Genomic DNA, 72089 nt, shown 5'->3' on the forward strand with positions numbered 1-72089 from the left:
GTGAACAATCTTTATTTTTTAATTTTATTTTTTTGGTGCATTAACATTAAAGGTCCTATTCCGTGCAAAAGCTGTTTTTACTTGTAAATGCATATATACTGCTGTCATCCCTCCCTGTAATGAGTGGTCACAAGCTCAGAACTGCCACAGTTGGATTTGTCCCTATCCAGCTTCCCCCTGCAGTCTCCTTCAAGCCACGCCCCCTAACGCTCTGTTCCCCAGACGGGGTATTGGGACGTCACGATGGTCCTCAAGCATACTGCGCGGGTCTCTCTCACACAAGCTATCTGCACCATTTTGTCTATAGCCACAAAATTAACACTTCTAGCTGGAGCGACGCCAACTGTACGTGATCCAGCAACTGCGGAGGTGCATTCGGTAAGTCTAGGCATTTTGAGATGTCCTCTTTAGCGTAGCAACCGTTAAGTTAGCGATAGCTCGCAACCTAGCGTGCTGGTCCACAGACGCTAATCTGATTGGCCGCTGGGAGCCTGGGGCGGGCTCTCCCTCAGCGGCCAATGGGAACTGTTAGTTCTGAATATATTATAGAAACACACCATTCTTGGGAAGTGACGAGATGAGGAAGTGAGAACTCCGTCACAACAAACGGGGTTGCTATATTTTCGACAAATTAATCCAGAATCATGTTTTATGGACCAGAGACACACGTTTTTAAGAGGTTACAGCTCCACGAATTGGGACCTTTAAGGAAATATCTACTGATGTCATCCAATCAATGCTGATACTGTATTCTAATAGATAAGGATGATAATACAGTACATGCTTTGAATTCTTTAGTTTTAGCTGTACAGTGTTCTAAGCAAACCGGATGACATGCAGCAGATGATAGAATGCTCATCCATAAGAAACTTGAGACTTGACTTGGACTTGTGACCAAAGACTTGAGACTTGACTTGGACTTGCCCCTCAAAGACTTGAGACTTGACTTGGACTTGCCCCTCAAAGACTTGAGACTTGACTTGGACTTGCCCCTCAAAGACTTGAGACTTGACTTGGACTTGAGCTCAAATACTTGAGACTTGACTTGGACTTGAGCTCACATACTTTAGACTTGACTTGGACTTGCAAAAAATGACTTGTGAGCATCTCTGCCCTGAGGATCTAAGACCGGTCTAAAAGGCTAAAATTAGAATTGACATTATGATTTAGGTTTGCTGGAGTGAGTGATCATATCAAAAATGGAAGGATGTTTGTTCAATAAAGCACTATTATGCTTGTGGTGTATTAATTCTTGTGCAGAGATATGGCCACGGCCTGCACCATCCCTCTCCTTCAGGCACCAGGTGTTATATTAATTGCTTTTCACTTGGAGCATTTGTTACAAGGCATAAGATATGGAGAGGAGCTATCATGCACGCCCAACAAACTCTGCTGTGTAAAAAGGGAAAAATGTGTCACAGCTCAATGTCGCCACAGGGATAGCATTTTGCTACGCCAAGGGCCATTACATCCTAGGCAGTAAAGCATCAGAATGGATTCGATGACTCCCGGTTTGCAGCTAGCGCACACATTTGTAATTATTTTCAACAATGCCCACGATGCATTGCAGACGTGTTTGCGCTCTGCGGTTGCGGCGGCCATGTTCATTGTAACTTAAATCCCTTCTTGCTGTAAGCCCGGAAGAGACATAGCAGCAATTATAACGACGTTTGTTGTGTTTTTATATCTGTTACTGTGGTGTGTTTTTTTTTTTTTTATGTTTGAGCTCGGCAAACCAAATCCCATGCCCCCCGGTTGCTATGGAAATAAAGAATTTGACATTGAATCTTGGAGATAGCATTTATGATCCGGTGGGAATATAGGCTCTGTCTTGACAGCAAGTCTACCCCTGGCTGGGGGTTTCGCAAAGCACACAAAGGGGAGGCTGGTTACAGATTTAGAAATGGAAAGCCTTTTTCTGTAGGCCGGCATGCGAAATTGCGCACAGGAGATGTCTTCTCTGCTCCTCAGAGGCAAACAGAGGAGATGTAGACGTCTCCTCTGCTCCTCAGAGGCAAACAGTGGGGGATGAGGAGTTGAGAGCGCAGCTCAGCCAAAGGCCAGCAGCTCCTGGGACGTGGTTGGAACCTGAGCACACAGCAGCACTAAGGTTACGACAAGAAAGGACCTTAAAGCAAGAGGAAAATAAATAAATAAATACATAAACAAACAGATCAATAAATATATACATAAATACATACATAATAAATAATAGTGGAGATGGGGTGAACCTGCAGCGAGCTCTTCATAGATAACTGGTTGAACTTTGACTGTAGTCCAGAGGAAAAGATGGAAAAACAAAACGTTGGCAGGCGAGCAACAGCTTCACAGTACATATTTCATGGTTAATCTGACGGCATGTTTATATGTACATTTGTTAGACAGGATTTTCTTTTGAATTTGCATTTTGCTAAATTAACTTTGCTGTAAGCATTCGTGGCATATTGAATGAGCACATAAGGAAAGCTGGCTGAATAGAGTCAGTATTCGTCTTTTTTTGCCATGTAGATAGCTGTTTGTAAGATCTTGTTCCGATGTTATGAGTGTGATCAAGTCAAATGGCAAACACAGGGATTAAACTTCTCAGTCGCTATGATGGATTTCAGCCAACTGGAGTCAGATATGAAATGTGAAAAGCACAAACGATTAAACCCCTTGTTTTATTTCAATTTGTGTATTGCATTGAGTTTGAATGAAAGCTTTAGAAAAAATATATTAATTGTGATTTATTATCATCACTAATTTGCATTTGTGTAGTCGCAGACTGTAGTTCAATCATGGAAGACCAAATAAGGCATTAATAGAGCACCCCATGCTGTCATACCCCTCAGCCCAAATGACGTCACTAAATGACGTCACCATCTCCGACGTCACCTTCTCCATGACGTCCCAAATGACATCAGTTATGACATCATAAATGACATCATAAATGACATCAGTTATGACATCATAAATGCCCTTCTCCCAAATGACATCAGCTATGACATCATAAATGACATCAGTTATGACATCATAAATGCCCTTCTCCTGGTACTATATAAAGCCCCCATCACCACAGCTTAAATCACACTTGTGCAGTCATCACTCACCTTGTGTCAGCATCACGCATTCATCCAGCATCTCCAGAGCAAAAAGCTTCATCCCACCACCTCCCCAGATCACCACCAATGTCATGACTCCTGTTGGAAACAAATCCCCTTAGGGGGGATGTCCTATCTCATACAGCACTGACGCCCCTCTCTCATAAGCAAGAGGAGCGTCACATCAAGTGTGATTTAAGCTGTGGTGATGGGGGCTTTATATAGTACCAGGAGAAGGGCATTTATGATGTCATAACTGATGTCATTTATGATGTCATAGCTGATGTCATTTGGGAGAAGGGCATTTATGATGTCATAACTGATGTCATTTATGATGTCATTTATGATGTCATAACTGATGTCATTTGGGACGTCATGGAGAAGGTGACGTCGGAGATGGTGACGTCATTTAGTGACGTCATTTGGGCTGAGGGGTATGACAGCATGGGGTGCTCTATTAATGCCTTATTTGGTCTTCCATGATTGAACTACAGTCTGCGACTACACTTCAATCATGAGAGACTCGTAATATAATTTTAACGAACTTTACAAACTTTATTGAATCAGAATAGACAGTTTGAGTATGGCGTATGACTCCATGATGTGACGCTCCTCTTGCTTATGAGAGAGGGGCGTCAGTGCTGTATGAGATAGGACATCCCCCAAAGGAATTTAAAGTTATTTCAGGAACTGGGAGAGTGAAAACGGGGGTCATGGAGCTCGCCTGGGGTATGCTTTAGTCAGGTCGTGGGCTGACGGGGGGAGAATTTAGGCATGTCGGGAGATGAGGGGCTGACCGGGGTTTTTTAAGGCAAAGCGGGGTTGCAAGGGCGTGGATGTGGATAGCCCGGGCATGGGCGCATTGATGAGGAAAAGGAGAGTTTGATCACCACCAACGAAGTGCTTGTTGCCTCTTTAGTCATGGAAGGAGGGATCTTTGGGCTGATAATATGGTGTCTTGCTCTGGTCGAATGAAAGATGCATAGGTGATGAGGACCAGCGCCCCAGTTGTTGAAGGGAGGCGGAGGACGCCCCCTGCATGGCTGCTGATGTGGCTGCTCCGATCCTGAAGGAGTGACTGGAATAGTTCTCTGCAGGGATGTTGCATTTCTGGAGTGTGGTCTTGAAGTGAAGGATGAACCAGGATCCTGTCATGTGATGATGGGGAGAGATGAGGAAAAGGGGGCCAAGGGCTGATTGAGGTTTATGCAAATGCCGGAATGATGGGTTATGCAGATTGTCGGGACATTGGCTGACTTGTCAGGACGTGGGCTGACTGAAGTTTAAGCAGGATGCAGGGATAATGGGTTGAGCAAGTTGTCAGGATGTGGACTGACTTCTCGGGACGTGGGCTGACAGGTTTAAGCAGAATGCAGAGATAATGGGTTGAGCAAATTGTCAGGACGGGGGCTGACTTGTCAGGACATGGGCTGACTGATGTTTAAGCAGAATGCAGGGATGATGGGTTGTGCAAATTGTCAGGACGTGGGCTGACTGAGGTTAAGCAATGGCAAGGACACTTATGGGGTTATATGCAAATTGCCCGGGCATGGGCACCAAACGGGTATTGGGAGAGAAGACCGCCACCAACGAAATGCATTAATACTTCCTACCAATCATGGAAGGAGGCATCTTTGGGCTGATGATATAGCAGCTTGTTCTGGATGGATTGGGGGATGTCCTATCTCATACAGCACTGACGCCCCTCTCTCATAAGCAAGAGGAGCGTCACATCATGGAGTCATACGCCATACTCAAACTGTCTATTCTGATTCAATAAAGTTTGTTAAAATTATATTACGAGTCTCTCATGATTGAAGTGTAGTCGCAGACTGTAGTTCAATCATGGAAGACCAAATAAGGCATTAATAGAGCACCCCATGCTGTCATACCCCTCAGCCCAAATGACGTCACTAAATGACGTCACCATCTCCGACGTCACCTTCTCCATGACGTCCCAAATGACATCAGTTATGACATCATAAATGACATCATAAATGACATCAGTTATGACATCATAAATGCCCTTCTCCCAAATGACATCAGCTATGACATCATAAATTACATCAGTTATGACATCATAAATGCCCTTCTCCTGGTACTATATAAAGCCCCCATCACCACAGCTTAAATCACACTTGTGCAGTCATCACTCACCTTGTGTCAGCATCACGCATTCATCCAGCATCTCCAGAGCAAAAAGCTTCATCCCACCACCTCCCCAGATCACCACCAATGTCATGACTCCTGTTGGAAACAAATCCCCTTAGGGGGGATGTCCTATCTCATACAGCACTGACGCCCCTCTCTCATAAGCAAGAGGAGCGTCACATCGGGGGTGGTCCCCTCCCGGGGGGTCCTCCCTTCAACAACTGGGCTGCTGTCCTCATCAGCCATGCGTCCTACATCCATCCAGAGCAAGCTGCTATATCATCAGCCCAAAGATGCCTCCTTCCATGATTGGTAGGAAGTATTAATGCATTTCGTTGGTGGCGGTCTTCTCTCCCAATCCCCGTTTGGTGCCCATGCCCGGGCAATTTGCATATAACCCCATAAGTGTCCTTGCCATTGCTTAACCTCAGTCAGCCCACGTCCTGACAATTTGCACAACCCATCATCCCTGCATTCTGCTTAAACATCAGTCAGCCCATGTCCTGACAAGTCAGCCCCCGTCCTGACAATTTGCTCAACCCATTATCTCTGCATTCTGCTTAAACCTGTCAGCCCACGTCCCGAGAAGTCAGTCCACATCCTGACAACTTGCTCAACCCATTATCCCTGCATCCTGCTTAAACTTCAGTCAGCCCACGTCCTGACAAGTCAGCCAACGTCCCGACAATCTGCATAACCCATCATTCCGGCATCTGCATAAACCTCAATCAGCCCTTGGCCCCCTTTTCCTCATCTCTCCCCATCATCACATGACAGGATCCTGGTTCATCCTTCACTTCAAGACCACACTCCAGAAATGCAACATCCCTGCAGAGAACTATTCCAGTCACTCCTTCAGGATCGGAGCAGCCACATCAGCAGCCATGCAGGGGGCGCCCCCCGCCTCCCTTCAACAACTGGGGCGCTGGTCCTCATCCGCCTATGCATCTTTCATTCGACCAGAGCAAGACACCATATTATCAGCCCAAAGATCCCTCCTTCCATGACTAAAGAGGCAACAAGCACTTCGTTGGTGGTGATCAAACTCTCCTTTTCCTCATCAATGCGCCCATGCCCGGGCTATCCACATCCACGCCCTTGCAACCCCGCTTTGCCTTAAAAAACCCCGGTCAGCCCCTCATCTCCCGACATGCCTAAATTCTCCCCCCGTCAGCCCACGACCTGACTAAAGCATACCCCAGGCGAGCTCCATGACCCCCGTTTTCACTCTCCCAGTTCCTGAAATAACTTTAAATTCCTTTGGGGGATGTCCTATCTCATACAGCACTGACGCCCCTCTCTCATAAGCAAGAGGAGCGTCACATCATGGAGTCATACGCCATACTCAAACTGTCTATTCTGATTCAATAAAGTTTGTTAAAATTATATTACGAGTCTCTCATGATTGAAGTGTAGTCGCAGACTGTAGTTCAATCATGGAAGACCAAATAAGGCATTAATAGAGCACCCCATGCTGTCATACCCCTCAGCCCAAATGACGTCACTAAATGACGTCACCATCTCCGACGTCACCTTCTCCATGACGTCCCAAATGACATCAGTTATGACATCATAAATGACATCATAAATGACATCAGTTATGACATCATAAATGCCCTTCTCCCAAATGACATCAGGTATGACATCATAAATGACATCAGTTATGACATCATAAATGCCCTTCTCCTGGTACTATATAAAGCCCCCATCACCACAGCTTAAATCACACTTGTGCAGTCATCACTCACCTTGTGTCAGCATCACGCATTCATCCAGCATCTCCAGAGCAAAAAGCTTCATCCCACCACCTCCCCAGATCACCACCAATGTCATGACTCCTGTTGGAAACAAATCCCCTTAGGGGGGATGTCCTATCTCATACAGCACTGACGCCCCTCTCTCATAAGCAAGAGGAGCGTCACATCATGGAGTCATACTGACGCCCCTCTCTCATAAGCAAGAGGAGCGTCACATCATGCAGCACTGACGCCCCTCTCTCATAAGCAAGAGGAGCGTCACATCATGGAGTCATACGCCATACTCAAACTGTCTATTCTGATTCAATAAAGTTTGTTAAAATTATATTACGAGTCTCTCATGATTGAAGTGTAGTCGCAGACTGTAGTTCAATCATGGAAGACCAAATAAGGCATTAATAGAGCACCCCATGCTGTCATAACCCAAATGACATCATAAATGACATCATAAATGACATCAGTTATGACATCATAAATGCCCTTCTCCCAAATGACATCAGTTATGACATCATAAATGACATCAGTTATGACATCATAAATGCCCTTCTCCTGGTACTATATAAAGCCCCATCACCACAGCTTAAATCACACTTGTGCAGTCATCACTCACCTTGTGTCAGCATCACGCATTCATCCAGCATCTCCAGAGCAAAAAGCTTCATCCCACCACCTCCCCAGATCACCACCAATGTCATGACTCCTGTTGGAAACAAATCCCCTTAGGGGGGATGTCCTATCTCATACAGCACTGACGCCCCTCTCTCATAAGCAAGAGGAGCGTCACATCTGACGCCCCTCTCTCATAAGCAAGAGGAGCGTCACATCTATCTCATACAGCACTGACGCCCCTCTCTCATAAGCAAGAGGAGCGTCACATCATGGAGTCATACGCCATACTCAAACTGTCTATTCTGATTCAATAAAGTTTGTAAAGTTCGTTAAAATTATATTACGAGTCTCTCATGATTGAAGTCTATGCTGGAACCTTTTTTTTTTTTACATGGAAACCTATGGGAAGCGACCGCACGCCAGGGAAAAAGCAGCTTTAAAAAGTCTGAAATAGCTCAAATAGACCTGGAAAATGTTTCAGTCAGAAGATTTTTTTCCTTTAAAGGACTCCATATTTTTCTTTCATTTGCTCAGTAAATTGCTCGTAAATTGGCCGCTAAAACAGCATTGATGGGTGTGCAATATAGTATATATAGTGCGCTACAGACCAACGTTCTTGTTAAGTGTTCCCAGATTGTGTTCCTACTGGCAGGCAGATCATTTCTTCCTTCCTCTTCACTGAAATGAAAGGAAGTGACAGTCAGATGTTTACCACATTGTGGGTTCATACAGCATGTTTGCCATAAGGTGTCTAGGGATTTTGTGTCGGCAACATACTACAAAAACAACACATCAGGCGCTTCCAGGTTGACCGCAGACTTGTAACCAGCATAAGTCTACTCTGGAGCAAAATGATCATACATTTGTGTTTGGGTGTGCGAACACAACAGGGTATTTGGATTCATGTTCTTCTCGTCAATTGGGTTTTTTTCGGTTGTCATGGAGAAAGTGCAGGCAGAACAAAACCAGAAGAAGCCTGGGGGTGATCAGATTCAAGCAAGCAGAAGACCTGGAGCAACAACGTGCTCCTTGCTGGTCGGATGCTGAAGAGACTGATTCTTGTTGGAATTGTCGAAGGAGCTCATATCGACCCATCAATGTGTTTGTGGAAGACACATTGTCCAAGTCAGTAGATCATTTACTTTTTTTCCACAGATTGTAGTAGAAGAACTAACACATTACCCGCATTAACTGTCTGCTTTAACTATTCTATCGGTCTTTTGTTTACCACAATCAAGCAGGGTTTCAATTAGTTTGGCTGAGTGGCATCCTCTATTCTATAATAAACTTATAATAAGAATGCAAAGTGTATGTCTGTGTGTGTGTGAGTGTGTGCGTGAGCAAAATTGTGTTGTGTGATAGACCCTTTTCACAGCAGCCATTTTGTGTCTAAAAGGCAGGATAAATAACACAGGTGCAACCAACTCACTAATTAGGGCCCCAGCACTGGAACACCAAAAATGGACTAGAAGTTGGAAACCCTAATGAATGTGTTGGTACGCACCGATGTGTTTATCCTGCCTTTGAGAGCCAAAATGGGAAAAGGGTCTTATAATTGCGCTGAATCTTTCTGGAAGTGTGAAGAGCGCCCCCTGCGGGTCACCTAACGGAGCCGTTATTTTTGAATTGGGCAATTAGGGCCGCCTAAATGGGCAAAAACGGCCCCGTGGAGAGCTCCATTCGTGCTGCTGATGGAGGTCACCTGAGTGCAGGAGCCCAGCTGAGCACAGTGAGAATCAGGGAAAGACTGTGAAAAACCCTCTGGGGAGAGAGAGAGAGAGAGGAGGAGAGGCTGCACGCACGCCAACTCTGTGAGCGAGGCCTGACTAAATGGCCAGTGATTGTGTGCTCCAGCGGGTATCAGAATCAGAACTATAATAAGAATGGCAAGAGTGTCTGTGAGTGAGTGAGTGAGTGAGTGACTCAGTGAGTGAGTGAGTTAGTTAACAATGGCAGCACAGCCTGATACATGGGTATAATTCTGCTATAGTGTCATTAATTCACCGTATACAGTAATGATGTATTGTAATGTAGCATGTAATCACTGCAACCCAATTGCTAGAATAAAACGTTGGTATTTTACATGTCTGAATAGCAGGAATAGTACAGTATCAATATACATTTGAAACAAAACGTCTGCAAAATACGTGGCACACTACTAAAATGTGGCTTTTTTGGTCGCAATCTCAACGTATAAATTTGAATTTTAAAACCTCTGTGCCTTTCCAACGTTAAATGTAAATACATGTGAAACAACTTTGGCTTTAGGCAAGTAAATCGTCAAATGTTTAGGCAACAAAACAATTTGGCTAAGGTTAGGTTTATGGTTCGGGTCGGGGTTAAAACCGAAAGTCAAAATATCGAACATGCACTCTCTCACTTGTAGGTGGCAGCAATGTAGTTCGTATAACGTTAACATTCACGTATCTAGAAACGTGATACGCAACGTATTTCGGTTCAGAAACGTTCATAATTTCCATTTCCGTGGAGTCCACAAACCTATACGATGGTGACATTTTATTCTGGCGACTGGGCCGAGATGCAAAGAAGAACTTTTCCGTTTTCTGTTTTCTGTTTTCACAATCGTCTGCTGAACGTGGAAAGTTTCTCAGAGCTCACTGAAAAGGTGGTTTTCAACAAGCATGATTCGTGACATCACGAATCCTGGAGCCAATCCCTGTCCAGTATTCAGCAGTTAAAGCACCAACAACACATTCTCACTCCCAACTCGTCATATATACGGCAGATCGGTCAGGAACCATTATTGTCGTCACGAGTTGGGAGTGAGAATGTGTTGGAAAAACCTGTGTTGTATGCTGTGATTGGCTAGTTAGGTTCTAGATCACCCCGATTGCTTGCTTTGGATTTTTTTACGAGGTAGAAGTAGGGGATTTAAGGATTTTATCAAGATAATTTAAGCTTTTTTATGGGGGAAACATCAGATAACAAATTATTATGAATATTTGATATACATCTTGAAACATGACTTTAGGGGGTCTTTAAAGGCCCAGCTGTTGTTTCCTTCTTTTGCTTTAGAGACATGATGGATCCAGTGTGAGAATAGAGGCGAACACGGTGCAGTGCTTTTCATGACAGCGAGAGAGAGAGAGAGCCATTGGAAGAGGAGAATCATCCTCTGCATTGCGGGGCTCCAAATAAGCGAGTGTCCTCGGTGCACTGGGCTGTGGCAGATTTTAATCAGCTCCTGGCCACAGCCAGCAGGATCTGCACCACAGGAGCACAGGGACCCAGAGACACAACTGACACTGAGCATCTCCTAATGGCACAGAAAGGAGCTAATAACGCAAGGCATCAATTATCAATAGAGGCATGGGAGGGAGCATTAATTTGCTGGTAACTCAAACCACAAGAGCAACAGAAAAGTTCGGGTACATACAGTGTGAGTGAGAGAGAGAGAGAGAGAGAGAGAGAGAGAGAGAGAGAGAGTGGAGACAGAGATTCTATTTTTTTTACTACACTATGCAGAAATTGGAGCATTATTCTCCCTCAAAATACTTTGAATTTGAATTTGAAAAACAATCAGAAAGGGTCCAACTCGAATGCCCGAAAAACAAAATTGCTACCTTGTCGGAAAAATGCCTCTTGTCGGAAGCTGAGGGACATCCAGTGAAACGCGGTTATTTATTTATTTGTTTGTTTGTTTGTTTGTTTGTTTGTTTGTTTGTTTGTTTGTTTATTTATTAATATTGACTGTTGTTTGTTTGCTTGCTTGCGTGCTTGTTGATTGATTGTCATATTTGACTTATAATATGATGCCTAGTTATTAGGGTTCACGATTTTACATAGGTATACATCTATTATCATTATTGCTGCTTTGTTATTGTTAATATTTGTTGGCTTTTTGCAAAATATAAGCACTGTTTTTTCATGCCAATAAAGCTTATTGAGAGAGAGAGAGAGAGAGAGAGAGAGAGAGAGAGAGAGAGAGAGAGAGTTTTTTTGAGGGCTGGATACAGCAGGGTGATATTCAATGTCAAAATTAGCAAACGCTAATTTGACAGACACTGCTAACAGAAAATGCTCAACACTGGGGAGGCTATGTGTTGGTACAGTATAGGAGCCCATCAGTCTGACTGCAGTGGCTGCTTTGCAATCATCCTTTACCTCAGTGTGTTGTCTGTGCAGGCCTCTCCACACAGAACACAACAACATGTGCTTTAGGTGTGTTGTCTGTGCAGACCTCTCCACACAGAACACAACAACATGTGCTTTAGCTCAGTGTGTTGTCTGTGCAGGCCTCTCCACACAGAACACAACAACATGTGCTTTAGGTGTGTTGTCTGTGCAGACCTCTCCACACAGAACACAACAACATGTGCTTTAGCTCAGTGTGTTGTCTGTGCAGGCCTCTCCACACAGAACACAACAACATGTGCTTTAGCTCAGTGTGTTGTCTGTGCAGGCCTCTCCACACAGAACACAACAACATGTGCTTTACCTCAGTGTGTTGTCTGTGCAGGCCTCTCCACAGAACACAACAACATGTGCTTTAGCTCAGTGTGTTGTCTGTGCAGGCCTCTCCACACAGAACACAACAACATGTGCTTTAGCTCAGTGTGTTGTCTGTGCAGGCCTCTCCACACAGAACACAACAACATGTGCTTTAGCTCAGTGTGTTGTCTGTGCAGACCTCTCCACACAGAACACAACAACATGTGCTTTAGCTCAGTGTGTTGTCTGTGCAGGCCTCTCCACACAGAACACAACAACATGTGCTTTAGCTCAGTGTGTTGTCTGTGCAGGCCTCTCCACACAGAACACAACATGTGCTTTAGCTCAGTGTGTTGTCTGTGCAGGCCTCTCCACACAGAACACAACATGTGCTTTAGCTCAGTGTGTTGTCTGTGCATGCCTCTCCACACAGAACACAACAACATGTGCTTTAGCTCAGTGTGTTGTCTGTGCATGCCTCTCCACACAGAACACAACAACATGTGCTTTAGCTCAGTGTGTTGTCTGTGCAGACCTCTCCACACAGAACACAACAACATGTGCTTTAGCTCAGTGTGTTGTCTGTGCAGACCTCTCCACACAGAACACAACAACATGTGCTTTAGCTCAGTGTGTTGTCTGTGCAGACCTCTCCACACAGAACACAACAACATGTGCTTTAGCTCAGTGTGTTGTCTGTGCAGGCCTCTCCACACAGAACACAACAACATGTGCTTTAGCTCAGTGTGTTGTCTGTGCAGACCTCTCCACACAGAACACAACAACATGTGCTTTAGCTCAGTGTGTTGTCTGTGCAGGCCTCTCCACACAGAACACAACAACATGTGCTTTAGCTCAGTGTGTTGTCTGTGCAGGCCTCTCTCACAGAACACAACAACATGTGCTTTACCTCAGTGTGTTGTCTGTGCAGACCTCTCCACACAGAACACAACAACATGTGCTTTAGCTCAGTGTGTTGTCTGTGCAGGCCTCTCCACACAGAACACAACAACATGTGCTTTAGCTCAGTGTGTTGTCTGTGCAGGCCTCTCCACACAGAACACAACAACATGTGCTTTAGCTCAGTGTGTTGTCTGTGCAGGCCTCTCCACACAGAACACAACAACATGTGCTTTAGCTCAGTGTGTTGTCTGTGCAGGCCTCTCTCACACAGAACACAACAACAACATGTGCTTTCAACTCACCATTACAGCTATTATTGTCTCTGTGCTTCAGGTGATCTCAATGATAAATGGCGTCTGGCTGCTGCCTGTTACAGACATTTCCACCCACAATATCTAAGATCAAAATCAGCTAATGCATTTTGAGGCATAGATTTGGTTAAAGGAACACTCTGCCCATTTTCAACCAGCTTTGTATCATTAGAACATCAGTAGTATATCAGAAAACGGTTTTCAAGTCTGTCATTTAATTTGACAATTATTGAGTGTTAACACCTTAAGTGCCATAGCCGAAATAATTCGTCTTACATAATCCAACGCTTAAGTGCCAGAGCCGAGTTTACTCGTCTTACATAAACATTTTTTTTTTTTGACGGTGGGACATCAATCAACAACTTTTACATCTTCGAGATCACTATTGGAGCAAGATAATGTGTATAATCTATTTTACCGACCCACTAAGTGTTGACAGTGCTCCCCCAGACGACCGAAATCAAAGAAAAAACTGCCGGGAGCAAGCCGTTCAAGGAAATGGCGTGGCGATTTTACAGTAATCCATTCAAGACTTGTCTTGCCTGAGAGCGGCCGCGCACCGGCAGCAGCACACAGAGAGCGGAGAGCGATTTGCAAAATAGATCATAGGTGAAACACACTTTGAAACACCTCAGAAAGGCCAGAATCAACATCTGCCCATCGCCCACGCATTCCCCGGCCCATCTTGACTCGCACAAGGAGCGTCCGCACGCAGGCAAGCAGGCAGGCAGGCACACAGGCAGGCAGCAGCAAAAGCGCTTCTGACACGCCCGCTGTACAGCCAGGAGGAAGGAGGAGAAGACACACGGAGGGAGGAGTTTGAATGAGAGGGGTGTTTCCTGTTGTTATGGAGGAAATTACTGTTCAAAACTATTGTTTAGAATGTCTGACGGTCTTACTGATGCCAAAAATGAATGGTTAAAGTGACTGTTTCACAAAAAGCCATTTATCTCTGAATACATTTCCAGACGCTGAAACCATGCTGTACTCAACGGCTAATATCTACATAACTACTAACTCTGCAAACTAACTCTTTTAGACAGAGAAAGCACACATTCTATTAGTTATTTTTAGATGATTGGTGTTCATGAATTCTTAACAGAAAAGAATCCTCGGCCGTTGTAAAATGAGCCAGAATCGTCAAAAACACCCCTGGCACAACTTACCCACAGGATTGAAAACATGGCTGGCACTGAATGTGTTAAAGTGTGGACCAGTGACATCACTGGTCCACACTAACTCAAATTAATAACTCAGTAACTCAAATCAACTCTCAATAACTGTCAAACTATTCATCATTCATCTAGTTTGACAGTTATTGAGAGTTGATTTGAGTTAATGAGTTATTAATTTGAGTTAGCGTGGACCAGTGATGTCACTGGTCCACACTTTAACACTCAATAACTGTCAAATTAAATGACAGACTTCAAAACCGTTTACAGTTTTCTGATATACTACTGATGTTCTAATGATACAAAGCTGGTTGAAAATGGGCAGAGTGTTCCTTTAAATATTGTTCATAATTTGGATTAGCACTTTTGGACAGTATAGCTTAAAGCAGGCACTTACTGTACTAATGCTTAATGTCAGAAGAACAATGACATGAAGCTCCAGGCTCTGGCGAAAAGGTGTGCAGGTCGAACGTTATTACTCACAGTAGAAGGTCTGTGTTTTTAACGCAACGTTCAAATTAACATATATAACACCGCCTTCCGTGACCCAGTTGCATACGAGATGGTTTGATGTTGTGTTCTTCTTTGTGATCAATCCGGTGTCTGTCACTAATACTAATCATCTCCTTCAGTTATTGTTCTCCAGAGTTTCACAACACTATTATACAGTATTTTCATTGCGTTGCTTCTGTAATAGATAGTCTGCTTGCCAAAAATACAAATAAAAATGGCAAGCCCACAAATAGAAACGCTCAAATCAGAGAGACAGAGTGAATCTTCTCCCAGAGGATTCACACAAGCAATAGCTTGGTAGGACATGTAATAGGATCTGACTCAGGGAGACAGACAACACATGAATCTGGATATTGTCGGAGGCTGATGTGCAGCCGCGCTTCTTTGCACCTGACAGTGAGGAGTTTCACCGGCAGACACACAGTAGCATCACGTAGGAGGATCAGCGCATAGGAGGATCAGTACATAGGAGGATCTGGGGGGCGGGAGATGTAGACTATATAGAACGTGCTTCCTTCCTCTGATACATGTGCAGTCACCAGGCGCTTCTTTTCACCTCACAGTGAGGAGTTTCCCCGGCAAGACTTAGCACGTGGAAGGATCACGCTATTCCCCCCCAGTTCCCCTCCCCACCGAACAGGCGCCCGACCAGATGGAGGCACTAGTGCAGCGACCAGGACACACACCCATAATCCGGCTTCCCACCCGCAGATGTGCCAATCGCGCCTGGACATCCGACCAAGCAGGTAACACAGGGGGCTCGAACCCACGACCCAGGGAATCGACCCGGATGCCCAGCTTTTTTGCATCATTTCAACGACTGAAATCCACCGATTGCTCTGGTGTAAACTTAAACATTCTGTTGGCTGATAATAATGGCGATAATGAAGTGAGCACTGAGGCCCCCCGTGCGCGGCACTAACACACATCCTCACACCATATGCCACACAGTTGCATCTCAACAGCCGGCCCCCGCTGTTGAGATGCAACTGTGTGGCATATGGCGTGAGGAGATTTCCACGCCTCCTCAACATTTGTTGACCTCGATTTGGGCCTAGCCGCTTCCCATATATAATTATTAGTCGCTGAAAGTGTCCGCGTGCGTTCCTCCTCCCCAGTCGTCTTTAAGTCAGGCTCAAAGTGAGTGAGTGCTTCTAAGCAGCAGCCTCTCCCTGTGAGTTGAGCTGAGTTGTGCAGGCACCACTCGCTGAGCGGCTAGCTGGCTGGCGGCTGTCGTCCCGCTGACTCACTTAGCTGATCGATAGCTAATTCCCTTAAATAATCAAGGGGGCCTCTGCAATGGGAATGCGCTGAGGAGGTGTGATAATTGATTACTCTTGCCCTACATTTTCCCCAGTGAGCTCTCTCTGTACGCCAGCCCCCCGCCACATCTCTCATTGAGCTGTTCACACCAGATGCTGAGCTATGCACCTTCCACACATCACGTTTTGGTTAGAGCTGGCTATGAGGATATCAGTCTCCTTTGGTAGCGATTTATTCTTGGTGCAAATGTGCCGGCCCGACTTCTGTCTTGGGTTTCTAAAGGGAACTGTGATTCTGTTATGGTTTGAACGGGAACTGCATATCTGTTCCACTGCTTTTCACAATGTATCGATTTGTATCAATGTATCGATTTATATCAATGTATCAATCAAGCATGATACTGTAGATCATGATCACTGTAGAGTACTGGTTCTCAAACTTCTTCATGTCAGGGACCCCTAAAGTGACACAAATTAGACCACGGACGGTGACGGACCCCCACTTGATAAGACTTTGTCCCTGGGTCCCCCCATCTAATAAGAATGTTGCTTTAAGATGTTTTATTACAGAAAATCTGTGAAACCCATGACCAAAATAGTCATACGTTCTGTCATTGTGTTACTCATGGATGGAATTATAGTGAGAATAAATTATTCACCTTTTTTCTGGGGACCCCCTGGAACCCCCTTCAAGGACCCCTGGGGGTCCCCGGACCCCCATTTGAGAACCACTGCTGTAGATGATTAAGAGGCTGTCTGGAAACACGTCGTCCCCTTCCTGCTTTCTTTAAAACTTAGAAGACCAAAATATAAAAGGGACCTGATATTGTACATCCATAATATCTGTGTTACATGATGCAAAACGTACTGCATATACCAGTGATCACATTTATTCCAAAATGACATAAATGGTATGCTTTTTTGCTTTTCTTTTGTTTGAATTGTGTTTTTAAATGATCTTCTATCTAGTGTAGTGTGACAAAACGTGGTAAAAGTTTCTGAGAGATCATAAAAAAAGGAAAGAAACAGAAAGTTTTTGGAGGGCTCAGATGTTTACTCAGACCCAGCTGTGGTGCTGAGGAGAGGGAGAAGATGAAGAGGATTCTTTTTTGCCTGGCTTGCAGTTCTCATCCCTCAGATCTCTGTGTGTGTGTGTGTGTGTGTGTGTGTGTGTGTGTGTGTGTGTGTGTGTGTGTGTGTGCGTGTGTGTGTGTCTGTGTGTGTGCGTGGGTACGTGGGTGTGTGAGTGCGTGCGTGCGTGCGCGCGTGCGTGTGTGTACGTGGGCGTGTGCGCGCTTCGATGGTAGGAGTGTAGAACAGGAGTAGCAGAGAAATAACATTTTATGATATGGAGAGACACTATGACTGACACAAACTATCTATTATGTTGCTTGTTTATCTGCCAAAGCCACAAGCCACTGTCAGGAAGAGACATAAAAGGATCAAAGTGCACCAGATTAAAACCAGCAGCGAGTCAAAATAAACTGTTATGTCATGACTGAACTCACCTGATTGATTCTCAAGCACTTTCTGAGGACAGATACTTTAATCTCTTATGTTGGTGTTATTACAGTACTTTTTAGACATAAGAGTACCGGGCTCAGTAATCCACGACTTGACCACATTACTGATATCAGCTTTCTTCATAAGCATCAGTGACTGATAAGACTTTCTCTGCTATTTTGAGGGAAGGAGGCAATTTTGAAATAAATGTAATATGCATGTACTTTTTTTAGCATGCTATTTTACATTATATGGTTCACCAATTAAATTAGAAATTAGCCTTAACTAATCATGCGTTACTATATAATATGTTGCACTCCAGTCTCATGCTCCAGTTATATGCTGATTAACTAATAAATTATGTTTTTTTTTGCTAGTATAAGTAAGCTAGGGGGATGCTCCAATTTTCTTTACAATTGACCGCTATAACCATACGTCCTCTCTCCTCCCCTCCCCTACAATTCATATTGCAAATACACATTGCACTTGTACATTCATAGTACTAATATAATATTATATAATGCTCTAAAGTGGACAGTTATGGTAAAATGCACATTGCAATGTAAGAATGCTGTAGTAGATTTCCCTTCTGGGAGAAAGTACTCTGTCTGTCTGTCTGTCTGTCTGTCTGTCTGTCTGTCTGTCTGTCTGTCTGTCTGTCTGTCTGACTGTCTGTCTGTCTGACTGTCTGTCTGTCTGACTGTCTGTCTGTCTGTCTCTCTGTCTGTCTGTCTGTCTGTCTGCCTGTCTGACTGTCTGTCTGTCTCTCTGTCTGACTGTCTGTCTGTCTGTCTGTCTGTCTGTCTGTCTGTCTGTCTGTCTGTCTGTCTGTCTGACTGTCTGTCAGTACCTTTTAATTGTCCTCTGCTCAGGGACTACAGGTGCAAATTAGCTCTTAAGCTAACCCTGCACATTTACATTGATATTAATATTGATGTTGATCAATGTGTGCCTGATTAAAAATAGAAAATAGGATATCTGATCACGATGGTTGAATTAATCTACATACTAGACATTTAGAACATACAGTAAGAACTAATTAAAAATATCCCCTATCTATATTCAAAGTCGATTCATGTTGTAATGGTCGAACGTGTTTTTGTTTTAAGTGGTAAACAATTTAAAGTTACGGAGTTTTCAAAAATGCATCCTTTTACCCCCCCAGGCTGCTTTGGACAAACTCCAGTGAACACATGGTGACTGACTGGGTCTTATTTGGCTTCCCTCACTAAACAATTAGTAAAGTCCTTCCAATCAGGCCAGTCTGCAGCATTTGAACTGGAAAGCCTCCATCAGCAGGTTTACCTCATTTGAATAAGAGGAGCTGCTGCTGCTCATGTCGTTATCAGCTAATATTGTAACTGCTCTGCCTGTGAATACTTAGTTTTCAAATTCACTCAATCTAATTAATTGAGTTCAACTTTAATCGACATTTATTTGCAGAACATTATGAAGGTCGCTATTCTTACGGTGAGCCATAACTTTATTGTTTGGAAACACCAAACATGAAAACTGAATAATGTGGGGTGTCATGCTAGGTAGGTTTGAGATTCAGTCGGTGTTATCATCGTCTACACATCAAACCTGATGTCGTACCCGAGTTTATTAGAGCCATATGTTACACAGTGTGGTCTGCAATAAACTTATAAGATTGCTAAAATCTCAGTCTGTCCGCAGCATAAGTCAAACTATGGATATTCTTGACCTGGCTACTGTGGCAACAGTATATTCTGTTCAAAGTGTATCATCGATTTGAATAGACAAATGAAGACGGGGAAAACAATTTTGACGGTTGGCTTTGAGTTTTCACTGCCTGTCCATGCAAATACTCCCCCCCGCTGCGGTCGACATGTTTGGAAATGCTTTTTGATTATTTGTTTATTTTGACCGGGAGGAGGAGGAGGAGGAGGAGGAGGAGGAGGAGGAGGAGGAGGAGGAGGAGGAGGATGCTGACTTTTCAGATCCACACCAGTAATGACCTAGCGAAAGCAACCGCTGTCACAGTGTGGAACGGTCACTGACAGAAATACACTGTCAGAGACACACATGAGGTACAGTGTAACCTACAGAGAGCACACCGTGACAGCCGTTTGTCCCCTCGTCCACTTTAAGCAGCACAACACTCTGTGTCATGTAGCGACAACAGCCACTGCTGCATCCTTACAGCTGGAGGCAAGTATCTACACACACATGAACACACACACACACACACATGCATGCACACACACGCACACATGTGCACGCACGCACACACACACATACACACACACACACACACAACACGCATGCACACACACGCGACACGCACGCACACACACACACACACACACACACACACACACACACACGTGCACGCACACATACACACACACACACACACACACACACACACACACACACACACACACACACACACACAGCTGGAGGTTCTCTTATTTATAATTGTGCTTCTCTCTCATTTTGATCCCCCCTGGCATAAAAATACATAACAAACATCATCCCATTTCTATCTATTAGGGAAGTGGTTCTCAAAGTGGGGTCCGGGGACCCCCAGCGGTTCTTGAGGGGGTTGCAGTGGGTCCCCCAGGGGTCCTTGAGGGGGTTGCAGGGGGTCCCCAGCAAAAAGGGTAATAATTTATTTTTTCACTAGAATTCCAACCATAACCATAACTAACACAATGACAAATGACTATTTTTGGTCATGGGTTTGATGATGACCCTCCCACTCTTCTGGCCCTGATGTCTTGCAGGAGCGCAGTGTTGGGGTCGTTAGGCTGATTGTGTGCACCTGGGCCCGATGTACATTGGGCATAAGAAGACCTTCAGACCATTCCTTCTTTCTCCACCATTTCACCTTTTGTTCTGTTTGTTTGTTAAATGTAGTTTGTGTTGTCGAGTTACTTTCCCTTAGTTTAGTTAATAAATGATTGTTTTGGCTTTTATGTAGACTCCCCTCATTTGTGGCAGTTTAGCGGTCCTTGACGTGAAAAGGTTTGAGAAGTGCAGGTCTAGTTATTTTCCCGTAAGTTTAGTTGATAAAGTATTGTTTTAGCTTTGACTTTGGTGTACGACTCCCCGACCCCTCATATGTTACAACCCGGATCAAGGGAGTAACACATGTGGGGAGTTCAGACACCAAAGTCAAAGTTAAAACATTAACTTATGAATTAAACTAAGGGAAAATAACGAGACAACACAAACTACATTAAACAAAAGGACAGAACAAAAGGTGCATTGGTGAGGATGGAGAGAGAGTGCACCGTGCCCAGGTGCACCCAATCAGCCTAACGACCCCAACATCCTGCAAGACAGAGCCAAGAGAGGGAAATTTGATCAGATGGGGTACCCTGGGACAAAATCTTATTAAATGGGAGTCCGTGCTGTTGAATTCAGAATGTGTGTCAGTTTAGGGGTCCTTCATGTGAAAAAGTTATAGAACCAGTTAGGGAATTCAACTTTTCCTCTTCATTACCTCTTCAAAATTTAAGTGAATATCATTATTAAATGTATTATTATTATAATTATAATTATTGACTTCATTATTGAGCTATTTACTGTAGCAGCAGTTGCTAGAATGACTAAGGTTTGGCTTGTTGGTGCACTATCAGTAGCTAATCAGTTAAAGCAAGCCTGGAGGCAGGCTACTGTACAAGCTCAGAGAAGACGATGAGAACCACATGGAATTCTGGTAATGTAAAAGCTTTGTGCATAACAAACGACATACAAATATCTACAAAAAATCAGCTTAGCTATTGAAGACATTTTAATTGTTTTTTTCTAGTTACTGTAAGCCTATCGCGTTTTTCAGTAAAAAAAAAAAACATCAATCACAGAGAAGACTTTAATTTTGGAGGTTGATATTCTTCTGCTTTGATGCCAGAAATAACTGCTAATGAATGCATCGCTGACAGATGGATTGCTGAATTTCTTGAATTTCCAGAATGTGCCGTGCAGCTGTGGTGGAGCTGGTTTTCAGGTGAACGTGTTGGGAGTCGTTGCTGTTTCATTTCTTCACCTGAAACGACTCCGCAAATCCACCAGGCTGATTTGTATCGAGACTCCATGATGCCGCATCGCTCAAACTGGGGGGATTTGAGGTCCATTATAGGAACCACGATTTATTAATTACACACTGTTTTCACCCTATGTTTTTGTTCTAATCACTGTAATGAATGTTAGTATTACACAATTATTGACTACAACATGATTACAACAAGGATATTAAATAGTACAGTGTATAGGACGAATCAGCGTGACGTCACTTGACACCGAGAAATGCGGAACCCCGAGGCAGTTAATAGTATGAGTTGGGCCAAACAAACGTTAATATCTCAAAAACTATACATCACATCCCATATATTTTGACATTCTGAGGGAGAGCAGAATTAGCTCAAGAGTTTGATGGATAATATATGCACGTCGTGTTAAAGTTGTGTGAACTGTCGCAGTTTTTAAAATGTAAACAGAGTCAAGCCGGCTAGAGTAGACACTCACGCCTCACGCCACTTGGGCTCCATAGGGTTCCATTGCCGTTGCCACCCAGTGACGTGGTTTGTTTACCCAAATGCTGCTCGGCTGATCCCTCATATAGTGTAATAATGTCTTAGGTAAATTAGATCTTAAGCATAATAAAATATGAAGGTTTACAACAATATTGTGCAAGTTGCAAAGCTGTCTTGATCCGTCAGATTATGGGATTATATGTTTTTGGAGAAAAACCACCAAGTTTTCGTCTGGTGTACAGCTAAATATGCAAATGTGTTATTTCAGAAAACGTGTTAATCCCCCATGTGGAAACCAACTGAGTGAATCTGGCTTAACTTTACCCCCTCCTCCTTACCATAAGCATTCGCCCTGGAGAGACAGCAAACTTGGGTGGGTCAGCATAGACTGTTAATTAAAAAAGAAACACAGGATCACAGCATAATTTACTGTTGACCATTTTATTGTTGGAGGCTGATCTGATAAAGAGACAGTGATTTGAATTATTACAGCAGGCTAGGTTTTAGGTCGAATCAATTTCCCTCCAGTTAGCTTGAAGAAAATGAATTCAAAATTGGCCGGCAATCAATTTAAAATAGCTTAAAGATAGCAATCATTTCATTTCATTTTAATTAATTTGTCCCAGCTGGAAGTGTAAATTAACCTGGCCATTACCCCCAATGAAATATGTACATTCTGTACTTGGCATACGTTAATTGATTTCAGCACCCCACCCAAACCATTTTTAAATTGTTATGCTTAATTAACACAGGCACATTCTCTCCAGGGAGCTATGGCTTTTATAATGAATGAAAGAAATCGTCGCTTCTGCAAAGATGTCTGTCTTCTTGTGCGTGCATGTGTGCGCGCGTGTGTGTGTGTATGTGTGTGTGTGTGTGTGTGTGTGTGTGTGTGTGCGTGTGTGTGTGCTTGCGTGTGTGTGTGTGTGAGAGAGAGATAGCGAGGGAGAGCGAGCAAAGTGTGTTTGTTGAGTAAAAAACAGTATGATGTCTGTTTGGATTATATTACACATGTTTTCTGCTAAATCTGCGGAAAGCAAACAGCACAGAATGGAAATATCTTATGCATGTAAACATCTTGTGAAAAGTGTTTTCTCATAAAGGGATCAAAATTAGAAAGAGTTTGTTTTTATTATAGGCAGCATCCAGTTCCACAATATTTCACATGCAATCATAACGTAGAAGTCTCCCACTATCCACCTACCCTATAAGCCACTGCAATTGTTTAACACTGCGACACAAAAACGCCAGCCGAGAGACAGGATATTTCTACCATCTGAAGTGAGTGCGTGCAAAACTGCTGTTTATTCATTAATTGAATTGAATTTATTAATTGCTTGCTCTCTTACACACGTCACTCACCGTCTAACTGCACCAAAGAGTCATAACATGCACTATGCAGCATCTACGTTATCGTTGGCTGTTTAAGCTGAGCTGAGCCAATCATATCCATCACAAAGCTGAGCCGAGCCAATCGTATCCATCACAAAGCTGAGCCGAGCCAATCGTATCCATCACAATCACGGTGGCTATTTATCAAGTGGCAGGCTTCAATCCCTTATGTCACTCGCACGGAATGACGAATGACGAAAATGGAATTTCTCCATATATACTGTACTATAATCAAGGCCCTCCAAGAAAATAAATTTAGGTTGTGGAAATCAATCAATTATGAGAAAATGCCACATTTTGGTCACGCAAAGGCATAACACAACACATAAGGAAGACTGAGTATACATTTAATACATGCATTTTTCCCCGCCTCTTTGATCACAATAAATTGTCTCCCCCTCGATCCTTGAACCCTGATGGCACCATATCAATCAAATACGGGAGACATTTTTATTCTCGTGCGTTGCAGAGTCTCTCAGTCGGTTTGTGAAGGTTGTTGCACCAAAGTCAAAGCAAAAGCTGCCTGTCGTTTCCAAACTTCGGGGGAAAGAAATGAGGAAAAAAAACAGGTTTTAGTAGGTGAGAAGGTCAGGCTTGGTTGTTAAGTACGTCCTAATTTGACTCTATAGGTATGCAGCAGGTGGTGCGAGATAACTCTCCGAGGTGCGTACAGTGGCTAGAAGAAACTCAAATCTCTGCGTGGACACCTGGAGGTCAGAAGAGTGAAGCAGTCTATTATGATAATGTACTTGACGCTATTATTGACTATAAGACCAAATACGCAACTCCCTTCCTGAATACCAAAAACCTCAATCTATAAATAACATCGACGGCACGCGGGCACGTCATCGCCCCCTCCACCGCTCTCATAGAAAATAACTCAAAGGCCTCAAAAACTCCAATCGTGGCTGATGTTTCACATCGACTGTGATTACCAGCTGTGGACCGGCTTATTCAAATGTCGTCGTTGTCGTCGTGTTCATCTTAACTCCGTATTGCCTTTCCTCCCCGTGGTTATTGTTAATCTGTTTGCTCGCCCGGCTTCTGAATTTTTGCTGACTAGGCTTTACCGGGGCCCCGGCTGTGTCGGTTGTCATTTAGGTCGCAGTTCTGATTGTGCATTTGTGTTGGGTTACGAGTCGACGGTGTCAGATAGTCACGGTATCTCTGTTCTGCTGACTGCGACGTCAGCGAGAAGAAGCCCCAGTCCTGGTTACAGGCGTCATCTCTTTTGCGAGAGCTGATTTCATGTTCACGTTTTGTTTCGCTTGTCTTCTTTTACAGCGCTTGGTTGGGAGGAGAGAGAGAAAAAAAAAACAAGTTACAATTATAATTTCTTCATATACTGCACCTAAAGCATTTTAGTTATAAGTGGAATTGTGATTACAAAATAAACATCCTTCGTTGAGTGCATATCGTCATGAGGAGAAATTTAATTTTATTCCCTTTGGCAACATACTTATAGTGTAAACAGCTGACAGTTATGCCCTCTTAGTTTTGGCTTTTATTGCAGTGTACTTCAAATAGTTTATTCACCCCCTATTTCAATACAATAATTCTAATCAACGCAATGCATAATCCGACTGAAGTATTCATTTGTGGATATAGCTGACAAGAAGACATACAAATGCCATTGTAATGTACCGTCCACAAATGCCTCTTTTTTTTGTTTTGACAGTCTTATTTCCACAACTCCAAAACAATATCAAATGCCAGTAAGCATAATGATGGCAGACGTTCTATCAAGGGAGTGCATGACTTGGTCTTGGGAGTCGTCTCAATTCTTGTGGCTCCCGGGCATGTTGGTCATCTGGATGTTGTCCATTTGGAGAGCGGGGTTGTAATAGGCTGCACCACCATAGTTCAAGTCCAACGGCTCGTTGGTGTCTAATCTGAGAACTAGAGATTCAACATGTCAACATTTAATGTACAGATTCTTCATTTACATGCCTTGTTATGATGCGCCTGTGATACACAGGAATATAGCTGTCAGTGACATATAGAGATATTGTGTGCATTCCAACCCAATCGGCAGAATAAAATGTCTGCATTGTTTCTAGAATCCACGGAAATGTAAAATATGAACATTTCGGGTCCTCCAGCACAGACACCGGCTCTTCTCGGTTAGAACCGGCTCGGCCACATAAACCGCCTCGGAGGAGCCACCGCTACTTCCTGGATACCGTGACCACCGACTCGACCCGGTAACGAATTGAGGGAGCCTCGGCTACCGTGACTCGCGGCCTAAGTGTCGTGGAGCCACCGGTTAGGTTTAGGTAAGTAAAACAATGATCGGGTTTTAGGCACCAAAATAAATTTTTAGATGGTGTTATGGAATGGAATCTCACCACTCCTCATCCGCTTTATAAACAATAGCATTTTCGGCCAATATGAAAACAAATATTGAATGAAGCCAAGAGCCGGGAAGTTGTATCAAAAAGGTGTATTAGCCATAACATGTACTTCTCTAAACAGCATTAGAGAAGGACTGTGATCATCTCAACCCTTACAGAAAAAACACATGAGGTTCACGTTTCACCACATGTGTCCACATGTTAAAACGCGTGGAACACATGTGAAACCCATGGGAAGCGTGTGGTTTTGGGACATTTTCACATGTTTGTTATAACATGTGATAACATGTTTTGCCACATGTTGTATAGCAACATGTTACCCACATCTGGCGCATATGTGGAAAACAACATTTACACGGGTTTCACATGTAATCACATGGGAATTGACATGGGTTTCACACATTTCACACGTGAAAACGTTCCAAAACCACACGCTTCCCATGGGCAAAGCAAATGTTTCACATGTGTTCCACATGTTTTCACATGTGAAAAATGCACATGTGCAAAATCACATGTGACCACCACATGTGATTTTGTGCATGTGATCACATGTGATTTTGCACATGGTGAAGTTCACGTGGTTTTTCTGTAAGGGAATATACATGAAAACATTGGAGATGTAACAATTGACATAAATCTATAGAGAGGCAGAGCGGGCAGAGAGCAGGAGAGGAGGGATGATCTGAAGGTCAACTACATGCAGTAGAACTGAGCACACATGTGTTGTCTTGCACAGGCTTCATGGAGCCAAGCAAGGTCAGCCTGTAGGCAGAGGGTGAAGAATCTGCTCCATGCCTACAGTGTGTGTGCTCATAACTAATAACTATTGGTATAAGATATGGCTCCATGTCTGTGTGCGCGTGTATGTCAGAAGGCATTGACCTTTTCTATGCCACCTCAGATGTATGCTGTAGATAGTGTCTCTGTATGTGTCTGTCCATGTGATGTGCATCTATCCAATACAATAGCTATGTGTGTGCAATCATAACTTTATTGAATATGAAATATGATTTTATTCTATAACAGATGGGGTTAGGGATCTTGGTTAGGGTTAGGCAAGTAAAACAACGGTTGGGTTTAAGCCACTTGTTTGGGGTTAGGGTTTCTCATGATGAGAAAGTTGCAAGTTGGGAACGCTATGGTCCACCACTCCCACCCCTCCTCCCTACTTAAAGCTCAGACATGTATGACATGGATAACGTTAATTATTCTCGAAACGTGAAATGCAACGTGTTTACATTCCGAAAATGGATTCTAGAAACGTACAACGCCGACATTTTAATCTGGTTCGATTGGCTGTGCATTCAGTCGGCGACAGGAGTTACAGTCTGAACACAGTTCCAAACAGTCAGTGCCACATGAACACCTTATAGAGTATCGCAGGGATGACGTATTTTTGTAGGCTTAACCAGAAATCGCCATGTTGGTTCGTCAGGGGAAAAGTCTATGGGGTTTCAGAATGGGTGTTTCACTTAAATGCATGGTCTGTGGTTAACGAAAGTTTATGGGAGCGGTAATGTGGGTTCAGCAGGATAATCTTCACGAGCGTTAATCACTGTTATGACTTTTGAAGCGTTTTCTCAAAATCACGTTTAAAAAAAACCTCATTTACATTCCAAACGTTAAAGTAGGCTCTAATACCTAATATGACCCGACATCAGTTAAAGGCAAAGTAACTCCTCGATGATCTTGGACTTGGAAAACCCACCCTAAAGCGGTAAAACACACTTTGTTGTTTTGGCGGTGTATATTTCTTATTCCCACGCGACTCTAACAGTCAGCATGACATCTCATTCCGACATCTTCAGCTAAGCTACAGTGGATGCCGTTTAAAAGCGGAAATGTTTTCAACTGTGTGAAGCATCAAAGGCACACAGCAGGTTTTGGTGTCAGTCAGAATCAAAGAGACGACGGCTCCTTTCAAGATGCATCAATCACGTATCCACTGGCAGTAGCCTCCATAGCAGAATATTATGCCGCAGCCGCACGAAATGTGTTTGTGGGTTAAAGGGCGTGACTCGCTTTTTCTCCACTAGATAAAACGTTCCTGTTTTTACATCGCTTCCTCTATAACACCGATTGAATGCAAATGCACGACGCACGCGCCCGTTCGCTTGTCAAAAAGTTATTTTGAGAAATTTAGGAAAGCCGAAAGTACACATGGACGAGAAAGTTTCATGCAAAGTGGCTGCACCGAAAAAATGCAAAATACACAATACTTCATCAGAAAAGAACTTTCTTTAAAGGAACACGCCGACATTTTGGGAGATTCGCCTATTTGCCATATTTCTGATAACAAGACGAGAAGATAGATGCCTTTCTCTTCCAAAGTTATGGGAAACGGTCATTTTCAAAGTAAATACATACTTTAAGTTAAGTTAAGTTATCCTTTATTTATCCCCATGGGGAAATTCATCCTCGGCATTTGACCCATCCTCTACTAGGAACCTTCCTAGAACTAGGAGCAGTGGGCAGCCGCAGTGCAGCGCCCGGGGACCAACTCCAGTTCTTTTGCCAGTGCCTTGGTCAGAGGCACTGACAGGAGTATTGACCCTAACATACATGTCTTTGATGCTGGGAGGAAACCGGAGCACCCGGAGAAAACCCACACGAACACGGGGAGAACATGCAACCTCCACACAGAAAGGACCTGGGACGGACCGGGGTTCGAACCCGGGACCTTCTTGCTGTGAGGCAACAGCGCTAACCACTGAGCCAGCCGTCTGATGACTGCACACAGCGCATGCGCCTCAGACAAATGCGGAAGTAAGTTAGTTCTCGCTGTGGATTTACTTTGAAAATGACCCTTTCCCGTAACTTTGGATTATTATTCCATCGTGTGGTGAGTACCTGAGGCACAACATGGACATGTGAGTGTTTTGGTGCTGTTGGAATGTGTCTTTTTGGTGACTGAACCGGGGTAGGCCTGTGTACTGCCATTCAGCTGCTAAGCTGACTATAGCAGGAGGGGTGCAACGCACTTTCTAATGCACGCACAGGGAAGAGATAGGCATCTATCTTCTCGTCTTGCTATCGGAATTATGGCAAATAGGTAGGGATGTCACAATATATCGTCCCACAATATATCGCGATATCAAAACGTGACAATATGTATCGTTGAGATGAAATCTCATATCGCGAGAAAAAGAAGCTGAACATGGTGGCACTGATCTGCATCTGATTGCATGCTCGCTCTCCTTTTCATTGCTTTGTTTGAACAGACGAGGGACGTTACAGACACGGAGGATGAAAATGGTGAAATTACTCAAATTAGCGTAGAGGATGCCCCCTCAACTTACAAATCGATCGCAAAAAGATATTGTTAAAATATCGTATCGTATCGTTATCGTCAAGCCAATATCGTGTATCATATCATATCGTGAACACCCTACAAATAGGTGAATCTCCCAAAATGTTGACATGTTTCTTTAAAATGTGCACCACAAAGACCATCATTTTGCACTTGATGGCCAGGTGTGTTAGTAGTAGCAAGTGATTTTACCTGGGTCTGTGGAGAACTCCTCCACCAGCTTCCTGTGGGAGAAGTCCTTCTGGTTTCTCTTCTTCAGAATGACGTAGACCACCAGTCCCACGCAGGCCACCGCCACTCCCGTCCCCAGGATGGCGCCCCAGGCTTCATTCCTGTTTTTATTCGGATGATCTGATGCGAAACCTTCAGCCGCGGGAGGGGGGGGGGGGACAAAGACTAATAAATAATTTGTCAACAACACATTTATTGATGTCAAACGCTCTCTCGCTCTCTCTCTCTCTCTCTCTCTCTCGCTCTCTTTCTCTCTCTCTCTCTCTCTCTCTCTCTCTCTCTGGGTAAAGGTTAATTTCCAGATAATTATCAGTGCGGTATGTTTTGGAAATTGTGTTTTCAGTGGGTGCCCTCTCTGTACATACAACTCAATTAAGATAGCTGTACAGTTCTCTGTTTGTCTAATTCACACCGGGGATAATTAATGCAATTAACGTGCCAAAAGACGTGATAATTTCATGAAGACATTTGAATGTTTTTTTTGCGACACAGATTGTATTCATCAACTAAATGGGATAAGATAACTAATATCTCAACATCACTGTAGCTCCTGTTGTACGATGCTGCTACATTCGGCTTAATGTGCAAACGATTTGAGGTGACATGACTTATTCCTTTTCTGGTGGGTGACTGATATATCCCCCTTCTTCACGTACAAATAAATCTGGCACAGGGCAAATTAAATTGCCCGCATATGTGCTAAATTAACATCTGTGGCATCCCATATTGACAGATGTGACATACACACGCGGAGGCGGAGTCAGAGTTGAAATGTGTGTGTCATCTCAAAGGGCGTCCTTACAGTAAGACCTGCCATCACCACAGACTTAGGGGATGAGCCAAATACCAGCACGCTAAGCGACGTTCAACAACATTCAATGTTTACTATCAGCGTTTAAAAAAAGTTTAAACCATGTACAGTATTTCAAAGTGGAATTGTTAAAATATTTGTTTATGTAAATTATGAAAGTAAACTTGTAGTCTGGTGCTCTGCCAAAAGCTGCATGCTTTTAGCAATGTTGCTGCTGATATCTGGCTGTGGTCAGAATGCATATTGTCATTATTTTATTGCAAAGTTCCACCTACACAAACTTTACAGATTACAGTAAATGCTTGGTTGCATACAGTATCCTATGTACGATGCCCTGAGGAAGACTTATTTGCTGAGACATGCTGAATTAATTGAGGTTAAGTCTTATTTCTTTCTTATATTTTCTTTAATACGTTTCATGGAGTGCCGTCACTCACTGCTTTCCTCATGGACATTAACAGATTGCACATACATATGGCAGTGACCCTTCCTTTTACAGTCCGGTAATTAATTACCTGGTAGTTATTGGGTAAATACCTGGTAACTACCAGACTGTAAAAGGAAGGGTTACCAATATGGCTATAGATTAATGTAATCCAAAGCCCTGGTTGGCAGGGGCACGGGAAGTGGGGGTGCTTATGGTGCTGCAGCACCCTCTGCTGTTTTGTATTGGAATTGCAATGTCAATTAAAAATGATTACAATGTTTTATATGTTTTATACTGCGATATTTAGGGTTTAGTTGAAGACTATGAGCAAAGCAAAGAGGGTGTAGATGTTATTTTTATGTTTGGTTTATAATAATAATAAGATAATAAAATATAATACTAAATAAGTTCAGTGTTTCTGCCTTTGTTGCTGTCTGTTGTAGTGTAAAACAACCTATAGGGAGAACAGCTGGTGACATGAAAGTGAGTGAGAAAAGGAGAAAATACTGAATAATGACATCACAACAGTATAATGCTAATGTTAATTTAAAATGAGATATTCCTCTAAATATGGCTAAAAAACATCCAAACAAAGACGTCAATTTTCCCCCCGGCGGTGCCCACAAGAGAGTCCCTTCCTTGCAGCACCCCCCTACTTAAAAACAGTTCCAGCGTCCCTGCTGGTAGGCATCAAATAAAAAGAGGAATCTTCTCAACCTTGATTACGATTCATAACATCATTGTAACAGATTGTATGTGCTGTATAGCCTTGGTGAAGATAAGGTCAATTACAATTGCCTTGGGATACAATATTATTTTTACCTCCGTAATTGCGCTCAAGGACTCGATGACAAATGTTCTCTCTGACATTTGCAGGTCTGCACCAACAGACCTCATGTTCACCTGAGCCCAATCCTCTGGGTTTCTCTGTTCAGAGTTACACACACAAGCTGTGCCTGTCATCAACTGTGAAGGTGTTCTTCTTCTTCTGTCTCTAACGTCTGCTGTCCCGTTCCCCATACTGATCTTCTACAGGTTACTGCCCTCATCTGTTAGTGTTAGGTCCCCTCACAAGGCCTTTTCCTCTCCGCAGGTTCTTAATAGAGCTCGTCTGCATATTCCCCCCAGGAATTGTGCCTTTCTTAGCTGTAAATAAGCTTCATACAGTAGACTTCATAGACCAGACAAAGGATAGATAGATACTGTAGATCGATCGATCGATAGAACGATAGAATGATAGATATATAGATATATAGATATATAGATAGATAGATCGATCGATCGATCGATCAGTGGTTCTCAAAGTGGGGTCCTTGAAGGGGTTCCGCGACGGGTCGCCAGCAAAAAGGTGAATAATTTCTTTTCAGGATAATTCCATCCATAAGTAACACAATGACAGAATGTATGACTGTTTTGGTCATGGGTTTCATACACGTTCTGTAATAAAACATCTAAAAGCAAAAATCCTATCAGATACGAGACCCTGGGACAAAACCTTATCAACTGGGGGTCCGTGGTCTAATTTGTGTCAGTATATCTAATTTATACTGCTGTAATACACTTTGGCAAAACTCAATAACACAGTACTTGATTCATGGCAATTAAGCTTTCTCTGAATCTGAATCAGACAGAGATTTAGTTCAATTAGGCTACTGAATATTTTATGTATCACATTCATCTGCATTGTGTCTTATTCTTTATCGTGTACTAATTGTACGACTATTCTTTGGCAACACTCAGTGACTCATGCCCATAAAGTTTTCTCCCAACCTCAATATGAGTCCGACAGAGAGATACAGTACAGATACAGAGATAGCCCACCGAGATAGCCGTTAAGCCTACATAATAGATGACAAATAAGCTACAGCGACTTGCAGCGCATAGCTCGAGCAGCCTTTTCAAGGCCTATCTTGCCTGATCGTAGCACGTAGCGTAGTCTCACGGCCCCTGCGCCGCGGCAGCAGGAGCAGCTCTGACCTCCAGTCCCTGACCACCTCTTTCAGGGTGTTTGACTCAAACAGGGTTTCATTGTCCTGCTGAGAAGGTGGCTGTAACAGAGCCCTTCACTCATTACGGGGAACATCGATAGCAACCTGAAACCCAAGCCCAGGCTTGTCCCATTGAAAGAAGGGGCGTTTTGTGCTCGATGGGAAAATAGATGCAGGTAAAAAAATGTGGGTCAGGGCGGGAAGGAGAGCAGGAATAAAGCAAAGTGAAATAAGCAACAGTGATGTAACGTAAATGTGTCGTGGAGGCGATGGGGGTGATGTTACATTCTCAAACTAGGCTTCATAAAGCAGTTATATAACCTCATTGCTGATGGATTCATTAGCGGTTATCAAACCGACCTAGAACGGAAGCCGATTAAAGAGGTCATGAAATTTCACACAAATTGTATTTTTCTCTGTGCCTTTTTCTTCACAGCAGTGTTACGCGGGCTCACAGCACAACGCACAGCAGATCCCCTGTGCACCTAGATACTGTGAAACCTGAGACGTACCTCTTTCTGAGTTGCTCCCCGAGGCCGCGCCTTTGTCCGTCATGTTCGCCTCTTCGGTCGCGCCGGGAGAAACGGTCGTCATGGACGCCGGGATGGTCTCCGTCGTCTCGGAGGGGACCTCCATTGTGGATGAAGGTGTGGGCGAAGCTTTGTTTATCTCCGGTGCCGCTGTGGTGGCTGTGACGTTGGTGGTGTTTTCGGTGCTATTGGTCGGCCAGGCGTCTGTGTCCGGGGTGGTTTCTCGCGTATCGTTGCCTCCTGGCGCTAAGGTCGTCTGGTGTGAATCAGTCTTGTTAGCGAGGTCTGGAATGCCGCGGGTGGAGTTTTGCGTGACTGGATGAGCAGTGGATGAGTTCTGAAGAGCTGAGGAATTCTGAATCTCCTCATTTGCTCCCGTTACATTGACTTGGCCTGGCTGTGTGGGACTTGTCGGAGCAGTTTGAGAAACCGTCGTTTCTGGCGATTCAGGTTCCTCGGTGGTCTCTTTGGGAAGCATGGTGGGAGTGACCATGGTCACGTCGTTAGAGGTTCCGTTAGCATCCTTGTGTTGGTTGACCATGTCCCCGTCTTCTCCGCTAGTGATTAGCATGGAGCCGTATCCATTCTCTGCAATGTTATCATCACTTGACTCCATGCCAGCCCCGTCCACTTCCTGCTCTTCGACTGCAGTGTTTTGGCCTCCGACTGCAGGTCTGACCGGCGGTTCACGGAGCCAACTTTTATCGATCGTGCGGCCCGGAGAGTCCGTGGATTCCAGGAGACGTGCCATGTGAAAAGCTTGGACAAGCAGAAGGAAGCCTGCTGTGATTTTAAAACACTGTTCCATCTCCGCCCGTCCGTCTTGCTCTGAAAAGCAAAAAAGAACATAAAAAATTTCTTGAGTTAAATCGAATGAATTGCCATCCGTTTAAAGTCGCTCACCATCTTCACTATTCCAAACATAAGTTGCACAGGATCTTCCCTTCTATCTCACCACTGTGTGTGACAGGTGTGTCAGGTGTCAGAGGGCACTCTGTCTCATGCGTTCTGGTTCTGCCCCTCACTAACGGGATTCTGGGCCAAAATATTTGACTGGTACAGTTTCACAATATAATAATTACATGGAATAAAACTGCAAGCCCTCTTTATATAATTTTGAACCAATTGCAAAAGAAAAAAGTGATTCTCTTTAATAGTATGTCCAAATAGTGATTTTTTTAAATCTTTTACACTCTTAATAAATTGTTTGACAGAGCTTTTAACGACTGAAGAATTAAAGCCAGTTTTAAATGTATTTAAAGCTGTGGATTTTTTTTGTAATGTTTGCAACTATCAAGTTGAAATAGAGAAATAGAACTTGCAGTTGTGATAGGAGAGACGCTTTATTTCTACATCTCTATGCCAATCCTCTTCTCTGTCATTGATACTGATGCAGCATTTGTGTGTGTATCCCTTTAAGACCACGAACCGGGTCACACGGTTCACGGTCTTAAAGGGATACACACACAAATGAGGGATATACACGCAAATGCTGCATCATGTATCAATGGGTTAGTGAAAAACAAACAAAGAGTGTGGCTCTAACACAGCCAAGTGAGTGCTTGTCCTCTTCCACTCTCTGCCTACTGTTGCAGCCCGCCCCCTCCTCGCCCCCTCCTTGCCCCTCCTTGCCCCCCCCCCCACACACACACCTGAGTGAATGAGGAGCAGTGTTGGGAAAGCTACTTGGGAAGTATCGTTTTACAAGCTACCACTTAGTTCACACTGGAGGAAAGTGAACCACAGCAAAGCTGCCCTCAAGATAAAATAGTTTCCTTACAGCAACTAAAGTTACTTAGAAAAGGAAGCACATACATATATATATATATATATATATATATATATATATATATATATATATATATATATATATATATATATATATATATATATATATATATATATATATATATATATATATATATATATATATATAAATAAATATATATATATATATAAATATATATATATATATATATATATATATATAAATTTATTTATTTATTTATCAAATGCTCTCTCAAATCAAGCAATCTGATTGGCTCACAGCCGTGCGAGTGATGTTCACATGTTTACAATGCTCACACTCTGGCAGATGTTCGACAGGGAAGTCAGCAAATGTTGGGTCAACATAGATGGTAGCTATAGTTACTGTAGTTAATTACACCTCATAATGACAAAAAAAGTAATGAACAACAACCCTTAAATTGAATTGAAGAAGGCTATAATTGAATTTCGTTTAACGACCATGCACCGAGCTACTTCAAATTTATGTGAAACTACTACTTTAATTATGCGTAATGAAACATGCTTCCTCGACACTGCTGAGGAGTCTGTTCACAGCCTGCTTATGAGATAGACCATGAGGACGGGGAGAGAGAGAGAGAGAGAGAGAGAGAGAGAGTGTGTGTGTGTGTGTGTGTGTGTGTGTGTGTGCGTGTGTGTGTTCACCACAATCTTACAAACCCTCTCTGACCACATGCAAAGAGCACATCTGCATGAAGATCTTCACATTGTTCGGTTTGACAGTGCACAGCGAACACGGGGGGCCTACAGTATATGTCCTGCAAAACAACATCCCTCCCTGGCTGCTACATTAAGATCCCGTTGATGGTCTTCACCTCCGAATTCGATGCAATCATCCCTGCACCGTTACACAGCGAGCTATCACAGTCCGACGACGCGGCCCCGACACAGCCTCCAAAGGGACCGGTGACTTTGTGACAGCTGGGAAACATGCGTGACTGTGCACAGGTGCCTCCTGAGCTATGTGCTCTCCCCTCTCTGGTGACTGTGCACAGGTGCCTCCTGAGCTATGTGCTCTCCCCTCTCTGCTCCAGCTCTAGTTATCCTTTACTGTGTGACAGATTGTGCGCGCTGCCAGGGCCTCTGATTGCATAGCGGCCTGCAGCTACACAGGCAGGCAAATCAGCTATTTCTTGGTATGGCTTGTCATAATAATATTACATTGTTTCAATGAGTAGAATTGTGATATTTTTCAACCTGGCTGGACCCTATTTTCACAAGTTTTTTTTATGTGAAAGTAATTCATCTGAGCAAAAAAAAAAAAAAAATTGAATTGGTCCAGGTTGAAAATTCAAAATTCTCCCTTAACGTAGATGGCTGGCACAGTGCTAATTGGGTATAGCATTAATTGAATGTAAACGTAAACAACACAATACAATTATGTTCAAGCTTATAATTGACCAGAATGATAGATGCAACTATTCTCCAAGCATATTTTTTTTATTCCTGTGCTGTAGTCAGGCACGGACTGCATAATCGGGCACGTCGGGCAAATGCCCGGTGGCCTGGCCTGGCCTGGATTTTTTTTTTTTTCTTTTTTTTTTGGTGCCCGCAGTCAGGCCACTCACTGAACAGCAGGCCAGGCGCCGCCTACTGGTTTACTAGTGGTTTTATTACTTTATTCAGGGTTAAAGTGGGTGCATCTCAAACCAAATTGGGCTTCAAACGGCCCAAATTGGGCTTCAAACGGCCCAAATCTGGCTTCAAACGGCCCAAATTGGGCTTCAAATGGCCCAAATCTGGCTTCAAATGACCCAAATTGGGCTTCAAACGGCCCAAATCTGGCTTCAAATGGCCCAAATTGGGCTTCAAACGGCCGGCACGCGCGTCGGCCCGTATCAGCCTGGCCTGCTTGGTATCTAATGCCCGGCCTGAATTATGATCCCAGTCCGCCCCTGGCTGTAGTCTTACAAACTATAGAGCTGAGAAGCTTCTCATCACTTTCCAAGGCAAAACTATTGTCCATGAAATGAATCCACATTCGCAGGAAAACGACAAAGTGTAAGGGACTTTTTGCATGACTCACGCATGGAATAAGGTGAAAGCGTTTCTAGGTAAACCACTCGTCGGCCTGGTCGCTCGGCTCGACAGGAAAGTAATAGACTCCATGGTGACTTGATGATCACGTTGCTTACAGCATGAGGAGCACATGGCTGCTCAGGTTTGCTGATGATACCAGTCTTTAGGGGCTGACACACACACACAGTTGGGCGCCTGTCGCTGTAGTTTTTGCGGTGTGTCCGGAACCGTGAGTTGGCGTCGGGGCAGCCGCTGAGGCAAATCACTCTGATTGGTGAAGCAAGCGGTGCAGGAGAAGCGAGGGCTCGCTCAAAACCTTCTGCTCATAGAGAGGCAAAGTGAACGTCACTTCCTGTTTCAGCACCGTACCAGAGATTTTCATCCGCCATTTATTTTCCCATAGACATTTCGTAAAATGCTTATAAAAATAGTTTTACTGGGTCAAACCAAACAGTGCCGCTATATTTAGAATCGGGAGTGACCATAGAACATTTCACTCGGACCAAAACTTAAAAAAACAACATCTAAAAAATATTTTCTTTAAATCTGCAGTTTTTTTACATTTTGGTTTTATCAGACATATTCTCAATTAGAAGTCGCAATATTACAAAACCGTGTAAGTGGTGGGTGCGAGTGATGTGGTAATGGTAGGCAAATGCTGCTTGGTTTTACATGTACAGTATGTATCGTAACACTGGGTTTGTATATATGTATATATCCGCAGTCCTAGGTCTCATACAGGCGTAGAACGTACATGCTAGTTCTCCGTCGGCGGGAGTCTTTGCGATGTGTTCAAGTGCAACATTTTGGCTCGGACACACGAGACGTGAGGCGACGCAACAGGCGGCCTTCATTGCTCCGCTAGTCCTTTGCTTTTGTGTTTGTGCAGGCCTTTATGGGCATCATCAAGGACAATGATCCAGTCCAATGATCTACTTGGGATGTGGCCCAGCTGGTCATGGTGCAGCAGTGTCAACAACCTTGAGCTTAGGATTCTCCATCCTAGCTAATCAGATGCCCCCCCTCTCACCGCAAGAGGGGCGTCATCTTACAATGGCGTCAAAGTAGTTCCATGCCATATACTGGTACAGTGGTGTTACTGCAAAAAAGTAAACACATACTACAAACGAGCCAGAACAAGACAATTAGACTGCTCTTGAATTTGCCGCCTAGAACCCATATTGAGCCTTTGCATTTTAAAAGAATGGGATGGCTTCCTGTGGAGCAGAGGGTCTCTTTCCTGAAACTGGGACATATGTACAGAATGATAAACTGCTCCCAGTTATCTATGCTCTGGCATTGTCCTTCACGACCAGGTCCACGGACGGCAGCTACGGTCTGGACCACCCTCAGTTTATGAGCCCAAAAAAGGCTCCTATTTGAATTGAATTGAATTGAAAACTTTACTTCAGACACTCCCACAGGGAGGTCCATAGCAGATAGACACATACATAGCATACAGATAAAAAATAAAAAATAAAATACAGATATAAAAAAGCCTAATATAAACATGAGCGCCAGTGGCTCCTCAGTCTAGAGGAGTACCTAACAGAGCTACGTCCTGGGTTGGCTATGACATTAATGATGTCATTATCAGAGGCATCAACTCTGCACATAAATTTGTACATTAAATTACGTAGCACAGCAGGGCAGGTGGGGACACCAACACACTATTCACAGAGTGGCTTTATGTATATGGCCTGCCGGCGGTGGAACGCCTTGCCCAGGACAATTCAAAGCTCTCCCACTGTTACAGGCTTCAAGAAGGCTGTGAAGCGTCATTTGCAAGGAATTGTGTCCTTGGGGGCTTTGCGTCTTTCCTGAAGAACAGGTACTTTTGTCTCTTTGTGCATCTGACTCTTCATATGTACTTTTTATATTGTACAGATGTCTTAAATGTTCTTTGTATCCTTCTTGGGACCACAGTGGAAATCAGTTGAACAACTGTCTGTGTTTTTATCCTTGTACTACTATTTGTTACATACTTTATGTAATATCTTGTACTAAATAAAAAATCAATCAATCAATCATGCCATTTGTTGTTGCCATGCCATGCAATTTGTTGAATAAAGCCACTTGTTAAATCTTACCAACTGGTCTCTTGTGGTTGAAATGCTCTCGGAGGAGTGACAATACATATAGGAATTATCACCTCTAATAGGATCAGTGTCAGAAATTAACTTTTTCGGTTCAAATGTGAATGCCTAAACTTTAAACTAAAAGGCCAAGAATGATATTTACGGACAAAATAGGTCATATACATTTTTAATTTAAATAATATGTCCTGCTTCCAATGCTGTTTTCGGCGTAGAATGAGGTAAGCTACAAGTATTGATTTAAAACACTCACTCACAAACATCCTCACTTCCTCACAACGGATCAAGATTGTTAATTTATAATTTATCGTGAAATCAAAAATTTTGCAAAGCATTTTGAAACCTGCGCCTAATGCACACTCTGTTGATAGAATGTTTTGCATTATGGTATTAATGTTTCGCAGATACAGCCAGTGGCCAATCAGAGTTTTTGAGACAGTGTACGGTGGTCAGCAAGGACAAAGTTTGAGCCCCTGCCCACTCACACTCACAAAGCCCGCCCCCACTGGAAGAGGGTGCCCACCCCATCCATCACCTCAACAGCTTCTCTCAACGGCTGCTTCTGCGCTCAATCAGCCCTCAAGTCCACACACACACGCACACACACACACACACACACACACACACACACACACACACACACACACACACACACGCGCACACACACACACACACACACACACACACACACACACACACACACACGCACACACACACACACACTGAACCCTGAATATACTGACCACTGTCTCAACCCACACACAGACTCTGATTAGCTTATTGCTGCTATAAATCGCCCTACACTCATTCAAAGTTCAGTCCAGTCCGGTGCTATTTATCAAGCCGTTAACCATAGTATTATTGTTATTGATATTGACAATTATGTTGTTGCACTGTTTACTGCATTTTATAACCTCAGTAGAATAACTCATGTTCATCTATGATACACTTAACTGCGCTTGACAATTACTGCTACATTTGAATTTGCTACATTTGAGTTTACATGAACATTGACTGTATATACCGGAATGATACACCTGTGTAACTATTTGTCTTGTACTGTTTGAGCATCTGTACACATCCTTGTTGCGATGTGCCGGCACCAAATGACAGATCATTTTCCATTCACATAGACAATATGAAAGCAATTCTGTCCATTTCCACACGTAAATATAGAAGCAATCTTTTGTAAATGGGTGAGAAAGTATTAAAGGTTTTGCCATTTTACATTTTGAACAAAAACTAATGTTAATTTTTTTTTTACAACAATTTTAACTAAAAAATAAATCATCCATCTCTACAATAACAAGGTTATTGACTTTTGCTCTGACTTGTTTTCCTTAGAGGAAATATAAAGAATTAAAATGTGATTGCGTTTTAAACATTTTAGGCAAAAGGATTTACACAAAATCCATCCAATAATACAGACACTTCCCGAGACGGTTAAACAAAAGAGAAAGCCTGTATATAACACGGTAAATACTCACGTTGTTCCTGGGCAAAAAGCAGGTGAGAACAGGTGTACGGCCAGGTAATGAAATCTCTTCACTGAGCAGCTACTGTAACGTATGAGAGGGACTCAACAATAGGCCCCGTGGAGAGAGAGGGAGGAGGGCCACTTGCTGCGTGGCATTCACAGAGCAGCTAGGAACCTGCTCGACCTGATTCTACACCTGCCAGCAATGTGGCAGCAACACACCTTCAACTTAACCATCTTCACTCCTAAAGGCCACCGGACCAGGATGAATCAGACTTACGGGACGAGGACAAGAGAACCAGGCTGTGGCTTTGTGGGGGGATCTTCATTTGTTAGCGCCATTTCATCCCCTATAATTACTTATTTCTGTTGATATGTGGTTGCCAAGTTTCCAGGTCGCCATGTCAGGTGTGTGAATTCCCCCCTAGTGGGCGGAGCCTCTCTGGCCACAGGTCCCTCAGAGCTTTTTGTCGCTGCGGTCGTCATGGCAACAGAAAAAGAGGCTGGCTAGCTCACATTTCATCCGTGCCTTTGTCTCCTGGCTCTATATCAGGCTACTGGTGGTGACGTGTGACCGTGTGAGGGAGCAGTTAGCGTGCGTCACCGTGCAGAGGCCATATTGTTTTGCTATTATGCTGCAGGCAACAACCGAGCCGTGTGACGCCGCCGCGTGGGCCAGTGAGCCGGCATGAAGTGGCACTTAAGAAATAACTTAAGGAGTGGTCTCGCCTCGTCCTTTAGTTTTTCCAGCTGACCTGTAAAAGTGCTTGTGATGTGTGAAGCCCCATTCACAACTAAATTGATCATACGTGCGTGTCAGCGTTCTGTTTTCCAGGTGGCATAAACACACACGCACGCACGCACGCACGCACGCACGCACGCACACACACACACACACACACACACACACACACACACACACACACACACAATAGAATAGAATAGAATAGAATAGAGGTTCCCAAAGCGGGGGTCGGGACCCCCAGGGGGGGTCGCGGGACACCACTGGGTGGGTGGCGGCGAGATGATGCCCAGAATGTGTGAAATTGGCCTAAAACAATAACTACAAAATGTGTGAAATACAATTTGAAAACGATTAAAAAAGAGCACATTGTAACCATAAGTGTTTTGTTTTGTTTACAAACTGCGCACCAACCTTTTTATGCTTCAACCAACTCCGGGGATAGTGAGGGTCTGGCACCGTTATTTTGGGGGTCAGGGGCTGAAAGGTTTGGGAACCCTTGGAAATAGAATAGAATAGAATAGAATAGAATAGAATAGAACTTTATTGTCCATTGCAGTGGAAATTTGCCTTATATACAATACAATACAATACAATACAATACAATACAATACAAGACAATTAAAAACAACATACAAAATACAAAAACAATAGTTAGGAGTTCAATAACACACACAACACACATGAATGTTGAGAACATAATATGTCCATTACTTATATTTTACAGGTTTATTAGTGATATTTACACATGCTTCAAGCTGGTAAACAACTAAGAAAATCAGTCTTAACAGCATGGTTTGAGCTTTTCCTTAATTCTATCAAAAACAATGTTGTGCATATTACTGCATACTAACCAGAACCATTGGTGTGTATTTGCCCAAATGGGCCACTACACTGTAGTGTGCGGAGGAGAGCATATGGTGCTGCTCGGTTTGTTAACTCAATCTAATGACATTTAAAAGACCGCGGCGAGCGGAGCAGGTATCATTGTTACGGGGTCAGCTGCCGATACTGGCATGGAATGGTCATTCACGGTGGCTGAACAGTGGCGCTCTGTTCCAACTTCCCCCACAAACAGCTTGTTGATGGCACCTCACGTGGCTCGCCAATGTGTCCAAGCTAATGGGAATGTGTAGCGAGTGTGGCCACACCAGAGGGACGGGGATAACAAAAATGTAGCAATCTTGCAGCAAACTTTTGTGTAAAATAGTAAACTAAAATAGGGTGGGGGGGGGGGGGGGTACTTTTAAATAATAATAATATTAACTAATTCATATTAACTTTGGTTAACGAAGAGTTTGACAACAGCCACAAGCCAGAGATGGGGACTTGGACTTGAGACTTGGACTTGAGTCGTACTTAAGTCACACACACACAGTGACTTGAGACTTGACTTGAGACTTGTCCTCAAAGACTTGAGACTTGACTTGGACTTGAGATTTGGGACTTGTGAACAAGCTTTATTTTTGTGTGTATTAAGGAAAGGTCTATACTAATAATAATGTAATCTAACCAATGCTGATACTGTATGTTAAATTATAAATAAAAGATAAAGAGTGAGGATAATACAGTACATGCTTTGAATTCCTTAGTTTTAGCTATACAGTGTTCTAAGCAGACCGGATGGCATCAGATGATAGAACGCTCATCCATAAGAGACTTGAGACTTGAGTTGGAATTGGGACCAAAGACTTGAGACTTGACTTGGGCTCTAGCTCAAAAACTTGAGACTTGACTTGGACTATAGCTCAAAGACTTGAGACTTGACTTGGACTATAGCTCAAAGACTTGAGACTTGACTTGGACTATAGCTGTAAGACTTGAGACTTGACTTGGACTATAGCTGTAAGACTTGAGACTTGACTTGGACTATAGCTGTAAGACTTGAGACTTGACTTGGGCTATAGCTCAAAGACTTGAGACTTGACTTGGACTCTAGCTCAAAGACTTGAGACTTGACTTGGACTCTAGCTCAAAGACTTGAGACTTGACTTGGACTCTAGCTCAAAGACTTGAGACTTGACTTGGACTATAGCTCAAAGACTTGAGACTTGACTTGGACTATAGCTCAAAGACTTGAGACCTGACTTGGACTATAGCTCAAAGACTTGAGACCTGACTTGGACTCTAGCTCAAAGACTTGAGACTTGACTTGGAATTGTGACCAAAGACTTGAGACTTGACTTGGACTCTAGCTCAAAGACTTGAGACTTGACTTGGACTCTAGCTCAAAGACTTGAGACTTGACTTGGACTCTAGCTCAAAGACTTGAGACTTGACTTGGACTTGGATCCAGGTCAACTTCCACACAGTGCTCATGTACAATTGACATTGTTTGTGACAGTGATGAAACGGCGTGTTTATTGCGATGTGTGTATTAGGCTAAAATCTATCAAAATGATACTCACGCTTGCAATCACCACTTCTGTACCTGTCAGGATTTCTTTTTTTTTTCCTTTTTTTTTTGGCGGAATCATCAGTCCTCTCTATTATCCACTTTTCCATTAAGTAGACTTCATCTTCTCCTCTGGACCTGAACTGAGGCGGAGTTGGAGGAGCTCTCTCACACACGCATGCATCCAAACCAAACCCATGTGCCAAAACACTCAGGAGAATACAGCACTTCAACCCAGAGAAGACAAAGAGCTGATTATGGATTTTTTTTATTATTATTCTGAAACAAGAAGAACTCAACCTTGTCTTCGTCAACGACTCGCCGGGAGTCTCGCGGTGTGTTTTAAATGCCTGAGAGCAAAATTGATTTAAAATAAAATGAGCAGAAAATTGTTTCCGAAATTGAAAGTTTTATTTTTCAGATCATCTCAAGTATCTATAAAGTCGGCATTAGTTGAGTAGTTGAGGCTTTGGCACATAATAATAAATAATAAATAATAATAATAATTGATTGGATTTATATAGCGCCTTTCTAGACACATGCTATTAAAGCGCTTCACATATCAGGGGAGGGAACTCAACTCATCCACCACTGATGTGTAGCACCCACCTGGGTGATGCACGGCAGCCAGTTTGTGCCAGAACGCTCACCACACATCAGCCTATCACGGTGGAGAGTTGAGGACTGAATGTGCCAATTAAGTAACAAGGGATGATTAGGCGGCCATGATTGAAGGAAGGCCTGTGTGGGAATTTAGCCAGGCACCGGGGTTACACCCCCCAGGGCACCGCGGTTACACCCCCCAGGGCACTGGGGTTACACCTCCCAGGGCCCCGGGGTTACACCTCCCAGGGCACCGCGGTTACACCTCCCAGGGCCCCGGGGTTACATCTCCCAGGGCCCCGGGTTTACACCTCCCAGGGCACCGGGCACCGGGGTTACACCTCCCAGGGCACCAGGGTTACACCCCTCAGGGCACCACGGTTACACCTCCCAGGGCACCGCGGTTACACCCCCCAGGGCACCGGGGTTACACCTCCCAGGGCACCGGGGTTACACCCCCCAGGGCACCGCGGTTACACCTCCCAGGGCACCGGGGTTACACCCCCCAGGGCACCGCGGTTACACCTCCCAGGGCACCGGGGTTACACCCCCCAGGGCACCGGGGTTACACCTCCCAGCGCACCGGGGTTACACCCCCCAGGGCACCGCGGTTACACCCCCCAGGGCACCGGGGTTACACCTCCCAGGGCACCCCTACTCTTGCAAAGAGTGCTGGTGGGATCTTTGGGGAGATTATTCATCAGACCTAATAATCCTAATGATCCTAATAAAAACGAAAGTATTCATTCAATCATCCATCTATTCCTTCTTTCTCGCATTCATTCTATTTGAATAAATTCTGCTTGATGCCAAATGAAGAGTGAGACGGTCCGGAGAACAGCACACACAGCACACACATTTGATGCTAGAAACATTACATGCACTAGATGAAACTCTGATAGAGTATACGTACTGAAATACCTGATACCAAGAGATTACTGAGCTGAGGTGGTGGTGGTGGTGTGCTCAAAGGATTGATCTCGGTGTCTTAAGGAGAAAGATGTGTAGGTGCTCTTGAAGAGAAAAGAGTTCAAACACATCACTGGAACAAAGGCAGACTTCAGGCACTCGTGGAGCAAGGAAAAAAAAAGATACTGGAATAAAGTTAAAAAGCCTTTATTTCTAACATGGTTTAAAGATACAAAATACAATTTAAAAAAAATTACCGGGTTCGACCTGCAAGGTCTTCATCAGGGCTTTGAATGAGGAAAAGACAGGCAGGACAGACAATTAGTAACCTTGGTTTGGGGGTGTCACCCAATCCAAACTGGTGAGTAATGAATCACAATGAGGTCACTGTGGGAGGACACGCCTCCCCAGGTATTTACAGGTATTGAAAAAATTACATACAGTACATACCAATAAATCACTATGTGAAAATATAGTTGCGTGCGCTGGCCAAAAATAAAATATATTTGTCTGCATATTATAATTGTGTTTAGGCTTCAAGATATACTCACAAGTCACACACATGTCACAAACACACACACACACACACACACACACACACACACACACACACACGCACACACACACACACATACACTCTCTCTCTCTCTTTCTCTCTCTCTCTTTCATCTTCACAACAGGCCGTTTCAATGTGCGTTTGTGATCCCCCCCCCCCCCCCCCCCCTTTTTGTTAAGCAGTAGAGTTCCAACAGTTAATCCCTCAGATGCTCAGGATACACATTTGGTTTTGATGAGTGTTTTCTCATTAAAGATTCTGTGGTTGAGTCTGAACAGAACATGCGGTCTTTGGAGAGCCGGAGTGGAAAACCCCAAAATATGCTTGCTTTTGCTTATTTCCTCCGTTGAATAAAAAGCACATCTGTTTTACCAAGTCAAATCATGTGTGTTTCTGTGTTATTTATTTATTTATTTATTTATTTATTTATTTATTTATTTATTTATTTATTTATTTATTTATTTATTTATTTATTTATGTGTTTGTTTGTTTATTTATTTGGGGGACAATGCACATTTTGAATCAGATTCGGTGAGACTCAAATGTAGCTGTAAATTGCCCCTGGAAGGACACAGCAGCCCTTTGAGGAAGCAGTCTGCAAACACACGTGAGGGGAGATCCATTTTAGAACGTCTCCATGCTATTTGTCAGGGAATAGCAGTAGAACTGATTGAGTGTCAATTTATTGAGCACAAAAGTATACAGTATGCAACTTTTATTGTAATTTTTTATCATTATTATTATTATTACTAGTGGACCCGTGGGAGTATCACTTATGTATAGAATTGGTGATGTCACCAGTGATGTCACTCGAGGACTCAATGATGATGTCATCAGTGAGTGATGTCATCAGTGATGATTTCACCAGATGATGTCATCCTTGCTCAAGTTACATCACATCATTGGCAATTAATCTGCAATTAATCTGCCCTAATTACCTAATTAAAAAAATGCGGCTCCATTAGGTCACCCGGTCACCCGCAGGGGTGCTCTTTACACTTCCTGAAAGATTCAGCCCGATCGCACTGGCACAGCTCTGACATCACTAATGACATCACAGTTGCTCGAGTGACATCATCACTGATGACATCACAACTGCCCATCATTAATGACATCACAACTGCTTGAGTGACATCACTTATGACATCGCTAATGACATCACAGTTGCTCGAGTGACATCACTGCATGTGAGCATGCGCAGTTGAGCAATTTGTGGGTTCTGCATTTGGCAATTAATCAGCCTTAATTACCGAATTAAAAAATCTGTCTCCGTTAGGTCACCCACAGGGGTGCGTGCTCCTTACACTTCCTGAAGGATTCAGCCAGATGGCACGGCACGTATTATAGGATAGGATTATAATTACTACATCTTAAAGTCATATTCTTGAAGAGTAGATCTTGTACGTGGCAATGTGCTTTTTTAATTGTCATTATTGCACCATAACTGAAAACACAAGCTGTTCTGCTCCAATGTTTACAAACCATACAAATGTAAACAAACCATTTATGGCTTTCAAGTCAAACTAATTTTTAGCTCTCACAATATTGATATACTGATATTCCTTGTATCAAGAGCTCTGTCAGAGTAAAAGAACTTTAAAATATTAAAAAAAGACAGAAAAAACCTGGGGGGGGGGGGGGGGGGTGTTATGTTTTTTTTGGGGTGGGGGGGGGGTTCCTATCTTGGAGGAAACCCCAGGGGAGCACAGGGAGAACATGCAAGCTCCACACAGAAGGGCCCTTTTTTGACGGGCCTACCTGGGCGGTGGGCGCTGGGGGCATGGGGATGGGGCGCACCCTCGGCGCCCCATCACCGGGAATCGAACCCAGGACCTTCTTGCTGTGAGGCGACAGCGCAACCACTGCACCACTGTGCCCCCCTAAGAAAGTTGTATAGTACTGAATACCTCAAATCAATCAATCAATCAATCAATCAATCAATCAATCAATCAATCAATCAATCAATTAATTCTGACTGTCTTAACTGAAAACATGCCCTCAGGTTATATAGTGTAAAAAGGTATGTTGGGAAGTTGTTCAGACATTGTCCACTCACTGGTTGTTACTCTGCTGTAGCCTTTATCCACCTTTCCTGACCTGTGAGCCTTCCCTCTGACTTTACAGTTCAACCCATAAGCTACTGCAAGCTCACACAAAAGTATTACTGATGATATACCCACAGTAGCTGTGTGTGTGCGTGCGTGTCTGTGTGTGCGTGTGTGTGTGTGCGTGTGTGTGCGTGTGTGTGTGTGTGCGTGTGTGTGTGTGTGTGTGTGTGTGTGTGAGAGAGTGGTGTGTCAGAGGTGAATTATCTTCTTCAGGTCGGTGTCTGTTGGCAACCATGAGAGCCAGAGGCAGGAGGACTGAGGTCTTGGAGAGCGCCAGTTCAACTCCCGAGAGGCACGTGGTGTTTTTTACTTTGGGTTTGAACCTCAGCCCAAACCATAACCCTGGTGACCTACAACCTGATCTCACAGAACTACGTGAAATGGCCACAACCTCTTAACACCGCATGCTGTGGGGGTGTCACAGTATGTGTTCAGATTGCGTGCTGGAACCACGACCTGGACCATCGGGCTGCCTGGAGGTTGCGGTCTTGAACGTAATAACAGTAACAGTTTTTTCCCCGTTTTTTTTCTCCCCAATATACAAACAGGACAGACGAACAGGCTCAGACACAGGAGAAGAAAAGAAAAGAAAAACAACAACATACATAATCGTTGTTTATGTGCTTGTAGGAGATATAATGCATGGGATCCCACGCCAGGAGAGACACCTGTCGTCCCTAACCTCATCGAGGTAGGCTAGAAACGGATCCCAGATGGCCGAAAACTTCTTGAGTGAGTTGTTCCTCAGGAACCTACAGTAAGTCTCTCCATCCGTATGACAGAATGTCCGTCAACCACAATTGAAAAGAAGGTGAAGAGGGGGACTTCCATTCCTTCACAATGATTTTTTTTTGTTACAGCAGTTAGACTAACCAGTCTCTAACTGTGTTAGAGACTGTTGCACAGCTGTAGGGAAGTTCAGAGAGGACTCCGAGGAGCTCGAAGATAGCGAGTTCTGCCTCCGGCTGGAAGGTTATCTTGTAGGCCTTAGAGTACCAATAACATATTTTGGCCCAGAATCCCATATAGTGAAGGGCAGAACCCGAAGGCATGAGATAGTGTGCCCTCTGACACTTGACACTGATAAAATAAATAATAATAATAATAATAAAATAATTATGAAGTTTAAATTAACAATTCATTTGCTTGGGACCCCCCCCCACAGGATCCACCTCAACTTTCCTCTGTGACCTTTTTGAAACACACCGGACCACATTTAAAAATGTGAATTTAATCCAAGTGGATCCAGATGGCCAGGCTAGCAGTGTTAACTGAGTTCTGCTCTCATTATCATTTTACTGAGAATAATCACATAAGCGTATAAGATAATCAGACTGAGGCGTTTTACATGAGCAGTGCTGTGTCGAGAGCATCGTCCAAATGATCTTCAAATTGGATGATTAGTCTGCATGTACTTGTACACCTGCCCGTTGGCTATGTGTACATGCACAGAATAACCCAGCTTACTGCCCACACTCTGGTGGAGGTCTTCCTCAGGATCAACTGTTTGCTGCTCTGCAATTGCCTTTCCCTCTGGCCATGAATAAAACCAGTTAAAGGAACACTCCACCCATTTTCAACCAGCTTTGTATCATTAGTCCATCAGTAGTATATCAGAAAACTGTCAACGGTTTTGAAGTCTGTCATTTAATTTGACAGTTATTGAGTGTTAAAGTGTGGACCAGTGACATCACTGGTCCACACTAACTCAAATTAATAACTCATTAACTCAAATCAACTCTCAATAACTGTCAAACTATTCATCATTCATCTAGTTTGACAGTTATTGAGAGTTTATTTGAGTTAATGAGTTATTAATTTGAGTTAGTGTGTGTTAAAGTGTGGACCAGTGACATCACTGGTCCACACTTTAACACTCAATAACTGTCAAATTAAATGACAGACTTCAAAACAGTTTACAGTTTTCTGATATACTACTGATGTTCTAATGATACAAAGCTGGTTGAAAATGGGCAGAGTGTTCCTTTAACACAATATTCTTGCCCACCTGAGGGCACAGGTAGAACCAGGGGCAAGCCAACATTTTTAGGGGGCAACGCCGCAAATAAATAAATAAATAAATAAATGACGATGATGATGATGATGATGATAATAATAATAAATATCAAAAACACATGGAAAAGGTTTGAGTGCAGCTGCCCTCTCTGACTGAGCAGTGGGCTCATACCACTGACACATTATGTTGTTGGGGCATATCATATATATAGCTACGAGAAGCTGAAATCAGGACAAATAAGTGGGCGTTCGTCTGTAATTAATGTGAAATCTATCGCAGGAAGCAGCAGTTGTTGCTTTGACATTTAAATGGCACGCAGGACAGTCTGAAACAAGTTTATAATTTGCTGTCATGGATGCGCAAGTGAGTCAAAATAATATTCTACAAGATTGAATGTCTTAGTATTTTTGCACTGGATTTTTCTTATGACAATTTATCTTGCTTTTTTATTTAAAAAAAAATCTGATTTACCTTACCCCCGTTTTCTCCCTAATTGTAATTGGCCAATTTTCCCTGCTGTCCCGGCCATTGCTCCACCCCCTCTGCTAATCTGGGGAGAGTTGTAGACTACTAGCACATGCTTTCTCCAAAACATGTGCAGTCGCCAGCCGCTTCTTTTCACCTGACAGCGAGGAGTTTCACCGGCATGTGAGGATCATGCTATTCCCCCCAGTTCCCCTCTACCCCAAACAGCCGCCCCAACCGAACCAGAGGAGGCACTAGTGCAGCGACCAGGACACATACCCTAATTTGCGTTCCCACCCACAGACACGGCCAATTGTGGCTGTATGGACGCCCCACCAAGTTGTAGGTAACATGGAGGATCGAACCTGCGACCCTCGTGTTGGTAGGCAGGGAATCTAGCGCTGCACTAGCCGGGACACCCTTGTCAAATAAATCTTGATGAGTTTTCATGGAGAACTTCCCCTGGTAACCTGGTGGTGACCTCTAGGTTGGGTCATCTTTGCACCTCGACTGAAGGGTAAACAAATACAGGTTGATGCATTTTCATGAAGGCGTGAAAACACGATTTCAGACGGAAGCCCGTCTTTTATTGTCACACGAACACTTCAACACATGCATGCGGCCACAACACACACTCATGCTGACGGTGGCCGGTGAAATATGTCCTCTGCATTTGACCCATCCAGGCTTGTCCTTTCCTCCAGGGGGCAGGCCAGGAGCAGTGATCGCTTTTTCTTTCCAGCGCCCGGGGACCATCATTGGACCAACTTCAGATGTTGTCGTCACTGGTCGGATGACGATCTTCTGCATGTTTTTAGTGGGGGGTTATGTACGGAGGAACCCCCTGGGGGGTACGGGGACAACATGCAAACTCCACACAGAAAGGCCCTTTCGACGAGATAGCCCACCTGGGCAGTGGGCACTGAAGATATGGGGGGGGTCACAACTCCAGCGCCCACAGCGTCCCAGGCGAGAATCGAACTCAGGACCTTCTAGCTGTGAGGCGACAGCGCTACCGACTGCGCCACCGTACCCTGAAAAATTAGGAACGCTTCACGAATTTGCGTGTCATACCTGCGCGGTGGCCATATGCGGTGGCCATATGAGGTGACTTTAATGTTAGTAAAAATGCCCTTACACAGCAGCTTGAATAGGCTTGAAGAGACTGAATGAGTTTGAAGCAGAGTTGGAAGCAGTGTGCCTCAAAACTCAATTGTATTGGTGTTCCTCCAGCAGATGATACATGTGCTTCAACACTCTCCACCACTAGATGGCAGCATCAACCAACACCTTCGCCTGCCATAGACTGAGCTGCTCAATGGTAGAGCGGCCTGCTGAGCTTCTCTCTTTGGAATAGTCTGACGCACTGATGTTGTCGAGCTGAGAAATGATGTTTACTCATTGGACACCTTAGTGAACTGATATCTGTATTTCTGCTTTAGAATGCACTATAGACGGTTTTAACTTTCTGTATTTCTGCTGTAAAATGCACTATAGACGGTTTTAACTTGACAACAAAAACATTCTAAATTGAACCCCAGCTCACTTCCTGTTGCAGTGTTTGCTATTGACAGGAAAAAGGAAAAAAGAGAAGCAGAGCAGGACTGACAATTCCGTGAAAACCGTCTAAAGATAGGCCTAGGTAAACAAATTCATCAAAATATATCTGTACAAATTGTTCCTTGACAAATCAAATCATAACACAAGTTATCTCGAGACGCTTTATAAAAGACCAAGCTCTATATTTTAGTATTGAAACAATTCTCACTCACATGATCAAGCACACGGTAATTTTACTGCATGGTTACTGGCAAGGTCACCTGTTTTTCTTTCTTTCTTTTTAATATTTTAATATTTATATTCTTATTCTTATTTTTTCTCCTACTTTCCCAATTGTACTTGGCCAATTCCCCCTGCTGTACCGGTTGTTGCCCCCCCCCCCCCCCCCCCCCCTCAGCCAATCTGGGGAGAGTTGTAGACTAGCGCACGCTTCCTCCGATACATGTGCACTCGCCAGCCGATTCTTCTCACCTGACAGCGAGGAGCAGCGCCAGTTGGTGACAGCGGCAAGGAAAGACCCCTGAAACAAAAGTCTTTCAGTTTAATCACTCCCACTAGCAATACTATGACTAAATGCAAAGCAGTAATAGTGTTCCTCCAGTCTTGATTTGTAGTCCTTTCAGTTTGTTGCTCGGAGAGAGACCTCTTGATAGAATGTGTTTGTTGGAGTTTGGGTGCACTCCAAGGACACGCTGTTCCACACGTGAAGAAGGTGATCCTTGTGAAGCGGAGTGTGGCCTCTGGAAAAGAGCAGCAAGCGGACGAAGAGCAGAGCCTGTCAACATCTGCAGGGACGAACGGCAGCAGGCAACGTCTGGAGCGGGAACGTCCAGGGCTGTTGGATCACCTCCCCCTGTGTCCTGCCTGCCACTCACAAAACACTCTACTGCCTCACCAAAACACCTGTTTCTCATCCAGTGGTTACATTAACAACGTCATGATAGGGACACTGCCTATTTTCAAACAGCTTTGTATCGTTACAAAATCGCTAGTGTGTATATATATATAAAGTGGTGGACCAGTGATGTCATTCATGCACAAATGACATCACTGGTCCACAACTTAATTCAAATCAACTCTCAATAACTCTCAAACTAAATGAATGCCTGCAAAACTGTTTACAGTTTTCTGATATAGGTGAGATTATGTGCAAAATAAATCGGCATTGTTTTTCTGTGGACTGTCCCTTTAACTTCCCTCTGTCTTGCCTGGACCGAGAGCCCCCCCCCCCATTCACAGAACTTCCTGGTCCAAATGATGTCATAATGATGTAATTTGGAACAGTTTTACCATGGTGTCACTATTACTATCACTATCACTATCATTATTGCTCTCTCTCAACCTTCATTTGCAGAACTTCCTGGACCAAATGACATTATTATGACATCATTTGGGACCAGGAAGTTATGTGAATGCACAGGGAGCTCTCGGTCCAGGCAAGATGGAGGGAAGTTAAACATTGTTCATTTGCACAAACTGACTTTGTAATGATACAAAGCATCGTCAAAGTGGTTCTTTAACTTTCTTTATGTCTAGCATTTACCACGACGTAGCTATAAAGACCTTTACAGACAATAAAACAGTGAATAAAATGATAATTAAATCGGAAAAAGCAGTTCTTAAAAACGACATCTCTAAAAAAAAACTTTGTAAGAAGTGATGTAATAGTTGATGCCATGTTTTCCAGCCTTTCAATTTCACTGTATTTTCGAAATCTAACGTAAAGGAATCAATCCCGTTCAAAAGTCAAACAATTCAAATGTGAAGAAGTCGGGGAGAACACTCTAGTCTGGATAGCTTCATCCCCCGACTCCACTGAAATATACACATCTATCATTGTGTGCTGACAGTGAAAACAGCTGATGCTGAACACTGTCTGGCCGGCCTGACTGGGCCCACAGGCTGGGTGGTAGTGTTTTGCTGCAGGGGGAATGGCGGGCATGGAATCCTTATTATTGTCTTTTATTGGGTATTTTAATCAAAGTAATTAAGTTGACAGTTAATTGTGTGTTAAATTATTCCGATCTCATTTCTCTGCAGCTCTGAGTGAAGATCAGGGGACGCCTTTTGGTAAGACTCGCTTTGTGTCTTGACTACATAAACAGCAACGGACTGTTGTTGTGGGATAGCAAATATCTCCGTCTCAGTAGCACAGGGTAAAATCAAACTCTGTTGAAGTGTTCAACATCTGAAGTGTTTGTTTTTTTAATTCATTTTGATGCTGTGTTCAGGAGATCAGTCAGGACAGTCTGAAGCAACGCTTCGTAGAACGTTTACTTCCCCGTAAGAGGCCAGAAGAAGACATTCTGAGGTCTCTTCGCTGCGTTGGGCTTCTGATGTCAGCGACTTGGAAAGCTTTGTGGCACATTTTTTTTTCTTGGAAACGAGGGATTTGAGTGTGGGAAATGCTAAGTTGCGCTGCCCCCGCTTGGTAGCAAATGTGACATATAACTCTAATAACAGCATCTAAATTTTTAGTTCTGGACAGCCTCGACTCTGTTACAGTAAGCTGGTGAGGCAAACTGGAAAAGGTGAGTTTGTCTTTTTGGCCCCGTTCACCGATCTGACCAACATTGTGCAGAGAAGATCCTGATGTTTGGATCTGAGCTGTGTCTCATGTCCGTCTGCTTTTGTCTAACGGCATTTTGCTATTCTTTCCAAATCCGTCTGCACTTTGACTCTTTGATTGGTCTGATGTGGGTCTACACACGGTGCAGTTTCAACAGCTCTATTCACTTCTATGATCTTTTCTTTGAACACTCTCCATTTGGACCTAATAGGCTAATAAAAAGAATCAGCTTGTCTGTCTGGACTGGCTGTATATAACTGTTGCCACATCTTGCAAAACCAATATTTCTGCGGCCACCATCTTTGAAGGACAGTGGGCAGCACAACGTATATATGGGCTGACCTGTGCCAATGCTATGGGGGGCGGCAGCTTCTGACCTAGCAGATGACTAAATTTCCGAAGTCCAGTATTTGTCCTTCTGTTCCCGTCCAGCATCATTTGCCATAGTGACAGTGTAGCTAAATAATGTTGCTGACCAGGTGTGTCCCTTCATGGCCACACTCAGTTTTCAAATGGATGTAGCAGGTTAGTGGGCAGTGATGGACTGGCCATCAAGGGCTGCCAGATCATGGGCAGAACGTGTTATTATTGATCTAAAAATAATAATAATAATAATAATAATAATAATAATAATAATAATAATAATAATAATAATAATAATGATGATGTTGATGATGATAATAATAATTATTGTTATTATTATATTACTACTACTACTACTACTACTAATAATAATAATAAAATGAAGAAAAACAAAATACATTTTCCTTTGATGATTTTAATTGACTTATTTCAGCGGCCCCAAACATATTACATTGGCCCTCATATATAGCCTACACACATTTTCTTGCAATCAACTCGTTGCTATGCAACGCAACATCAGGGCAGCCAGCTCGCAGTGACAGTGCCACACGTCCATTTTCTCACACAATGAAGCACATTCATAACTGCAGCAGCACAGCGCCTCTCCCTGACCTCTCACACGGTGCACACACACAGGTCGCTCTCCCTGACCTCTCACACGGTGCGCACACACAGGTCGCTGTGCGTCTCCCTGACCTCTCACACTGTGCGCACACAGGTCACAGGTTCTGGGGGAGCAGGGGCATCCTCCCCAGTGTTAGCTATATGTGTGTTAGCTATGTGTAGTACTACTTAATAGTGCATGCTGAACATGTTTCAACATCAAAGGAAAAAGTCCAAAAGAATTCTGTGAACATTGATAATAACAACTGTGTGACATCACTGCACCGTCCTGTTAGAGCGAATTAGAGGAAGATAAACTGTGTGGCTTCCACAGCGATGACATCACCATCCAGCTGTGAGCTGCATCCACATCTGGAGTCACACAGATAGATAGATAGATAGATAGATAGAGAGATAGATAGATAAACAGATAGAGAGAGAGAGTGAGGGGAGAGAGAGAGGGAGAGATGAGAAAGAGGGGGGGGAGAGAGAGAGAAAGGGGGGGGATAGAGGGAGGGAAGGAGAGAGAGAGGGAAAGAGAGGGGGAGGTGTTGATATAAACATGGAGAACAATTTCGGGGAAAGGATTACGGGACTAATGAGAAAATGAATTTAAAAATGTACAAAGGAGCCTGATGGTTTCATTTCACTGTTCCTATGAGGAAATTTCTTAGAAGTTCAGCCAATGTTTCATGGAAATTGATCAGTATTCTATAGATCACATCAAATGGTCAACATAAAGCCCTCCGTCCATCCAAGATGGTCAATCTGCAAGAGAAGAGATATCCATCGCCTAAGAAGCCGACAATCGGATCCAACGATTAGACAAACATTCCTACGTGCACTGTATGAATCTCTCCAGAAAACCAGACGGCTGATTAGAGGTGTGAGTGTGCTCCCTATACCATCTGTTACACCAGGGCTAGTGGCGCCCACGGCCGGCTGTGTGTCGAACAACGGCCAGCGAATCAGAGCTCGGAGTTGAACCAAGAATTGTCCAATGAGGAGGCGAGTTTGTGTTCACGAAGTGACCCGAGTGACAGCCAGCAACAGCCAATCCCGGAAAGCACCGCATGGGCCAATCAAAGAACCGTTGCCATGGGCTACGTCCCCACCCACCCTCAACAAATAAACAGTCTTTCAGAGCCGCCACCGTCGAAAATCACACAGTATTATTTCGCCAGAACAGAGAATTTCTCCGCGCTAAGAGGTAAGACCTGGATTTTATATCTAATTATGCGATAAAAGCGAGTCTTGTTGAGAGGAAAAACGTAACGTAACGTTATTTGCAGGGCGAAACTCTGTTCGCCAAACTCCATTCGAATACATGCCGTTTTCGCCGAGCCTCAAAAGGGCGAGGACAGCCCGGGTTTTATGTTGTAATAGTTATTGTATGTGAATTAAATGTATGCCGAATTGATTGGTGTTGCCGTGCAATCCATTTAATATGCTTGCTGTGCTGTCTGTAACTCTGCCTAATGGTCGTTGCTGCGTGTGTAGCTTTGAAAGTGACATGTGTCATGTTGACATTTCTAGCTGGCCTGTGTGCAGCATTGCATTGCAGAATGTAAAATTGATAACACTGTAAGCTTTGTCAATCAAAATGTCTTAGCTGTCATTGATTGTGTTGCATAGTTCTACTGTTGACAAAATGTGATATTGTAAGTCGCTTTGGACAGAAGCGTCTGCTAAATGTCATAATGTTAATGTAAATGTAATGTAACTAGCTCAAAATCTGTGCTGTCATTTTGCAGAATGGATTACCGTGTCGGTGAGGGCTGGTGGGTTTTGGTCCACACAGCCAGGAGACCTACGCCGGGCTCTATGAGTCCACCAGCCCTGGGCTCCCAGGGTAAGTGTTGTAATGGATTAATTAATTGCAGTGATTGTGTGTGTGTGATGCTGTGTGAATCACTGCTCTGATGTTTTGTGCTCATAGCTATGTGAGCTGGTGCGCCAGGGTCAGCCATGCACATGCTCCAGTGCTACGTGCACGGCCGGGACCAGGAGAAGAGGGCGGCCGCTCCCCCCCCCCGGAAAGCCCGGGCCCCTCCACCCTCCAGTAAGCGTCCTGTTCTTTACATGGTAACCTTTCATGACCTGGGTTACACACAACCAACAGCTTGTGAGGGGTTCTCCTGTAATTCTGTTTCTTCTTCTGTGTGTGTGTGTGTGTGTGTGTGTGTGTGTGTGTGTGTGAGAGAGAACAAGCTAAAAAGTTATATTGGACTATTAAGATTATCCTGTATCTGGATTAGACTGCAATTATCTTTAATACTCAACCAAACCTCTTTTCAAAGAGCTTTATCTGCCATTTAAATGGATCCAAAGTCAGATTCTATTCCAATCTATATGTCAATCAAATGTAGGTCACTTTAAACAATATACCGTACAAACACTAGATTTAATGGGTCGCCTGTAGCCTGAAAAACCGTCACTGGTGTTGGACTCCTGGTTCCGGGACGCGGTTCAATTCCGTGCAGTGACCACTTCTGACGGCTTGCCGGCGACTCAAATTCATTTTTGCATTTCAAATTGCATCGATTTTTAAGCGGTTCAATAGGGAAACATTTAGGCCACATTACCTAGCCCGTCACACACAAACAAACCAATGAGTGAGGATAGGCGAAAGACAGCATAAAACAGCACTGAGCTCTTTCCATCTATGATGACTAACTGTTCAAAATAGTGTTTCCACTAGTTAAGTGAGTGAATGTCCACACAGAGAATTTGAATGACGATACAGACGTCCGTCTTTGCATGGAATAATACCGACGTTAAGGCAGATGGCAGTATGAACACTAAGAGACATTAGGATGATTCACACGTGCATTTATCAACAAAATGTCACGTTTATATTTACATTGAAATCACGCTACAGGGGTCAGTTTTTTGCATGAAATGATACCTACATTCTGCCAGGTGACTGTATCAACAACGTGCATTCTTCACCAAATGTCACGTGTGAATCATTTTGTAATCCCATTGCCCAAAAAGTGCACATGCATTGTCTCTAACAATTATTTGCAATGTAAATATGTACAATAATTTAGCTTTGTTCTGTACCTACCTTTTCTGAATAAATGGTTCACCAATGGCTCCAGACTCTTCAATTATGACAGACAAGTCCTTACCTATTATTTCACCATTACATTTTCATAGCCATTTTAAAAACAAAATATATTCATATAATGAATTACACAGAGGGCGACATTGATATTAAAGGAATTTATTTAAATAACTATATACAAATTTACAAACCATCCTTTATTTTCCCCCATCCCCTCCCCCCTCCTCCCTTTGTCCATCACCCGTCTGCCCTTTTTTGTTTTTCCTGTATCTTGCTGCCAGGCGCTCCCGCCATTCAGCAAGCGTCTCTGTGGCTGTCTCCACACAGTACCAGTTGCCAAAGTACTGCTGGTGCCCCGACGACTTTCTGTTTCTTTGGCAGCTCTGGCACACCACCACATCTGTTTTCTTGGTGTACTTTCTGAACTGCTCACCAGCCAGTTCCCGCTCCACTTTCCTCTTTCTGTTCCTCAGTGTGCTTTTCGGCACATCTACCACCACCGGTGGGAGAGGCATAGGACCTGCTGGCAGAATGTGATGGTGCTGACTGGTGGGACCATGTGTGTATGGTGGATGTGGGAGGGGTAATTGTGGTGAGGGAAACTGTAGGGAGGCAGTTGTTGCCACGCCAGCTGCAGGACACTGTAGGGCCAGCGTGGCAACAGCCTCCGTCAGTGAGGCTGTTGCCACGCTGGCTGCAGGGCACTGCACAGTAGTGGCTGTCGGGGCAGGTTGTTCTGTCTCCCCAAATGTCAGCCGCCTTTTCAGCCTGGCCGTGCCCGCTGTGTTGGATGGCAGACTGAAAATATGTGGGTTGTCCACCACAACCACAACGGACAGAGCCTCTTTTTGGAGAGTGGAAGGCTGCTGCACAGCTCCTGTCACTGGAGCTTCAAGAGAGGGGATGGCTTGTTGAAGCACACGAGTCTCCTGACTCTTGCTCTGCTTGTTGTACCTGAATGAAAATAATAAAGTGGCGAAGTGGTTATATTTCATGAATAAAGTTATTGTTGCTACCCAGGTTGTATTGGTATTTTTACTGATTTGCTCACCATTGTGCCAGCGTAGCTGTGTTCACCTCAGGCAGCTGGATGGTGGTGTCGGCCATCACACACGCGTTATTGATTATACATTGGCGTATGTTGCTGTACGCATGTATAATGCGTGTCCACCGGCTCTGGCTGCCTTCGGGACTCTTCTTCCTGCCAGTGATGGCCATGCAGAGCTGGATGAAGATGGCCTCGACCAGCCGGTTGCAATCGGGCCACTGGGCCGGTCCGTGTGACCCGACGAAACACCTGGACAATCGAGGCAGTGCAAAACATTACAATGATAGATATGGTCCATATAAAACAACCACATAAACAGATAGAAGAATACAAAAATCATATGAACATACCGTCTGGTGGACTCCACCCCTGGTGCCACCATCTTTTTTGTGGTCCTAAACCGACCTTTGTTGAGGGTTGCACGGTGACGAGGAGGGTATGTCGTCCTGCCCTTGTCAAAATCAGACAAGCCCTGCCAGAGGGCTATGATGTTCCTGGCCTCCTCCTGTGTCAGGGCAAGGATGTGATCTTTTAGGAACACAAGGCAGCGTGCCAGCTCCTGGACGGCTGCATAGCCGGGAATGTTGTCCGGCCCAACAGAGTCCTAAACGAATGAAATGGAACACAGTGACAAACTTGTAAAGCACTATATTTTTGGATTGATTCTTTAAAGCCAGTTGTAAAAAGAGGTGAAAACTTACATCAGAAGGAGACACAGGACCAGGTGCTGAGGACGAGCTGGTGGATGGTCCTGGGGACCAGCTGCTGGTGGGTGGCATCGCAGGCATTGAGGCAGCAGTATTATTGGGCGCTGGGGACCGGCTGCTGGATGGTATGGAGGGCGCTGGGGACCGGCTGCTGGGTGGTATGGAGGGCGCTGGGGACCGGCTGCTGGGTGGTATGGAGGGCGCTGGGGACCGGCTGCTGGGTGGTTCCATGGGCACTGGTGCTGGGGACTGGCTGCTGGGTGACACTACAGCAGGAGGAGGGGCAGCAGCAGACACACCTGTGGCTGAAGGTGGTGTGGTTTCGGGATACGTGAGCGGAGGAGCCTCCAGGAAGGGGACAGTAAAGTCCTCGATGTCGTCTGCCTCTGGCTCAACATAGCCCTCATCCTCATCCTCAGCCACAGACACTTCTGCTGTCTCCATCGCAGTCAGTGTCCTCTTGTAGTCCTCCAGAGCAAGGCCAGTCTGGCTGTACAAATACTCTACCCCAATGAGTTCACCTGAAAATCAGAAAAACATAAAACAAACACAAAATATACATTATGTACATGTCGATGCAACTAATTGAGATACAAAAGACATTTTTCAGACAGAAATTCAGCGCACCAGTGTACTTCCGTGGCGGCGTGTAGTCTAACAGCTTCTGTCCTACGACTTCCTCAGCAAGCTGGTTGACGGCATGCCGTAGAAGGCCGCTGTAAGAGTGGGGCCCCACTCTCCCCTCTGCTGCCAAGGCCCTGTCCTCATTCCACCTGGCTAGGCCATCTACCAGATACGCCTGGAAGAATGTGGCACTAGCCAGAGTCCCTGTAGAACATAAAATAGGTGTATTAGTGAACTATACTTTAATTCTCTACATCAAACTACATTTTTGGTAACATAGGTTTTACCTGGGATGAACCTGTTCATGTGCAGGTGAAAACTCTCCAGAGATGTTGACCCCCTGGCGCATCTGTAGGTTGGCAGAGTGTGCCCCCCCTTCCTCAGGGTGCCTGTCTGCATGTACAGCTGCACGCCAGGGGGGTCCTGGAGGCAGCAGAGGTGTTTTTTCTGCACCTTCCAGATCTCTGCCATCCGCTCACGGTTGATGAGGGGCACACCAAGTGTGTTGCACCCCTTGTCCCCGTCGTAGGCCTCCAGAAGCTGGGTGATAAGTGCCTCCATCTCATCACGGCTTCTGGTTGTGCGTCTGCAGTGCAGCGCCATCTCTGCCCTGGAGACGTGCCGCATGACATCAGCAGGGGTGGAGAGCCGGATGTTCTTTGCTGTCAGCTCAGCATGCTTGGCCGCCGTCAGGGCTTCCACGTCTTCCTCATCCCAGATGAAGATACACTGGCTCAATCTATTCATGAAGCCAGCGTATAGGGAGTGGGAGTCAGTGGTGCAGCCTGTAGCGATCCTTCGCATGAAGTGCCATATATCAAGGCGCAGCAGCATGCGGTCCCATGCTGCAAACATCTTCGATATATGTGTGGACCCACAACAGTCCCTGTCCACGTACAGCACCTCAGGAGGCAGCACGCCAGCATCCTTATAGCGGGCAATGAGGCCACCAATCACTGGCCCGAGGCCATAGCCCTCACCAGACGTCAGCACAGACATGATGACCTGCCCGTGCTCATTGCCAATGTTGGTGGCCCATGATGCTGTTGAGCGGTGCGCCAGCTTTTTGACAATCTTTTTCGTAGAATCCATTTTCAGGACTCTGCCAAAAAGGGAGGTGATGCTGGCTTTGATCTCCTCCAGCCTGCCCAGCACATCCTGCGAGTATACCTGCATCAGCCACCGATGTTTTGGCACCGGCAGCATCGCAGGCATGTCACCAATGGCCACAGGGGCAACCAGCCCTGCAGACACAGCCCGTGTGACCCCACTGCAGTCTGTCAGGAACTGGAGCTGCCTCTGCAGCCAGACATCGGAGTGCTGCTCCTCCAGCTGTCTCTGCACCTGGCTGCTGCTGTTCCCAAGGCCCCTCTGGCGCATCTGCCGCACGACCTGCATGTCGCAGCCCAGCTTGGACGTCAACAGACAGGGGAACTGGACGCGATGGCCGATGTCCAGCTGGCGGATGATGTTGAAGGTCCAGCTGATGACCTTCCGCTTGCACCCCTTGCAGGCCAGATACTCTGCCACCATGTAATAGGTTCCACTGACACCCACCACCTGCCGTACCCTCTGGTGCAATCCGGCAGATGTCAGCTCCTCCTTCCCGCAGTCCTCATGAGGGCAGAGTAGCCGCACGCGCCACAGCTTCCTCGGCATCCAAAGGAACAGGGGGTGGCCGAAGTACCTCTCCATCGGCGGAATACCAGTGGGGGCAAGTGATGGCTGCGGTGGGTACCACCACATCCTGTTCACCCTGGTGAAGTCCAGCTCTGGCTGTCCAGTCCTGGACCACTTAAAGAGGGCCTTGGATATCCACTGCTGGTCTTGGACTGGCAAGGCTGGTATCCAGCCAGCAGGGAGACAAACTCTGCTCTCTATGAAACAGAACACAAAAAATGCAGTGTAAGGCTCTTGTTTTATTTGTATTACTACTATCTCACAAAAAATGTACTGTTGTATCTACATGCATGCCAATAACGTTCATTGATTTAATCAAACTGAATTGTATCTCACGTGCTGCTATAGCCTTCTCCACATGCTCTGCTGCCATGACCAGGTCCCTGTCATCCACGGCACACGGTGGCTCCAGTCCAGACGTCACTGCTGCAGATGGTGATGATGAGCCTCGTGCTGGCACTGCTGGAATGACTAGAGAAGACAACAATGATTGAGTTTAAAAAAAATAATCTATATGTATGTATTCATATTACTATTGGCATCACACACCTTTAATTACATCAGACTTACTAGGCTGAAACCTGGAGGCAGAAGGAGAGACAAGTCTTCTGACAGACATGTCAAGGCTCCTTTGGCTCATGCTCTTTCCCACCAGCAATGCACGGAATGACGTGACTGGCACACGCATGGTGGAACGGGCACCACTAGTGGATGCCGATGCAGAGGCTTGGGGTCGGCTGGTGGGTGGTACAGCAGAGGCTGGGGACCGGCTGGTGGGTGGCACAGCAGAGGCTGGGGACCGGCTGGTGGGTGGCACAGCAGAGGCTGGGGACCGGCTGGTGGGTGGCACAGCAGAGGCTGGGGACCGGCTGGTGGGTGGCACAGCAGAGGCTGGGGACCGGCTGGTGGGTGGTAATACGGGCGCTGGTAACCGGCTGGTGGATACTGCGGCAGAGGTTGAGGCTGAGGGTGAAGCACCGGCGACAGATGATGCAGATGATGATGTTTGGGTGCTTGGAGCCTGTTTATGGAGCCTTATGGAGATAGCCTCCCGGCCCTCAGGGAACCTTTCAATGTAGCGCCGGAAGGCTTCCTTGTTTGCCCTGTTGTTGAGCGATTCCTTCACCTCACCCTTCTCACTTTCCCTGATCATTGACGCCACCAGGTACCCACCAAACCCCAGTGCGTTCTCAAGGACCCACCTGAAAGTCTGCCCCCTGAAAGGGCCAACCTGCAGCTTATGCAGACCCAGAACACACGCCTCATCCTCAGTGTTCAGGCCTTGCTCCGCTGCAGCTTGCCGTGCTGACGCCAACAGCTCATCTGGTGGAAGAGGACGTGACCATGGCTGGGCTCTCCTCTTCACCCGCCCAGCATCATGAGAGTCAGTTAAAATGACCGTCCCATCAGCCCTTTTCCTAAAATTTGGCTCCATATCTAGTAAAAAAGACAATGTTGAAGTCATCAAAAAAGTATAACAACAAAAGAACAGGGAAGGCAAGCAGAATGTTTATCTAAACGCAAATGCTATCTCTTTTAATACATAGTAGTGCAGTAGGATTCTTGCACATGTTTATTTCTTGAACCTGTACATATTGCGTTTACTATATCAATGTGTGTATGGGTAGGTGTGGTCTTATGCTTAGTGTATCTGTTGTGATAAATGGTATGGTTACTGCTGTAACACTGCAATTCCCCTTTGGGGATGGATAAAGTAATTGATCTATCTATCAGATCACTGGCCTAATGAAACATCATAACTATGATAAGGCTTAGGAACACCTTATATAAATTATGTATGCAGGTAGGCTACTACTTCAGGATAAGCTAGCGAACAGTAGAATATAAGACACTGACAATATACCTATATAAATATAGCAACCCCGTTTGTTGTGACGGAGTTCTCACTTCCTCATCTCGTCGCTTCCCAAGAATAGCCTGTTTCTATAATATATTCAGAACTAACGAATGAATGAATGAATGAATGAATGAATATTTTATTTTCGTGTCAGGACAATTACATGACCCATCCCACATGGGATTATCAGACACATCAACATTCAATATTTAACAAAACATAACATTCTGGTATGTTACCCAACCAGAAGCTTTCAGTGCAGCCCAAATTAGAGAGTATATATACATGCAGACATAATATGCCTATACATATACATACATATACATTCATACATACCTGCACTGAATACGAAAATAAAACGAAAAAAAAAAAAAAAAAAAAAACTCTACTTTATCAGTTATACGTCAACCTTCTCCTCCTGTCCCATGCTTTAGAAAGAAATTCAGAGAATGCAAAAATATTATCAAAAAGAAATTCGAGTATTACTCCATTCTCACTATCTATCATATTTAGCTCAGGAGTATGGACTCTTTTAAACATTGTTTCTCTCAAGGCATGATACAAAGGACAATATAAAATGAAATGAATTTCATTTTCCACCTCATTCAACTAACAGTTCCCAATCAGATTAGCGTCTGTGGACCAGCACGCTAGGTTGCGAGTTATCGTAACAGTACTACGCTAAAGAGGACATCTCAAAATGCGACTTACCGAATGCACCTCTGCAGTTGGTGGATCACGTACAGTTGGCGTCGCTCCAGCTAGAAGTGTTAATTTTGTGGCTATAGACTAAATGATGCAGGTAGCTTATGTGAGGCCTGTGAGAGAGACCCGCGCAGTATGCAGGAGAGGCCAAGCTAGTGACGTCCCAATTCCCCCAGATTCCCCTCTGCGTGAACGAAGCGTTTGGGGGTGTGGCTTGGAGGAGACTGCAGGGGGAAGCTGGATAGGGACAAATCCAACTGTGGCAATTCTGAGCGTGTGACCACTCATTACAGGGAGGGCTGACAGCAGTATATATGCATTTACAAGTAAAAACAGCTTTTGCACGGAATGGTAATGCTAGCAGTAGCACTAACATTGCCGATAAAAACGTGCAGGCCGGATTCGAACCGACGCTTTAGGGGGCGCTCTTCACTACAAGTAGCTCGACCTTGATGTTGAAAGGTGCTCGTGCAAAGCCGTGATCGTATAGTGGTTAGTACTCTGCGTTGTGGTCGCAGCAACCCCGGTTCGAATCCGGGTCACGGCACAGCTTCAGCCCTGCTCTTTTACTGATGCCTGATGTCCCAATTTCCCCTCAGGGATCAATAAAGTTATTCTGATTCTGAATCTGATTTAGAATCCTATTCTGAGCAAAGCAGTGAATGTGCTGTACTCAGAGGATACTGGCTATATACTGTTACTGGACATGGCAGCACATGAAAGAACATGCAGGACGAGGTGGCCGAGTGGTTAAGGCGATGGATTGCTAATCCATTGTGCTCTGCACGCGTGGGTTCGAATCCCATCCTCGTCGTGATCTGTTACTTCTTAAACAGAGGGAGCACGTGGACACACCTCATGATGGAAGTTCTCATATTCCCTCAGTGAAACTTCCTGCCAATGCCACTTGAAATAAAGAAGTCACAGTTGAGGTTTTGCTGCAACAGCATCTGATCTGCCCCTCAGTTGGATAAGCAGGAATGAACAGTCCTTGGGTCTATTGCAAGACATGCAATGTCTTTTTGTTTCTGCTTCAAGCACAAACACCAGTCATTGGGTGTAAAGCTAGTCTTGTGGAGCATTGGCTTCATCTGTCTGTGTTGAAAAGATGAGACAACAGAGTGCATTGGCCGGGAATCGAACCCGGGTCAACTGCTTGGAAGGCAGCTATGCTCACCACTATACCACCAATGCAGAGACAGTTGGCGCTGGTGGGTGATAGCAGAAAGTCCTGCCACTCTATCAAAGGAAGTACAGCCTGTCACACCATTTGGTCGGTGAAGGTGCAAATCTGACGGAAATTAACTTGGTTGTCATACATGTAGAAGTTTGATTCCTTCACCCACTTTCTCAGTCAACCCAAATCATCTGCTGTGGTTCCATGGTGTAATGGTCAGCACTCTGGACTTTGAATCCAGTGATCCGAGTTCAAGTCTCGGTGGAACCATCTCATGTTCAACCACAGCAAACACGTTTTTACTGTCAGTAAAAAGCACCAAAAACCATTTAGAATAGAATAAGGAATAGTTCACCCCAAAATTAAATCCGGTCATTACTGTATCTACTCATTCTGATGCCAGCACTCGAAAGTCTTTTTACCACAGGCATTCATTCATTCAGCCAGTCAGGAATGGATAATGGTAATGATGTCATCAGTGATGTCATCAGTGATCACTGATGGCTGTTGAAATCCTCGAATGGGCTTGAGTTGCATGAGGTCGCCTGGTTGCTTGCTACATGACGAAGTTGGCCTTGTTTCTTCATACAACTTACCTGGAGTTCTCCACGCTTGCTGCAGGAGATCTTCTTCCAGTGAATGGAGACTCTGGGGAGCTGGAGGTTCTGCTTCAACAAGGGCAATAAATGAATGACTCCATAAAGCTTGTGAAGTACTTCCACATTACCACACCATGGCTGCAGAAGGTGTGTGTGTGTGTGTGTGTGTGTGTGTGTGTGTGTGTGTGTGTGTGTGTGTGTGTGTGTGTGTGTGTGTGTGTGTGAGTGCGATAGTGCGCAGCCTGCATCTTGTGAGGTTTGGCTATGCAGTCGTACTGGCATGATCCTCTTGTTGTTTGTACTGGCATGAGAAACGTTGTTTTTGTCCAGAATGATTCTTATTCTTATACGCTGATTGTAAATGGCTCTAGCTCAGTGTCTGATTGGTGAAGTGTTCGTTTGTCGACAGCTGAAGAAAATCCCTTTCCGCTCCCTCCGAGCTCTGCCATTGGCTCCCGGCCTGCTCTGACTGACCGGCTGCGACCATATATGGATTTCCTTCCTGGTCCCTCCGTGACGAATCTGTCGATCTCAAATCTGCCGCTGTGCGTGTGAAACAAAACATCATCAACAATGCTAGCTCGTTGCTACGCGCTGAAAACGATCTGGAATGTGCCTGCTTTTCTGTGTTTGGTTGTAAAGGTAAACAGAGCCCCCCCCCCCCCCCCCCCCCGCTATACCAGAGTGCCAGCCAGTACAGCCAGACTCTCCCCCATTGTAGGGAGCTCCCCCATTGTAAGGAGAGAGTCTGGCAAGTGAGACTAGAGCCTTCCAGTAACGTGTGTCCTGTTAGAGAGACATTCCCACGATGTGTCTGGAAAGCTGAGTCTGCATCAGCGTATTATTGCGTTACAGCCAAAGTAGACTGGCGCTATTGGTGATTTGAGTATTTAGTGGTGCTGTGGAACAAGATGGCTACTGGCTAACACCCTAATCTTTGATGTTCCTCATGTGCGCCTCAGTGAATATTGATTAGATCATTCTCTATAAAAAATCTCAGTCTGACACATGCCCAACTACAGTATATCCTACCGTGTCCAAGATAGGTCTCATAGGCCCAATTTCCATCGCATCCAAGTTCAGTCCGGTTGTGAGCGATCATGTGTAGGACTCATTCACTGTTTTGTCTGTGACCAATGGAAAGAGTTGCGTATTCATCACCTTCTCGAGTTCAACGTGGGCAAACGGGATTGGAAAGCTTTAGTTTCACGATGATTAGGACATCAAAACCACAACAGAAGGTCATGACAACACCGGTTCTCCCCTGAAAGTCAATAGTCCACAGCAAAGTGACTGTTTAGCTGAAGTTATATATATATAGGCTATATATAATATAATATATAGTGTAATTAAATTTCTCCTTGAATTCTTGTTGAGTCTACTTGAGTTTATGATGTGGGAGTAATTTAAACTTTGTAATTTAACTAGTAGATGCCGGCATCACAATTGTGACAGACACCACCGCCAACCACAGACACTTAGCCAATTTTTTATATATTTTTTTTATTTACATTTTTTATAGAACAATATACGAACAAGACAAACAGGCTCAGACACAGGAAAAGAAAGGAAATAAAAAAAAAAAAAACATACATCCACATTCGACATTGCTAGTCAAAGAAATCTACACAGATTGCAACTATATGGATTTTTATTTGGAAGAACAAAAAAAATAAAAAATTTAACAACTGGAAGGTGTGTTTGTATGCTGAAACTTGCTCAATAAATATCAAGTTGGAGAAAAAAAACATTGGACATTGCCACGTGGAGCTATCAGCTGCATAAGGTGCGTATGTGTTTGTAAAAGACAATATGCATGGGATCCCACGCAAGGGGTCCACAGCCGGGCAGGCCCGCGGGAAGTAGGGGTGCTGCAGGTGCTGCAGCACCCCCTAGATTTTTTCCCAAAAAAAAAAAAAAAAAAAAAAAATTTTTTTTTACAAATGTAATTAAAAATATTTTGCAGTGCACTATGTTCCTTTCTTGTTTAAGAATGTTTCGGGATATGAAAATGTAGCCTATTTAAATAGAATTATCAACAATAACAATCAAGGAAGTTACATGCTTGTAGGCTAGAGAAGAAGCGCACGCATGCACGCATGCACGCACATGTTGTGTTGAACCAACCAACAACCAATACGAATTGTTTAATCTGGCAATAAAGAAATGTAAACTTGACATGCTATTTTAATAGCCTACTCAAAAATGCACCTCCCACTATACAGCAAAGAGAGGAGTCAATGTTTCTTGATATATGCCATTCAGATCAGAATAATTAGTCTAGTCATTAAGTTTGCTGATAATATTTCTATCATGTTAAGTCTGTGTCATGTTAACTGGTGTATTCAGAGCAAATAGGGAGCTATAGAGCATTATCATCATGCTATATATCTCCCTCTTTGCTCTGAATGAGTGAGAAAAGGAGAAAATACTGAATAATTACATCACAACAGTATCCTAATGTTGATTTAAAATGAGATATTCCTCTAAATATGGCAAAAAAATGTTAAAAAAAAACGCCCAAATTTTTTTCGGCGGGGCCCTTGCGGGCCCCACCGAGAGTCCCTTCCTCCCAGCACCCCCTGCTTAAAATGACTTCCAGCGGCCCTGCAGCCGGGTGAGCCATCCGTCACCCCTAACCTCAGTCAATGGTCATTCTTAACCTTGTGGAAGTAGGCCAGAAACAAGTCCCCACTTAGGCGCCGTTCACACAGGATGTGTGTGAACGCTTTGGAAATCATGTCAAAATGAGCAATATGTTGCCTAGGCAATAACACAAATATTTGTTATAGGTCACCAGTAGTTGGAGCTCTATGGTCATATAGTCAATCATTTAATAATATTAGGCTTCTTCTTCTTCTTCTGTGGTGTTTTATGGCAGTTGGCATCCTTTATGTTGCGCATTACCGCCTTCTTCTGGATTCATCCATCCACTGTTTCCCTACATTCCGTACGATCTCATCCGCGGAAATATTTACCGACTCACGAGTCGAGAGAACAGACAGAGCCCTCGGTGTCCCGGGACCTCATCATTTACAAATGAAGCACAGCATGCAGTCACACTCATTGAATTACAACAATTTGGTGCAGCCTGAAAAACTAAATCCATCTCTATTCAAATTTAGGGGGAAGGAGTGTGCTGCGAGCACAAATTAATGCCATGTTTACACTGGACACGTGTGCATGTGAGAAAACCTTTTTAGGACTGGGACACAAGATCTCAAAGCCAATGTTCCACTTTGACTGGCCGGCAGCCTAGATGTGGCTAAAATCCCACAGAATTAAGAAAATAACACTATAATATCACGGTTGTTGCCATGCAGTTTGCTCACACCACATTAACTTTAACTAGGATGGCAATATTGATGCTTAAGAAATATGGTGGAGTACGTCCTCCCTAACCTGCCAATGTGCTTTTGGTGAAAAGGAAAATAAAAAGAGAAGGAATCAAAGGAGGATATGGGCAATGTTGGGGTAACTCATTACAAAAGTAACATATTACATGTAATATATTACTTTTAGCAGTAACTCAGTAATATAACTTATTACCAATAGGATTTCAGTAATATTATACTAGTTACTTTGTCAAGTAACAAAAGGTACAAATTGATTTATTTTTTATTTTTTTATCAAAGCATACATTTAAATAAAGATACAATGATTTCTTAATCAAATTGTGTGTTTTTATGCAAATAACCACTATAGATGACAGTCACACGGGAAAAGGATAACATTTAGAAATTTGGACAGTTTACACTGACTTCAAGACGGTTTAAATAATTCTTCGGGATGTTCCAGGGCGGTGATGTCATTCTGCTCCTGCCGTTATTTTGGTGAAAGTAATGCAAAAGTAGTGTAAGAAGTAACGAGTTACTCTACACAGACAGTAATATTGTAAAGTAACTTATTACTTTCGAATTAGATTAATATGTATGTAGTATATTACATTTTGAAAGTATACTTGCCCTGGAACACTGGATATGGGACAGAGGAGAAGGACGCATTCACACATAGAAAGAACGTTCTGTCCCAGTCAGGTACAATACGGGCATTTAATAGCGTTGGTCGTTGGCAAACAGCGGCGGAGATGGGTTCACTCCTGTGGGCGGGCCTCCAAGCAGACAGTCCGGATACTCACTCACTCACTCACTCACTCAGCCACCATTCATGTAGCAGCACGGGCCAAAGATGACCGCACTCGGCTTGTCCTGCCAACTACCACACAAATTGCTTACAGCATATGGAAAGCATGTGCACACACACACGAGCTGGAATAGGCGGCCGCGTGGCAGCGTTTCAACAGGCACTCAACAAGTCCATTGTATCGTATGAATGGGAGTTTTTAAAAGGCTGCGGCGTATAGACGGTTTTCACCAGAGCGCAACCCCACAGCACTTCCTTTTTCTCAGCATTCGGCAAACTGCAGAAATATTCACTCGACATCGTTACGTTTGTTTTCGCCGCTCAGCTGTATAGACGGTTTTCACAGAATGGTCAGTCCTGCACTTGAATGTTTTTTTTTCTTTTATGTCCATAGCAAACACTGCAACAGGAAGTGAGCGGGGGTTCAATTTAGAATGTTTTTGTTGTCAAGTTAAAACCGTCTATACATACTGTACATAACGACTCTATAACCGACGGAGATTCATGCACTAATTAAAGTTTTTTGTAGTTGCAATTATTGCAGGTCTCTGATGATGTCACACACACTTGTTGTTGTTGTTGTTGTTGTTGTTGTTGTTGTTGTTGTTGTTGTTTGCATGTGTTTTTCCATAGTTACCTGGCCATAAAAAGCCAGATTTGGGGGTCAGTATCTTCTTAATTAATCACCTCATCAAAAGATAAAGAGGCCCACGGATACAGCTCATTTTGCATACCATAAGCAGGTGGGCCACCCAGAAACATTTTGGTAAAAAAAAAAAAAATCAGTAAAACGCTTGAAAAAGAAAGCTTTTTGTCATTTCAAACACATTTCATTGTATAGAGAGCCAAAGTGGAACGTCACTTCCTGCTTCAGCACTGCACCAGAGATTTTCATCCGCCATTTATTTTCCCATAGACATTTCGTAACATGC

The 72089-nt window shown here is 44.2% G+C and overlaps 1 protein-coding gene across 1 annotated transcript; it reads right to left on the reverse strand.

Moving 5' to 3' along the window:
• Positions 1 to 22657: 22657 nt before the first annotated feature.
• LOC310791249 (uncharacterized protein) lies at positions 22658 to 40756 on the reverse strand. Its single transcript, XM_083652928.1, has 4 exons — positions 40667 to 40756; positions 33241 to 34086; positions 29464 to 29634; positions 22658 to 25506 (listed from the first exon to the last, which is right to left on the reverse strand). The coding sequence occupies exons 2-4, from the start codon at positions 34064 to 34066 to the stop codon at positions 25385 to 25387; spliced, it is 1119 nt and encodes a 372-aa protein (XP_083509054.1). The 5' UTR covers positions 34067 to 34086; positions 40667 to 40756; the 3' UTR covers positions 22658 to 25384.
• Between the last annotated feature and the right edge of the window lie 31333 nt (positions 40757 to 72089).

This window comes from Poromitra crassiceps (genome assembly GCF_964638095.1).
Source record: "Poromitra crassiceps genome assembly, chromosome: 16".
Taxonomy (NCBI): domain Eukaryota; kingdom Metazoa; phylum Chordata; class Actinopteri; order Beryciformes; family Melamphaidae; genus Poromitra; species Poromitra crassiceps.

Bases quoted from the DNA above. Each gene is read 5' to 3' on its own strand.
- LOC310791249 (XM_083652928.1), bottom strand. From the start codon at position 34,066: ATGGAACAGTGTTTTAAAATCACAGCAGGCTTCCTTCTGCTTGTCCAA. The intron at 29,635-33,240 runs GTACGTCTCAGG...CCGCGGCTGAAG, and splicing joins GGGGAGCAACTCAGAAAGAG to GTTTCGCATCAGATCATCCG. The intron at 25,507-29,463 runs GTAAAATCACTT...TTGAATCTCTAG, and splicing joins GGAGTTCTCCACAGACCCAG to TTCTCAGATTAGACACCAAC.